This window comes from Helianthus annuus, chromosome 8 (genome assembly GCF_002127325.2).
Source record: "Helianthus annuus cultivar XRQ/B chromosome 8, HanXRQr2.0-SUNRISE, whole genome shotgun sequence".
NCBI lineage: Eukaryota > Viridiplantae > Streptophyta > Magnoliopsida > Asterales > Asteraceae > Helianthus > Helianthus annuus.
The window spans coordinates 165,073,890-165,145,978 of NC_035440.2; the positions used below are offsets into that span (position 1 = coordinate 165,073,890).

Here is a 72,089-nt window from a genome sequence, read left to right on the forward strand (position 1 = left end):
ATGGTCCTTATTAGCTAACATAGTTAAATACTCCAGTTAAGTCCATGTCAAATTACCAAACTACCCCTAGTTATATATTACAAAAAACTAAATTATATATTTAATATTCATGGGTCCCACCCCACTTCTTCAACCTCTGATTCTAAAACTCTAGATGAAGTGACATATTGCTTTTAGGAGATGAAATTGGAATAGATCTGATGAGTATGTCTGAGCTTAACCCAGAAAGAAGGAAGATATCCACAATAAAATAGGCCAAATATTGCACTAGTGAGCTAAGAAAAACGAGGATTTCCCCTTTGTAACAGTAATGCCATAGCAACAACAAAAGCTGCCGACGCTACAGAAACATCTATCTGACCTTTGTATCTGAAACGACATAATATAACAACTTAAGAAGTAAAGTTCACGTGAGCTTTGTGAATCAATCTGTGAGGAATTAGAAAGTATATGCAGATCTTAAAGAGTTAACAACGGCATAAGAGAACAGATAACAGAGCAAGCTCGGGAAACATAACGAGGAGGGGAGTCATTCCGGAAGCAATTCCACGGCTTCTAACCAGTTCACCGACGATCTACCGCGTCTGAAGAGAGACCTGTTGGTGGTTTGGTATCAGTTGTGGAGTTTTCAAGCAAATTTGTTTCACCGGCGCCGAAGTGATTCGGTGGTGGTGGTGCTTTTTTGAGAAGAGAGAGAGAGAGAGAGAGAGAGAGAGGGACTTCTGGTGGTGGTATGTGTTCTGTGGTGGTGATATACACAGAGAGGGAGAGATATAGGGCTGGTTGGGATTGGGGGTGTGACAACCCTCACTAAACCAGGTATCCGTACTATTTAATTAATAATTAATTTCTGCTTAATTACTGTGCTTAACTGAAATTGCTGATGAACTGCTACTTGATTTCTGATACTTGTATATTCCTGCATCATACTTTACATACTGTCACTACATTATTTACATGCTGAACCTTAGTGACAAACATGATGCACAAAAGCACAGTAGCACTTTGAACGGATAACCTATTGAACATGCTGATAAAGCCAGCATCAGGCAGACACTGCCTCTAAGGGCCTGTATGAGCCAGAAATATTTTACTACACCCATAGTGAGTGTAGGGATACAAGGGTTGTAGAACTGCGTCTCTAGGAATAAGATATAATGACTGGATGTGCCTAAAACGTACTCTAAGCACGAAACACAACACTTTTATTAACATACTAGCTTCTGGCTAACTAATAAAGTGCCAAAACATGAGGAAAATATTCCTGACACTTTGTAGAATAAGTTGTGTCACTAAAAATATTATTAACGACACTTAAAAGCTTACTTAAGCTCTTTAACGGATTTTCTATCCAAACGAACAACCGGACTATACCCGGAACATGAAAATATTGACAAAAATATTATTGGTCTTTTTCTGAGCCAGTTAGGGTCCCTGAATACCCTAACACCCGCATTAAAGCACAACATGTGACTAACTAAGTTAACCTCTAAATCTAACTTGGTTTAAAGTAACTAAACTCTAACTATCCACTTGAAATCGAACCAAGACCCCCCCCCCCCATTGAGATCGGCCTAACTAGAGGGGACAACAAGAGTACACCTTTGATTATTTTATTTGTGTGTTGTCTAGTATCTAGATGACATGTAATCCAATGGACGATGATCAAGAGTTTGCCTATAAATACCTTGCTTAAACACAAGAGATCACAACTCACCACACACACACACACTCTTGCCCTCCCTTGGCTCTCGGCCGAACCCACACCCACACATCCAACCATTTTTGGCTCTTGATCATCCCATTCCAAGCACATACAAGCCTTTTGGGTCACGCATTAGGAGTCTTGGAGCAAACGGAAGTGGAAGGACCTCGTTATCTTGCTTTTATCCACCATCTTTTCGCCTAGATTCTTCCCTAGCCCCGAGCTAGAGGTATAACACTTAAAACTCATTCTCGAACATATCTAAGGTGGTTAATAAGATTTGTAACGGTTAAAATGCGGAAACTTATCTTTTGAAGCTTTAAAGTCTACTAAAACATGAATATTGATGGTTAAAAGCTTAATACTTGTGTAAAAGTTGTAGTATTTGAAAGTGGTGATTATTTAGGCCCGATCTACATTGTGGTAGCCCAGATCATCGTTTAACCCGACTTTGTTAAGATCATAGATCTTGACATAAGCTTGTTTCTATCGGTACAAGGGTTAAAAGGTGAAACTCTACCACACGAGAAACATGAACTTGTGTAAAAGTATTTTTACTTGTAAAATAGTGTTTAAAACTAGCGGATCTACGTATGTACAAGTGGTATTTTCGTAGAACCAAGTGTCGAGAAAATCATGTTTTATAAAAGTTGGATGACACACTAACAAATATGATTTTACAAACCACAAGTGTATAAACACTTGTGAAATGAAAAGTTTCGACAAAATAACAATCTTTGAGAAAGATGACGGGAAGTTGTAAAGGATGATTTATTTTAAAAAAACGAGGTTTTTACGGGATTAAACTATTTTATACAAAGATCCACCAAATATAACGGGATCTACACTATAGTTTTCGGAAAAACTACAAGTTCATGTGAACATGCGATTTACATACTTGTCGACTAGTTTGATGTGTCGGAAATTGATTGATTGATTAAAGAAGTGTTGAAATGATTTTGTAAAAGAAAATGATACGCTTGAAAGCGTGGCCACCTCCAGTTACAGGGGAAACTCTGGCGAAATTTTTCTAAAATCTAACACTTAGAATTATTTACAAGTGTTAGAACTATTTTTGATATGATTTCCAAATATATTTCGCCACGACTTTATTTACAAATATTCGGAGGTGGGATTTTCACAAAACTAAACGTGATAAATATATACTTAGTAAATATATTTTTCACCACACTGTTTATGATTATTTTGTGAAAATACATAAATATTATTTTTAGAGTAAAAATAATATTTCGAACGCTAACAGCTCCAAAATAATACAAACGCTTACACGATAAACGTATAAGTTACAACGGTAATTATTATTACCACTTAATCGTTAAAACGTAACTTACGCATTATACGGAAATATTCATGAACGCGTATTTTGTCAACGCATTATTTTGGAAGTATTATGTGAAGTGAAAATATAATATTTTTGAGACAAATATTTATATTTTGGAAGTAGAAGTAAAAATATATTAAGTGGGACTTAATGATATAATACAAATACACATGTATTAAATCCCCCATCCTTGGGAAGGAGATTAATTACCAAAGTACATGCAAAATATAAACACGAAATAGTTATCTGACTATTTCCCAAAAACTTAAACTATAAAGCTAAGGCACGGCCATCCGTCTAATAAAATTAGCACATGTAGGTCGTTGCACACCTGCCTGACATTCGGAGTACTTGGTATAGCGACGCACTGACTGTGAGTTCATGTCCCCCTTTTCTCTTAACTGTTTTTCAGTTTTCTAAACTGCGGGGGTGAAATACATGTTACAATGATTATGAATACTTTATACATGGTATGGTTAGCGTAAGGAGGTTTGTTACTTAGATCATGTGAGTGGGTAGGCGGAAACTTGAGGCCATTAATCCTCATGGTAGGACCGAGGGACAGGAGCGGTAGATCTATCTGGGTGTAGCGAGCCCAGCCCCAGGTCCAGCATAACGGACCTCGGGGTGACTTAGTGCCCGACGCATAAATCCGCTAGGTTTGAGTCTTCCTACTTGCACTTCACACATATCAATGGCCTTGCAAACCATTGGTGATCTCTTTTTCCTTATTTGCTACATACCAGGGTTTTGATAAATACAAAGGTTTACTTACTCACTTACACATGAACTCGCTCAACATTATTGTTGATTTTTCAACTTACATGTATTTCAGGGAATTAAAAGATCTGGCACGGTATGGCATGTTTTCCCGCTGCACTAGTTTCCAAGATCATCCGGGGTTTAGGGAATGTGACTCTTTCCTGGACAAGTCACAGTCCTTAAATTGAGTTTATGTTATGTTTAAGTTGTATTGTTTGATGAACAAGGTTATGGTTGTTAGGGCGTGTTTCCCGTTAAACAATGGTACTGTATTTGGTTTTAAAACTTAATGGATGATTCTTGCATGTTTTTAATTCATATAGCTTTGTTATGATTAAGCTATGGTATTAAGAAGTCACACCAAATTAACCACGCTTCCGCAAAGCCAGGGTGTGACAGGGGGAAGAAGAAGTGGGGGTGGGACCACATAGATATTTGTTTTAGTTAAATTATTTTTTATTTCTTTTAATTGTTCAAGGGTAATATAATCATTTCACACATAGTTAACTAAGAAATTTAACAGAGGTTAGGTCAGGGGACCAACCGAGTTCATTTTTGACAACTTTTGGGACCACGCGTGTAATTAGTAAACCACTAGGACCAAGTATGAAATTTTTGCAAACCACAGGGACCAACCAAGCATTTAACTCTTATACTTATATTAAGTAACGTTGATTGTTTACATCAATACAACAAAATTTACATTCACACTTTTAACTACAAATATGTAAATTACTTCTTCCCGCTAACTACATTAGACCTAGCAAAACGCGTGATAAGTGCACCTAGAGTAAAAACCCTCTAGCTGATAGATAGGAAGAGTTCATGAGTTCAATACCAAGGGGTGTAAGATTTAGTCGTTAGAAAAGTGCATCTACTTCAATTTGCAACTTGGCTTGTTTAGCACATATGTTCCTAACTCTTTTAGTTAGGTCATTCGGTTTGTTATTTATTTGATAGACCGATTGTAAAACCTTCTCTAAAAGTCGAGCTAGCTGTTCCAAGAGGTCCACATTAGTGTTAGAAGTTGACATACTAATACAAAGGAATTAAGACATCATATACGTTATAACATAACCAATTGAAACATAATCATAAGAAGTAATTGAAACTTATTAGAAATTGTTACAAATAGACTCGAGCACATAAAATTTATCGTGATGGTATCATATAGCTGAATATGTGAGAAAGATGGAAGAAATAAAGTACATGGACCAACTCGTCATTTGATGAAAGTTTGAAAGTGAAGAAGAACAAGGACAATGATCTCGATCGTAGGTTACAGGAGTCAGTTCGTAGATTACGAGTCTTTGTGATCATTGTGATTTTTGGACAGAGATTTGAAATCGTAAGATACGGTTTCCTTTCGTAGCTTACGGTATGGTGAGAATCAAGAAATAGAGTTAACAAACCGTAGCCTACGGTTACTTAACGTAACTTACGGTTGGAATTAAAAGGAAGAAAGAAACAAATCACCATGTGGGCTTGGATACGTGACTAAGGAAACAGAAGAGAATCATTATCATCACAAGTGGGCCGAGACTTGGGGATGTATAGTTAAACATCACGCGAAGAAAGCAACAACATCTAGGAGGCATCTTTGGTTTAATTACGTGGACTTCTTGAGACACATATATTGGTAGCCATTATCCATGTGAACAAGGGTCAACATCATCAATATAATCAACAACGTCATCATTATGATGTTGGACGACAACATGGAGGAACAACATTAAATAAACATCACGTTGACACAAGGCACATGCAAAAGACTTTGGAGGAGACTTGTGGACTCTTTGCATTGGGCCGCCACACAAAGGAGGTTGGACTTTTAGTTTTGATGATCCACAACATCGACAGAGTTTTTGGGGGCCGCCATTTAGGTTGGGAGTTTTTGTAAACATCAAATCATCATCTTCGAAGGCAACACAGAAAGTCAACATCAAGTGAAGTTTTGAAGAAATCATCACAACATCATCATCGATTATTCTATTATATTATAATTGAGATGATGATTTTGATTATTATTCAAGCTATTGAAGATCAACAACCCAACATGAGCGGCTAAACTTTTATGGTTTCCTCCGGTTGGAGGGTTTTTGTAAGTTAATGAATATTATGTGTTTGTGACAATCGTTTAACTTGGTGATCTAAGCATTCGATGCTTTTCACCATTGATTTGATTTCTTGATTGTAAACAATTACGTTTATTTAAACCTTAATTTCTAAGCATTCAGTTCCCGAGAGTTCTAGTAATTGGGATATATTTGACATGGGGTTAGGGTTTGTAAATTGTAATTGATAATCATTCGATAACCTCCCGTTATGTATTGACCGGAGTACTTAGTCGTTGGTTATCACAATTAATCAATCAAAATTAACACCTATGTCTATGTAGGTAACGATTAAACACATAGTTGAAGTTAATTGCAAAACCTGAAATCTGGAGGAACCATCTTTTCTCTTATTGATTTAAATTACACTTTTTACTCGTTAATTTAGTTCGTTCACATAATCAAACAAACTGATTTCCCAATTCGATAGTAGTTAATTGAAACTTTTCATTACGACACTTTCCACAATCCTCCCTTGGTTCGATATCCGACTTATCCTATCTACATAGCTTAGTTGGTTTTTGCATGTCCATAACGACAGACATCAAATATCAGAAAGAACAACAATAACCAAAAACAAACCCATACAATCTTCATCAAACGAATTCTCTGAAGAACAAAGATGTTTAGCATCATCGAAAACCCAACCACAACCCACAAAATCAACACATCTTCTATCTAGAAAAGAGTAACGTATATCATCCCAGACAAAGTTAAACAATGATCATCAACCTGATTCTCGGATGAAAACACACGTTCATCATCGTCAAAACAATAACAACAAATAAACTGTAATGAACAACATCCGAAAAGATATCAACAACTTTTATTAACCAAAAATCCTGCAATGAAACAACAATTTATCATCATCGGACATAAACCATAAATACATCAAAATCTAGCGATGAAAATACAAATCGCCCAAAAACAACTATGAACACAGCCTTGAAAGGCTTAACGATAGACATGCGACATGCAACAAGAAATCGAATAGTGGAACGGATCCAGGAGACACAAACATCAAAACAATAGCCCAGTTTTTAAACCAAACAAACCTCCATTACCTTAATGTTAGAAAATGTTCGCAGGAGACAAAGAGACAGGAAGAACGACGTTCACCGGCGATAGTGAACTACGGAGGAGGCGATGTAAGTGGAGAGGCGATGGGTAGGTGTGAACCGAATGACCCTCAATCAGCAAAGAGAAAGGGTTAAATACCCAAAAGGGGAACAAACAATTAACCATAAGATAAAACCAAGTTATCTATAAAACACCCACAATGCAATGGGTACAACTAAATAGAGTAGATACTTGTTGTAAATTAATACTATTATAATATAATATAATATAATTGTGGTTCTAAACACATATTTCAAAAACAGTAATTTGGACATAGTTAATAAAGATGGGAAGATAACATCTTGTATGAAAGTGGAAGATGGTTTTTTGAGAATTTTTGAACATGCCACTAGAATGTATACAATCCCTTGGTGAAGAAAAGTTAGAGGGAAATTTTTCCATTTCCAATTCCTTTGATGACCAATCAAACGTAATTATAGATGAAATGTTTCTGATTTCAGTTTCAATTATAATGAAATTCATAAACCAAACAGATCCTAAATCTGCTAAAAGTGAGGAGAGAGAGAATAAATCAGGTCTATTTAGGTAATAGACATGCATGCATTTAGTTGGTCGATGCCGTCCTTTTGATGGAATTTTGGACTTTTTCTGTTTTTCATTTGAATAATGATGATGAGTCTTACAGCAATCACATCCCATTCTACATATATATTTGTAAGTGGGTCCTACAGATTATAAAAAGTGGTTGTGAGTAGAGAAGAGAAAATGTAGTGTTTTTTAGTGTAATTATAACAATGAATATCGGGGAAGGGATGTGAATACTCTTAGAGGTGCATAAATCGGGTATTTTTAATACTCGTTTCCAGATATGAAACCGATTTTGGATATTGAAGTGATTGAAAATATTGGGTATAAGCAATACCCGTGTCAGGTCATGTTCAGGTTATAGTCCAAAAGAACCCTACCCTGTGTACCCAGTGTCTGGTCATGTATAGAAACGGTTCTTCAAGAACCAAGTATTAGATACCTTATTTTCGAGTATGGAAAACCCTATTTTCGGGTAGAGAACCCATGCCAATACCTGCTTCGAGTGTTTTCTTTAGAGGGTGTTTTTTCTTATAGTAGAAGATATAGGAGAAACTCATTCATTTCATTTCATTCAACACAGATTTACAATACCGAATGAGTATACATCATCTTCTACAAGCGGGTTTAGGTCACAAAGATCTAAACCCTTGCTTTCTCTCTCTATAATTGTTCACTCAGAACTCTCTAGAAAACTTTTTCTCTTAACTCTGCCCATCATTGCATTTACATTACATATATATACAATGACCTATAGCCGAGGGTCTCATTGGAAGCTTTATTCCTTACGGGGTAGAGGTAAGGTTGTCTACATCCCACCTTTCTCAGACCCTACCTTAGCTTTGCTATTGGTGGGATATAGTGAGTATGATGATGATGATGATGATAATGATGATGATGATATATACAATGACCAAAATGCGGAGTATCTCAATTCCGGATTTCACATCTAACAAACTCGGACATATCACCAAGCGTCTATTACAAACTCGGTCTGACCAAGGCTACACACTATGTTCCGAGTTTACTAAACAAACTCAGAACCAATACATATTCAACCCACAAACTCGGAATATTTACAATACTGACTTCCGAGTTTGTCACATAAAGCCGGATATACTAATTCAATACTTAATTCCGAGTTTTACACATAAACTCAGTTTCGAAAGCATCTAAAACTTGTTCCCAACCCGACCCGAATCTAGCTGAAGTGACTTAGAAAATTTTATGTCCTCTTGTATGAATTTGGAGCATCTAAAAACAGTAATTTCAATGGAACAAAATTTGGATCCAGCACTGGTTTAGATACTACCCAAGCACAGATTCTTATTCGGTTTCATATTGCTAAGTAACTCTACCAGATTCCTTAGTCTTGTAATTACTCTTTAACCTAGTTATTGAACCAATTATATGGAGTTAAATGCTTGGTTGGTCCCTGTGGTTTTCAAAAATTGCAGACTTGGTCCTAGTGGTTTACTAATTACATGCGTGGTCCCAAAACTTGTCAAAAATGAACTCGGTTGGTCCCTAGCCTTAACATCAGTTAAATTTATCAGTTAAGTCCATGTTAAATGACCAAAATACCCATCTTCATCACCATCACCATCATCTTCATCACCAATCTCTGCAATTTTTAAAAACCAAAATACCCATCTTCATCACCTTTGCCACTTCTCACCTCCGCCGCCATCTCACCCGCCACCACCATCTCCCCTCCGCCACTTCTCCGGTGACGCAAGGATGAATCGTGAATCGTTGGAGAGTTGAATCGTGAATCGTGAATCGTGAATCGTCGGAGTCGATTTGAATCGTGAATCGTCGGAGTTAAAATCGACCCAAACTGCCGGTGTTGATCACGCGTGCTTCAAAATCGACATTCAATACAGACATTGTGGTCCATCTGTATCTCCATTTTTGTGATAGAACGCTTGTGCGTACAGCTTCTTGGATCGGGAGCCGTTCTAAAATTGGGTCTGTCAGATGCTCTGCCAGGTTACTGATTATGTCCTCATCAGCAGCAGAAGTTACAAACCTCTGATGATTTTCTGTCAATTGGATCGATGACGTCCGGTGACATCATCCGTTTGTGAATTGGGTCGGTGAGTTGAATCGTGAATTGCGGAGGTGAGAAGTGGCGAAGTGGCAGAGGTGAGATGGTGGCGGAGGTGAGATGGTGGTGGTGGGTGAGATGGTGGTGGGGGTGAGAAGTGGCGAAGGTGATGAAGATGGGTATTTTGGTCATTTAACATGGACTTAACTGATAAATTTAACTGATGTTAGGGTTGGGGACGAACCTAGTTCATTTTTGACAAGTTTTGGGACCACGCGTGTAATTAGTAAACCACTAGGACCAAGTCAGCAATTTTTGAAAACCATAGAGACCAACCAAGCATTTAACTCATTATATGTATATAGTTTTCAAGGGAAAAGATCAAATAGGAAGTTAATTTTCGCTAGGAAGGATAGGAAGCCATAGAATTATGACATGTGACAAATTTTAAAATAAAGAGAAAGGGTATTTTAGTCAATCCAACTCCTTCTTCTTCCTTTTTCAAAACCCAGTAAATTCAAAAACCCACCATTTTCAAAACCCACCATCTTCAACTATTTCTTCACTTTCTATCTCAATAATCACTACATTATAGTGCGATTTTCATCACCAATCAATGATTCAGAACCCGATCAACGTGTTCTTCAGCTTTTTTTTTTTTTTTGAAGAAAATCCAGTTTAATTTCATAAAAAAATCTCGTTTTTCCGGTGATTTTGGAGATAATCACTCGATTCGTTCGATTCGAGCGTTGATAAGTGTTTCTATCATTCAAATTTCGTCAATTGATGAAGAAATCGGTTTCGATCCATGTAAGAAATTCTTTAATTTCATTTTCACGATCTGGGTTTTTGATTTAGTCATTGCGTTTTACGATCTTTGCGGGGGTCCGGGGGCGGCAGCCCTTGGGGGGGTCCAAGGGGCAGAGCCCCTGGCTGGTTTTATGTGGTTTCTGGCTATTGCGTTTCGTAGATAATTCAGACAGTTCACAGTGATAGACAGTTTTATGTTTCCATTGCGTTTTAGAAATAAGAGAGTTTATGTGGTTTCTGGCTATTGCGTTTTAGAAAAAAACACATTTTTAAGTGTTTTTAGTCATTGCGTTTTAGATAAAACACATTTTTTAGGTGTTTTCAGTCCATTGCGTTTTAGAATGAGTCATTTTTAAGTGTTTTCTGGCCATTGCGTTTTACATATAAGACATTTCTTTGTGTTTTTGGTGCATTGCGTTTTAGGTAAAACACTTTTTATGTGTTTTCAGTCCATTGCGTTTTAGAAAACAGACATTTTAAGTGTATTCTGGCCATTGCGTTTTACAAATAAGTCATTTCTTTGTGTTTTTGGTGCATTGCGTTTTAGGTAAAACACATTTTTATGTGTTTTCTGGCCATTGCGTTTTACAAATAAGACATTTCTGTGTGTTTTCTGGCTATTGCGTTTTACAAATAAGTCATTTCTTTGTGTTTTTGGTGCATTGCGTTTTAGAAAAATGCCATTTTTTAGGTTTTTTTCATTGCGTTTTACGTAACTGGTGGTTTTTCTATTGCGTTTTACGCAACTGGGTTTTAATTTTTTTTTTAAATATAGCAATAGTATACTCGTTTTAAAGATTAAAAAACGCTCGTTTTTTTGGTGCAATTTTTATAAAAAAACAATGTCGTATGAAAGAGTTATTAACGTTTAAAAAATGGGGGGGAATTGGAGGAGAGAGAAACTATTAGCTTGGATTGACTAGAATGCTCTTGAACAAACTCACGCGCCTCTTTTCTTCTTTTCAAATTCCCTGATTTAATCTTAGCCCTTGATTAACTTAATGGCCGGTCAAGATCACTTCCTATCCTTCCTAGCCAAATAAACTTCCTGTTGTATCTCCACCCTAGTTTTCAATCACATAAAAGCAATCAAGTCATTAGTCATACATTGTGCTTTAAAACCTATAAACCCAGTGGGATCACCTTTTTAATTATTGTTTTCTAATCAACCGATTCAGTTTAAGTTATTTTCATGTCTATTTAAACAATCAATGATCAATTTTAGGTTTCATGTCTATTTAAATTTTAAACAATCAAAATCAGCTGAGGTTTAACACCATCCACTAATTCCTCATGAATTTGAAATCATACTTACCCTAGCTAGTTAGGGTGCTTAGAAATACACATTTGATATCTATTTTTTTTATCGTCCTTGACGTCCATTAAGTTTTACCTTTGATCACTAAGTGTTTTAAAATGCTTAGTTTGGAAACAATTTAATGCAAGTTATTTACATATTGTGCTTAGAAACACATATTTGATATCTGTTTTTTACGACATCGATTAAGTTTTACCTTTGATCACCAAGTGTTTTAAATTAAGTGCTTAGTTTGAAAACACTTTAATGAAAGTCATTTACATATAGTGAACCTGATGTTTTTTTTCATGGTTAGATGGGTCATGGGTGTGCCACCAGTTCCTTTGTCTTTCAAAACTAGTTTATTTTGTATTTTTTTTTTAATTTAGGTGTTTGCTTTAAAGAATTGTGAAGTGTTCTGATTAAGTCTTAAAATTGCTTTTAAAGCTTTTATAAGAAATAGGTAGATATTACAATACTTTAAGTATAGCTTACGTGTGGGCATGTGTAATGTTACATAATCTTAAAGAGATATATGAAATTCTTCCTAAATATAAGAATAAAAAAAAACTCTATACTTTTTAGCATCGTTGTAAAAGTAGGTCTTACGGGCCGAGTACTCATCGAGTCTTCGTTAAAGATATGGTGCCAAGACGATTTTTTTCAACTCGGCCTAATTACTTGGAATCGATCAAAGACGATCAATCTCAGCCAGGATAGGATTTAGTCGGTCAACTTGAAACGAGTTTGACATGTATTTTGTTATAAGTATCTATAAAAGTATGATTTTGTTATAAATATCTATAAAAGTATGATATTTGATAAACTTACTTGAAACTTAATTCTTTTTTTTTAACGGCCAACAGAATCAATCCCGAGTACTCTCGGGGCACCCACTGGACAAATGGAGTAATCCGAGAATAACCCGAGTTCACCACCAATTCCGAAAAAACTTAATTTTTTTTTAATTTAATATATCTAAGTACTCCCTGAGTACTAACAAATACTCCATCGATCGACGTTTGTAAGCGTCTAACGACTTCCATAACCATAGTTTTTTAAAATAAATTGAACTTATATACAAATTACAACCCTAAATAGGAAAGATAAAACTTTAAAGCAAAGATATAATTTAGGAAACTCAAGGCTCAAATCCAAAGGTACCATCAAATGGCCCACCTGCAGGCTTCATCATTCAGTATATGTTTCTTCTTCTTCTTCTTCCTAAATACCCCCACCCGCCAACTCCTCCTCTATCTATTCTCACTCCCAATTACACTTTCTGTTGGACCTCTGAATTCTAAAACACCAAGATCAGGTAAAGCTCAAATCTTTTTATATGTTTTTGTTGAATAAACTTTCAATCTTTGAGTTCCAACGTTAAATTCCTTACTTCTTGTTACAAATTTTAGTTTATATCATATCCACCGCCACCGTCACCGACATAATTTGGTTCATCTTCAAGAACCCTTTAGTGAATTATTCACATGATCACATCAGATCATACCTGTTCGACGAAATGCCTCAGTGAGTAATTTGTTGAGTTCTTGGTAAGTTTTTTTGTCTGTTTTGTTTTGTTCTTCTTTTTTTTTTATTTTTCTGTATGGTGGTTGTTTACCCTTTTAGAGTTTTAGCTATTCTTCAAATTTAGTTCTAAATAACAACTTAAAAAATTCAAAAGGAAACAAAAATCCCAATTCTTTCTATAAGTTTATAAGCATTCAACCTATGAAGTTCTACCCTAAGTGAAGAACTGCCGTTTAGCGCTGTAAACGAGCCAAAACGAGCCAGGGTGGGCTCTGGGTCGGCTCGTCTTTGAACTGAGCCGACTTGTCTGTTTTTTCTTGAGCGAACCGCAAACTTTCTGGACAACTCTGCCTGCTAGCATTAATGATCATTAGTTTGGAAAGAATAACAGGTTTTTTTTTACCATTTATGTATAATTAGTTATCAAAAGGGAAGCAAGTTCTTTCTTGTTTTATAAAGTTAAAGCACAGCTTGAATCTGGTCTATTGTGATTAATCTATCATAGAATAATTAATTACTTTGACAACATGGTAGGCAAAAAAGAAAGTATCTTTTACACTAAACTAAAATAAAAGTAATTAAAATAAAGGATGATAATAATGACACAGTGTGGTTCAAGGCCTTTTCCTCACTCTTTCTGTTTTTAAATGTTTATTCAGTTTTGTTCTTCATCATAAGGGAATCTTTTTTTTATGGGTTGTCTTTATACTTGTATTAAGGATTTGTAAGGCCCACATTGTTCTCATTTTCAGTGTCTTTTTGTCCTTTTTCATGAACAATAGCTTGTCTTTATGCTGCTGGTATGCATATTTGTGATCTTAAACACCCAATGTGCTCAGTTTGGTGAACCTACTATGCTTGTACATTTGTACTTCACTTGTTTGTATCTAAAAACCTAGTAATTCTAGTCAAATTATATTGGGAATCAAAGTTCTATATAATGTGTCTAAATTAGGATCCACATGTGTTATTTGTGTGAGTTTAGAACTTTAGTTTACTTGGTGGATCTTATTTAAAATCTTGTTTGGAGCCAAGGTGATTATACTTTGTAGAAGCATTCGTTCACGGACTTATATCGTTATATGTCACTTATGTTGTTAGTTTGATAACATAATAACTGATGCGGGCCCAAGTGTGGAAGAGCGGGCCATCTTATACTTGGAGGCCCAAAATCGTGTAACAAAAGGGGCTTCATTAAAATGGCTCTAACTTGGGCGACAGGGGTCCGTTTTGGGCGAGTGACCAGGCGAAACAAACGTGAGAACGAGCTCCATCTTGCTGCAAATGCCTACGGCGGTTTGGGTCATCGTCCGGGCCAAAAAACGCTTATTTCTATTAGTTATTTACGTTTTTATTGTTTTTTTGAAGTGTTTTGGGCATTTTGTTTTTGGGCTTGTGTTTGGCCCGTTATCTTTTTGAGGCCCATTTCGAATTTCGGTTTCTATTTATATGTCCCTCTAGTAATATGAAAAAGCAGACTTGAATTTTGACATAACTCATTTTTCACTTCAAATTCCGTGCCTTTTGGGTGGAATCTTGGGGGTTGGGGAAGAACTACACGAGTATTCTTAGAATCAACGTGTTTGATCTTCGTTTCCGTATCACGTGCTACATCAATAACCTTATTATCAATATGTTAATCATCGCAGCTATGAAATGAAAGCAATACACCTCTGTTCTTTTGGCGTGGAAATAAAATTTTGTTGAAAACCGACATCTTTGTTGGTCTGATGTTTAAAAACTACTAGATATGGCATCGTCAGCGTCGGCGTCTTCAAATCACAGACGAAAACATGTTGCAAGCGAATCTATGGAAATGGAGGAAATTGTTAAACACATGTCGAATTTGCCGAGTTATTTAGAGAGAGGAAAGCCGATTCAAGATAGAGCTTTGAACTTTGGTGTTTTGGACTGGGGGCGTTTAGAGCAATGGCAATATCATCATCATCATCATCATCACAAACAGGGTGTTGTCGGAACCAACAAACATTCGGCATCTAGCAGCGTTTTAAGCAGTGGATCATCTCTCCTATCTCATTTGAACATGTCTCATGAGGAGATTTCCACTAAAGATGCTCCGGTTAATCACTCTAGTGAGAAGAAAACTACCAACCAATCAAGAACGAAAACGACCGAATCAAGATCATCAGTCGATATGGGAACTTTTCAAACAGCATCATCATCATCATCATCATCATTGTCGTTTTTTTCAAAGGGGAAGATGAAAATACAAGATGAGTTGGAAAATGAAATTGGGAATCTGCAAGATTCGTCTTACGGACACAACACTGTACTCCTTAACGCTGAAAAATCTGAAGAAATCTATTCAGATTCGAATGAATCAAGTTCTAAAAGAAACGCTAGAAAACACCGGTTTAGAATGATCTTTAAGTCTGAAGCGGCTAAACATCCGATTTCTCAAAATCTAACTGAAGATTCAAAAAATAAAGAAAAAGTGAAGACGGGTCTCGGAAATTGTAAGGAAGTCAGAGTTGATAATTCATGTGGGAATGAAATGAATTTGTCATCATCAAGAAAACAAGCTCTTTTTCAAGTGGCGGTTAAAAATGGCCGTCCTTTATTTACGTTTGCCGTTGATGATACAAACAACGATATAGTTGCAGCAACGGTAAGAAATTTATCCGGGAAAGATGACACAAACAGTTGGATCTATACGTTTTTCACGGTTCATGAAGTTAAGAAAAAGAAAAGTGGTTGGTTATACCATGGTTCTAAAGATAAAGACCATGGTTATCTCCCTAATGTAACAGCCCAAATGAAGGTTTCAAATCCTACTGATTGTACCACTAGGGAGTTTGTTTTATCTTCTGTTGACTCGGGTCAACCCGACCACCAAATCCTGGATGTCCAGCTGGAAAATGAGCTGGCAGCTATAGTTGTAAGGTTTCCAAGAGAGGAGGATGATGAAGAGGATCATGATTGTTTTAGCATGACGGTTATTCTACCTGGCGGTCATCATAGTATACCAAGAAAAGGAGACCCTTCACCGCTAATCCAACGGTGGAGATCTGGTGGCAGATGTGATTGTGACGGTTGGGATGTCGGCTGCAGATTGAGAATACTTACTAACAAGGTCCAATCTCATAGAAGATCAAACCCACCTGAAAGTTTTGACCTTTTCCTTCAGGTTTGTTTAATTTCAACATTTACATTTTATAACATTTAGTTATAAATTCTGATGATTTTCATGTTTTTGTTTTAATCACAGGAAGATGTTACAAACGAGAGACCCTTCTTCAGTCTTTCACCAGTAAAAGAAGGAATATTTTCAGTCGACTATAGTTCATCATTACCACTGCTACACGCGTTCTCGATCTGTATATCAGTCATCGAATGTAGAAAATCGTCTCGTTATACAGAACTCAAAACATATGTTGCCAAACAAGTCGATGATGACGTGGCTCCTATAAGCTATGCTTCACTTCCACTTGTTTCTCCTGTTGGAAGGATCCAGTTAGATATATAAGGCAGTTGCTGCATTACTTGCAGCAATATTATGTAATGAATGTATTTGCATCATTTCATGTAATCAGTTGGTTATATCTCCTCATAAGTATAGTGGTTGTTAATTAATCCAACTTAATTAAGTCTACCCCTTAATTCTTCAATCAAGAGTTTCTTCACTTTCTTCCATCATCATCAGTAAATCTGACCAATAGCAAAGCTAAGGTAGGGTCTGAGAAGGGTAAGATGTAGACAGCCTTACCTCTACCCCGTATGCATAGAGATGCTGTTTCTAGTGAGACCCCGGCTCGATCTTAAAGAAAGTCAATACTTGCGTAACTAAATATAGGATGCAATGAATATGACTTGTGAAATACTTGCCTAGCATTTTGAATAAATATCATCAACATTCGTGTTCGTCAAAACGTATAAATGTAATTATAATGTAATCATGATTATGGATTTATACGAATGTTTGTCATGCATGCGTGTGCGCGCACACACACATATATGTAAACAACGGCAAAAAAAGCGACACCTCATTTTTCTTATAAAACTAATAATTAGACTCGCATGCATTGTAGCACGAGTACATTGCAAACATCGAACAGATTAGTCTAAGCGTTATGTGACGTGTTAACCATATGAAAATGCACGTTTTGACGTATCCGCTTTAACTCAATAGCACTGTGTTTGAACCAAACTGTAATGTAATCGAATTTATACTATGCAATCATAACACATTTATATGTGACCATAATCATACATAGAAAACATACCAAACTTGTAATCGAAAGACAACTTTTACCCCTAGCTTGTTGCAGCGAGGTCGAAACATAGAACTGGAAACGTACATAAAATAAGCACACAATTATATTTGACCTGACTTGCTTCCAAAAAAGTTTACGTCGAAAGTAAACCAACTCGAATATATACCGACACAAAAATAAAAGCATGTCTGTAAAAATAGTTTTTTAGGCAAAGGAACGAAAGGAGTAAACTGGGAACTTTAGAAACTCAAGTGAGTTGACAATTTTCAAAAGTTGAGGGCTTGTATGGTGGGTGTAAAAGCAGGGACCATTTTTGTAAATACAATGGGACTTTTGAGGAGGTTGTAAAATAGAATAACAGTATAGGGTTAAAATTGCATTTTCATAAGTTAAGGGATTATATGGTGGGTGATTCTATTTACATCCAACTTTTTGGTTATTTACATCAAATGATGTAACATTAATAAATTCAAATTTGTGTTTTTCTGTTATAACTTCCGATATAGAGTAAATTACAAGTTTTGTCCTTTATGTTTACATCAAATTGCAGATGTTGTCCTTTGGCCAAAAGTTTACAGGCGGTTTTCTTAACCTTCAGAATCTTGCACGTTTTGTCCTTTAGGCCAAACCTGGTTAGAAATCTTAGTTAATTTTTGTCATGTGCGATGCACACGAGGGTACAATGGTCTTTTTCCCTCTCTTTCTGTTCCCCCATTTACAACCAAAATAAATAAACCTTGATTTAAAACCTAAACCAAAGTCAAATAAAAACCTCAACTGAATTATGTTGAGGTCAGAAGAGGAGAAAGAAAAGGTAGAATGGATGTTGAAGGCATAAGCATATTTAGAGATGTAGATTGAGGAGTGTCAAAGAGATCATCATACGGCTCGTTTCACATCAGCTTCTAACATGTTAACAATTGCAACAAGTATTTAATTGTTACCGTTAGAGTTTGTATTATGAAAGGCTCGATGCCTCCTCTATCTCATTAATCAAATATATAGCCAAAAATACAAAGCCCTAATCTGACTAGATACAATAAATATGGAAACATATATTATACAAAATATATACGGGCTATTACACCCCCGCAGTTGAAACGGGAGGTGACCGGATGTTGAGACTGGATCGAAAATCGTCGAAGAGAACCCTTGGCAAGCCTTTAGTAAATATATCTGCAATCTGGTGACGAGAAGGGACGTGCAAAACTCGCACCTGACCACGTTGGACTTGTTCGCGGACAAAGTGAATGTCAAGCTCAATGTGTTTTGTCCGCTGATGTTGAACCGGGTTACCGGCTAAGTAGATGGTGCTAACATTGTCACAGTATACCAAAGTTGCTTTAGTGAGAGGATGGTGTAGCCAGAGTAGAAGATTCCGCAACCAACAAATTTCGGCGACTACGTTAGCAACTCCACGATATTCAGCTTCGGCACTAGAGCGCGAAATGGTAGGTTGTCGTTTTGACGACCAAGAGATGAGGTTTTCGCCGTAATAGACGCAATAACCACTTGTGGACCGTCGAGTGTCTGGGCAACCGGCCCAATCGGCATTAGTGTAAGCAAGTAAAGATGGATCTTTTGAAGGGCCGAGTGTAAGACCATAAGAAGTCGTCCCTTTTATGTAGCGAATTATACGTTTCAAAGCATTCAATGATCAGTTTTGGGCGCGTGCATGTACATGCAAATTTGTTGTACCGCGTAACTGATGTCAGGCCGGGTGAAAGTGAGGTATTGCAAAGCCCCAGCAAGACTGCGATATAGGGTGGGGTCATGAAAATCATCACCCGAAAGAGCACTCAATTTAGAGTGGGTATCAACCGGAGTGGTAACCAGGTTACACGATTGCATACCGGCGCGCGAAATAATGTCTGTAGCATAAGCTTGTTGAGATAGAAACATAGTGTTGCGTTGCCTACGAACCGTGATGCCAAGGAAGAAGCTTAGAGGGCCAAGATCTTTCATTGCAAACTCTTTTGCTAGACGAGCCATGAGTTGATGACGTAGATCATCGCTAGAGGTGACAAGAAGAATGTCATCCACGTAGAGAAGGAGATACACGGTGTGATGTCCATCGTGCAGGGTAAATAAAGAGGCATCACACTTACTCTGTATAAAACCCAAAGTTAAGACATAATCGGTGAATCGTTGGTACCATGCCCGTGGAGCTTGTTTCAAGCCGTAAAGTGACTTCTTGAGTCGACAGACGTGGTCCGGAAAACCCTTATGACGAGACCCCATCGGTTGATGCATGTAGACGGTCTCATGTAAAGTACCATGTAAGAACGCATTCGTCACATCAAGTTGATGAACAGCCCAAGATTGCGATAACGCAATGGATAATACGGTGCGAATAGTAGCCGGCTTGACAACCGGACTGAATGTCTCGCCACAATCAATACCTACCTGTTGTAAACGGCCATCACAAACCAGTCTTCCTTGTAACGTTCTAATGTACCATCTGATTTGAACTTGTGTTTGAACAACCACATGCTACGAATGATGTTCATATCCAACTGTCGTGGCACAAGATCCCAAGTCTCATTTTTAATAAGAGCATCGAATTCGTTAGTCATGGCGTTATACCATTCCGGTGTGGACAAGGCATCAGTGGGATTTTTGGGTACGTGTTTGATGGTCGGAGTGCTCGAGGAGTGAAGGTTGAGTTGGCGTTTTGGTTTGCGGATGCCGTCCATGGCACGAGTGCGCATGGTGCGACTAGGTTGGGCTGAGGGTGGCGGTTGATGCTGGGGTACGGACTGGTTGATTGGTGATGAGTTAGGTTGGGCCGAGGTAGAGGGTTGTGACTGGTTGGTTTGTGGTGAGCTAGGTTGGGCCGAGGTAGTGGGGTTGGGAGACACTGGGTTTGGGGCAGAGTAGACAAGTGTGAATGCATCGGGCTGGTGTTGTTGGGGTACGGTTACAGGCGTTGGTGGGCCGGTATTTGGTGGAGTTTGGGCTGGTTGGTGGTTTGTAGGTGGGAACATAACCGAAGGCCAATGAGATGGATAGAGGGGTGCTTGGAGGAAATCATAGGTAGGGGGCGGTGAGAGTGTAGAGGCAAAGGGGAAGGTTGTTTCGTCAAAGACGACATGTCGAGAGACGATGATTTGTTTGGTTTGAAGATTGAAGCACTTGTAGCCTCGGTGATTTGGTGGGTACCCGATGAAAACACAAGGATAGGATCGGTTTTCAAGTTTGTGAATGGTAGGCGAGGGGATAAGTGGATAACAAAGACACCCAAAAACACGTAAATGATCATAGGTTGGGATTCGATGGTAAAGTAGTTCGGTGGGCATTTTGTTATGTTGGTTTTTGTGGGGTAGGATGTTGAGCAAGTAGGTTGCGGTCTCAAGTGTGTGATCCCAAAAGTAGTTGGGAAGGGATGCATGGGCTAGGATGGTGCGAATCACATTATTAATGGTGTGTATTTGTCGTTCCGCCTTACCATTTTGTGACGATGTGTGAGGACATGATAGACGAAATTGCATGCCATGTTCATGAAAGAAAGTGTGAAAAGAAGAGTTCACATATTCTTTACCGTTATCACATTGAAAAGTTTTTATATTCTTTTCGAACTGGGTTTTAATGTGTTTGTGTAATTGACTGAAAATGGAGTGCACTTGTGATTTTCTAGCTATGGGGAAGGTCCATAAAAAATTCGCGAAGTCATCTAAAAATAATATATAGTAGCGATGACCTCCCGAGCTAAGGACGAGAGATGTCCACAAGTCACTATGAACGATGTCAAATGGTTGAAAAATATGGGTATAAGAACTAGCAAACGGCAATTTAATACTTTTACCAAAAACACACGATTGACAAATGTCTTTATTCAAATTACTAAAATTAATGGAACAAGAACGTTTTAAAGCTTGTAAAGTAGGTTGTCCCGGGTGTCCGAGACGATGATGCCATAACTTGGATGAGATTGCAGCAAAGGTGGAGGGCTTGGTGGTGCTTCCCGGTCCGAGCAAAAGTGGGTATAGGTCACCGCTGCTGTTGCATCGTAGGATAGGGATCCGGGTCTTGTAGTCCTTCACAAGAAAACCAAAGGGGTCAAATTCGACGGAGACAGAATTATCGGTCGTAAATCGACGAACAGAAATTAGGTTTTTAATGAGTTTAGGGGCATATAAAACGTCTTTAAGAACAAATGGTGGAAAAGGTGGTGGTAGGATTTGTGTGCCATGTCCAACAACCGGAATAGTGGAGCCATTACCAACGACAATATCTTGTGGGATGCTATTATTAAAAAAAGATTTGAAATTACCTTGTGTGTTTGTCATGGTTGCGGTAGCTCCAGTGTCCATGTAAGAAGTGGGGTCTTGTTGTTGAAGGGACATGGTGTACATAGCTTGCTCTATGTCGGTTGGTGTGTAGGCTGCATGATGAGCTTGAGTGGGCCGAGGACCAAGGAGACCGTTGGAAGAGGTACTAGAATTAGGCTGTGGGTTCATTGTTGGGTATGGACATGGGGGTGCGGCCCATGCTTGCTGTTGAGCGGCCCAAGGGGAGGCGGCGACCCACTGTTGATTGGACCAAGGGGTGTAGGGTGAGTTGGGCCATGGAGTCCATGGAGCTGGTTGTTGCCAGGTAGAATTATTAGAACCTCGACCCCTTCCCCATGAGTTTCTGCCGCGACCCCGGCCACGGTAACCGCGACCCCGTCCCCGCCGATCATTCTGAGAATCTAACCGGTACTCGCTGTTAGAACCCGGGTTCGCTGAAGCGCGTGTTGTGTTGGCATTTAACGCTGTACCTGCGGTTTGGGAGGCTTGAAGAGCCTGCTCAGCTTTACGTGTTTCAACCATTATTAATTTTGAACGAGCGTCATAAAAACTTGGCAATGGATCCTGGTTTTGCAGTATGGTGGCTATGCCTTCGTATTGTTCGTTAAGACCACTAATCAATTGTAAAACTAAGCTTTGGTTATCTACCGGTGATCCAACACTAGCCAATTGATCCGCCAATACTTTCAGCTCTTGACAGTAGGCGGATACACTTGAGAAACCACTAAGACCATGTGTAGTGGGGCGTTTTTTTTTTAAAAAAATTTCAAAAATAACGCCCGAAAACGCCCACCCCTCCATTACATGGGGCGTTATAATAAAAAAAAATTCAAAAATGGACCCTTGGCGTTATAATGAAAACGCCGGATACTTCCAATGGTGGCAGGGAACAAGTTTGACTAGCCAATAGAATTAAGGTTGCTTTTTCTTTTTTTTTTTTTTTAATAATTGGAAGGGGCATTATTTGGGCATTATCCCCACTACACCACTTTATGCTATAACGCCCCATGCTGACTGGGTTGCCACATGGCGCAAAACGCCCCATGGTGGGGGCATTATAGTGTATCACCACTACACATGGTCTAAGACGGGTATTAGAAAATTTTTGACGCAGGTGAATAGAACGAGCACTTTTGTTGTCCTGAAAAATATTTTCCAAGGCCACCCATGCCTCATAGGCTGTTGAATTTGGTTCGAGTATAGTGTGCAATAGGTCACTAGAGATTGTACCGTAAATCCATTGTAATACAATGGCGTCCAGGTAGTCCCATGAGTCATCAACTGTCTTTGGCGCTGTGTCTTTGTCTTTGTCTTTGTCCGTAGTCTTTGAAGAAGAGGACTCGGCTGGTGGTTTTGGAGACAGATGGTCTAGTACACGGTTGGCACGACAGGCGATACGGAAAAGCTCGCTTCAAGAGTTGTAGAGGTCGGTGTCCATCTCAAGAGTAACCGGGATTTGACTCTTGATGTTGTTCACAGTGGCGGCTGGATGAAGTTTCTGATCCATAGTTAACGGCAGCAATAATATAGATAGAGATAGAGGAGATTGATTATCGTATAGAAGATTGGAAGCAGTGTAGCAGGGAATCGGAAGCAGTAGGGTAGGGAAGAAGAAGGTGAGATCGGCGCTAGGGATAGGTCTGGTCTCGTGATACCATGTTAGAGTTTGTATTATGAAAGGCTCGATGCCTCCTCTATCTCATTAATCAAATATATAGCCAAGAATACAAAGCCCTAATCTGACTTGATACAATAAATATGGAAGCATATATTATACAAAATATATACGGGCTATTAGTTACTTTCTATTCAAGAAAATAATATTAAATAGTACTACAGTTAAAATACTTTATTATTTGTTCTACTTGTTATTTATTTTCAGTCAGGGTACACGTACAAAGATCGGAACAACAGTCGCTATTGGGTGATCTTCCATAAGTCATAAGACCATTACTCATACTCACCTTGGATATAATGGGCCCCTTCAGTTAGCCCACTTACCCAACTTAATCGGCCCACCAATCAGCCCACTATGGCATTCCAAATTTAGCCTACATTATTCATTCCAAATTCAGTACACCATAAAGTGTTTACTTCAGCCCACATTATTCTATTAAATTTGTGGTTATCAATATTGAAGATTATTCGTTCGAGACCCATGGTCCCATACGATACTTAGCTGCTTATTATGACCTAAGTTATGTAACTAATTTTAAAGTAATATAGAAACTGTGATAATCAATATAATAAGCATTATATAATCGAAAGAGAAAAATGGAATACAGTTAAAATATGGTTTTGTTTATTTATATGAAACACCCTCTTATTATACATTAGTATTATCTGATAGCTATGTTTACAAGTTGTCAAATAAATACTAACAAAGTTGGTCATATATTTTATATTAATAAAGAAAAATTATGACTAAACTTAGGGTAGTTATATGATATTAATAAAGAAAAATTATGACTAAACTTAGGGAACACGTTGTACTCATTGTCGTATCAAAACAAGACTTTTTCTCCACAAAAGGATGGGACACCCAACGGCGCCAAAGCAAGACCCATGTGATGTTACATCATTGTTGCTATTTAATATCGAGTTTACTATACAATTTATATGTTGTATTTAGGTTTATAGAGTTGTGTGTTACACAAATAGATAAGGTTATATAATAAAGGGTAATTACATTTTTCGTCCTTTATGTTTGTATCGTATTGCAATGGGTGTCTTTAACTTCAATAATTACAGTCATAACCTTTTATTTTGAATACATGTTACATCTTTCGTCCTTTAATACTAACTAGGTTAATTTTTTAAGTTAAGTCTATTCCTGTGAGGGTAGTATTGTAATTTTACCTATTTACTTAAAAATATATATTTGTAAAAAGGAAAAAACAATATCTATCTCTTATACTAAAGCAAAATAATGTTGACTTTTTAACTTTGATGTGGCAATGCTCTTTGGCCAGAGAATTGATATTTGAGCGCCAATTTCCTTCTTCCTATCTACGCTCTTCTTCAATTTGGTAACCTAATCAATTCTCTCAATCAATTGAAGGCAAATTGATTTCTCTTTAATCTTAAAACCTAATCAAATTGATTTCTCCAGGCTATCATCTTTCACCCACATTCAATTTTACAAACCCTAAATCTCATCTACGGCTTTATCTGTAGCGATTGTACCTGGCCACCCACTTCAGAAATCCCTAAAACTCAATCATTCGAACTCTCATCTAGGTATGTTTTCTTTGATTTTTATGATGTAATCCGATTAGAGCATCGGCCGATTCTCATTTTCATTCGAAATCTTCAATTGCATATTTTCTTATTACTTCAGTTCAGATGGCATCTTTGTCCGATTCTGTCACAACCTCCGGTCCCTAGTTCCCGGGAACGGGCGGTTGCGAGCCAGTTTCGGTGGTATCACGTTTATTTATTCAATTTGGCAGCGGAAATTTTCATCAGGACCGTAGTTAGGAAATATTTAATCAGAGTAAACCACCTCGTTTAATAATATTAAACATATGGGTAAAACCCAAGTTTTCAATACACACATTTCATAGGAATAAATCCCATTTATTTAATAAAATATCCATTTTATTCTTAGGTAACTTTATTGCCACTTTTCCAAGCCTTTAGTGCTGTCCAGCTGGCTTCTACTTAGCTTTCACATTTTGTTACCTGAAACGCGTTTTAAAAAGGTTTTGTCAGTGGGAAATACTGGTGAGTGAATCCCAGTTTAATCAAGTTTAAATACAAAGTCACAGTGAACAGTATTGAGGGCGCATCCGCAATTACATTTGTTTCCAAGTTATATCAATTACCACCACACGGTAATGTCGTTCCGACTTATGGTCATGTTACTCCTTTACCAGGTGGTAACAAATTTTGTATACAAAACCCCAAATTTACCGACTGTAATTGTATTCTTACAAATACTCAATAACTGTCATTCGCATGGAAAGATATTTAAGGTTTTGTAAAAACAGTAACAAAAAGATTTACAAAAAGTGGATCAACTCACATTGCTGTCTTAGGTTATTCTTTAGGGTTTCCTGGTGAATATCTAAAATTTACACAAATGCACGTGTGTTAGTATAATAACCCATTTTAACATTAGTAATACCCTCCCCGAGACGGCATTCCAACGACTACGTCGGGCAGAACCACGACAGCCGTTACGGAACCCTAGATCAATCGGGCAGCGTATCTGATACGTCTCCAGGGGTTATAATACTTACATCGTAGCAGAACCTCGCTATTTTAGGGGGTATAACGCCCACGTATAATAAAGCCACTACAGAAATTAAGTTTAAGAAGTGAATTGTGAACGAAACGGACTGAAGACCCGATGCGTGCTATTTATAGGGCTGAAATCGGACTTCCTCGCGGCCCGCGTTAAATAAGGCCAGGCTTTACGCGGCCCGCGTCAACATGCGGTCAATGCGTAGCTTGGCTGGGTCACCCTCTAGACTTGACACGGTGATGACACGTGTCATCACCGGGCTGCGCCACATTCTAGATCGCTCGCGGCCCGAATTAACTTAAACGAACTTGTACGCGGCCCGCATCAACTAATGATTTCAGCGGAGTCCGGTTTCATCTTTATGCGGCCCGTGTTAAGTTTAGGTGAGGTCCTATGCGGCCCGCCTCAACTTATTATTTATTGTTTTTAATTTATTTTATATATTATATTCTAATTTGGGCTCGGTTTTCACATACGGGGTGCATATAAGGACATATTAATACATTTAAAGATATATTAGGGTATCAGAATTATTATGAGAGTGTCGGTTTTACCGAGGGTTGTTATATCCTCCCCACCTTGTTTAAGAGCTCGTCCTCGAGATCTACTGAAACAAGTGTGGATATTTCTTTTGCATTTCTGATTCAAGCTCCCATGTGTACTCAGGTCCTCTTTTGGAGTCCCACTTCACTTTGACCAGAACTAATCTCTTATGTTTGAGATTCTTAATTTTCCTATCTTCAATCTGTAGAGGCCTCTCTACAAACTTGAGTTGTTCATTTACCTCTATATCCTTGAGAGGTACTACGAGTGATTCATCAGCTAGGCACTTTTTGAGATTAGATACATGAAATATATCATGTATTCCTGCCATTTCCTCTGGCAGTTGTAGCTGATAGGCTACAGGTCCTACTCTTTTAAGAATCTTGAAGGGTCCAATATACCTGGGACTTAGCTTTCCTCTTTTGATGAATCTTACCACTCCTTTCCAAGGAGAGACTTTTAATAATACTTTATCTCCTACCTGAAATTCTAATGGTTTGCGTCTGTTGTCACCGTAGCTCTTTTGTCGATCACGTGCTACTTTTAGTCGTTCCTTGACTTGAATGATTTTGTCAGTTGTTTCTTGTACTATTTCAGGTCCAGATAGTTGCTTTTCCCCAATTTCTGCCCAACAGACTGGGGTTCTACACTTTCGCCCATAAAGTGCTTCGAATGGTGCAGCATTGAGACTTGTGTGATAACTGTTATTATAAGAAAATTCTATCAAAGGTAAGTGATCATCCCAATTACCTCCAAAATCAATTACACAAGCTCTAAGCATGTCTTCCATCGTCTGGATTGTCCTTTCGCTTTGCCCGTCTGTTTGAGGATGATAAGCTGTGCTTAAATTTAGCTTGGTTCCCATTGCTTTTTGGAAACTTGACCAAAAACGAGAGGTAAAGCGGCTATCCCTATCAGAAACAATTGATAAAGGTATTCCATGTAATGAAACGATTTCATTTACATGCAATTTAGCTAATTGTTCCATACTAAAGGTTTCCTTCATTGGTAGGAAATGAGCTGACTTGGTTAGCCTATCTACAATCACCCAGATTGTATCATTTCCTTTCCTTGTTTTGGGTAATTTGGTAACAAAATCCATTGTTATCAATTCCCATTTCCAAACTGGCATTTCTAATTGTTGTAACAAACCTGAGGGTTTCTGATGTTCAGCTTTTACTTGTGAACAAGTTAAACATTTCGAAACATAAGCTGCTATATCCTTTTTCATTCCTATCCACCAGAAATTTTTCCTTAAATCCTGGTACATTTTATCACTTCCTGGATGCATCGTATATTTAGATTTATGAGCTTCTTCTAATACACGGTGACGTAAATTTCCTAATTTAGGTATCCACATTCTCTTTTTATGGAATCTCCAAATTCCATCAGTTCCTTTTTCTAATTCTTTAATCATTCCTTTTAATTTTTCAGTATCTTCCTTGATTACTGATTCTTGTGCTTTTCTAATCTGATCATTTAAATCTACTTGTAGATTTAATTTAAGAGAACGTACCCTTTTTGGCTTTTCATGATACTTTCGACTTAAAGCATCTGCCACTACATTTGCTTTTCCTGCATGATACTGGATATCACAATCGTAATCGTTAATCAATTCCATCCAGCGTCTTTGTCTCATATTCAACTCTTTTTGCCCGAACACATATCTTAAACTTTTATGATCTGTGAATATGGTAAACTTACTACCATAAAGATAATGTCTCCAAATTTTAAGGGCAAAAATTATAGCTCCTAATTCCAAATCATGGGTTGAAAAATTTTCTTCATGACTCTTAAGCTGTCTAGATGCATAAGCTATAACTTTTTGACGTTGCATCAACACACATCCATAACCTAACTTTGAAGCGTCACAAAAGACTACAAAGTCTTTAGTTCCTCTGGCAACGCTAGTATGGGTGTATGGGTGTATGGGTTAATCTTTGCTTAAGGATTCTAAAGGCTTCTTCTTGTTTTGGTCCCCATTCAAACTTAACAAATTTACAGATTAACTTAGTTAAAGGGATGGCTATTCTAGAAAAATCTCGGATAAATCTTCTATAATAACCGGCCAATCCTAAGAAACTTCTAACCTCAGTTGGTGACTCAGGGGTTTTCCATTTGGTAATTGCCTCGATATTTGTTGGATCTACATGAATTCCTTCATGGTTCACTAGATGTCCGAGGAATTGTACCTGTTCTAACCAAAACTCGCACTTTGAAAACTTAGCATAAAGTTTCTCTTTTCTCAATAAACTTAGAAGCAATTGCAAGTGCTTTGCATGCTCCTCTTTACTCTTAGAGTAAATTAGAATATCATCTATGAAGACAATTATGAATTTATCCAAATATGGCTTACATATTCGGTTCATCATGTCCATAAATGCGGCTGGGGCATTGGTTAAACCAAATGGCATGACAGTAAATTCATAATGACCATACCTTGTTCTGAATGCGGTTTTAGGAATGTCCTCTTCCTGTACCTTTAATTGATGATATCCTGATCTTAAATCGATTTTAGAGAAAAATCGAGCTCCTTGAAGTTGATCAAACAAATCATCGATCCTCGGTAATGGATACCGATTCTTAATCGTGACTTTGTTCAATTCACGGTAGTCAATGCACATACGCATTGCTCCGTCCTTCTTTTTAACGAATAAAATGGGCGCTCCCCATGGCGATGAGCTTGGCTGTATGAATCCTTTCTTCAACAATTCATCTAGTTGTTTCTTCAGTTCTTGCATTTCTGCGGGTGCCAAACGGTAAGGTGCTTTAGCAATCGGTGCTGTCCCTGGTAACAGGTGAATTCTGAATTCAACTTCTCTGTCTGGTGGTAGTCCTGGCAATTCTTCTGGAAAGACATCTGAAAATTGGGACACTACTGGAATGTCTTTTAATTCTTTTCCTTTAGTGTTAGTGATTATAGAAATCAAATACACTATTGATCCTTTCCTTATATAACTTGCAGTTTTCATCACAGAGATGAATTTAGTGGATCTAGATGGCTTATCTCTTTTAATTGTGATCTTTTCACCTCTTGGTGTTTTTACCTGAATTGACTTTTGATCACATAAGATATTAGCTCTATTGGCTATTAACCAATCCATTCCTAATACAGCATCAAATCCAGCCAGATTTATTGGGTAAAGGTTTGCGATAAATTTTTGATTAAAAATTTCTATTCTTGCTCCTTGCAAGATTTCAGAAATCTTAACGGTTTCTCCATTTGCTGTCTCTACTAGACATTCTTGTGGTAGTTTAGTTAATGATTGATTTAGGAGTTTGCAAAATGAAGTATTAATAAAACTTTGGTTTGCACCAGAGTCAAATAATACTTTAGCAAAAATATCATTAACTAAAAACGTACCAGCAATGACGTCTGGAATCATCCTGGCTTCATCTGCAGTTAGAACAAATGCTCTAGCATTTTTAGTATTCTTGTTGTTTGCAGCTGGAGCCAATTTTGGGCAGTTTGTCTTAATATGACCTTTTTCTCCACAGTGGTAGCACATTCCATTTCTGGCTTTTCTCCTGCAATTTTCTTCCTTGTGTCCTGGCGCCTTACAGTAATTGCAGTAAGTGGAGCATTTTCCAGAATGCTTCTTCTTGCAGATCCTGCAGTAGGGTGCATAGGTAGAACCTATATTCCTACGGTCAGAATTCCCAGAACGGAATTCTTGAGTAAGCCTTTGGGTTAAGTTTCTCCTCTGGTCTTCTTCTCTAGTTCTCATGTCACACCCCAATTTTCCACGTATCACCGGTGGGCCCGGTGGGGAGTATCGTGACGTAGTTGATATCATCATAGTCAAACAACACAATTTAAAATGCACAGCGGAAGCAAAAGATGAATATATTACAATCTGATATAAAGCAATATCAATGTATTACAAACGGAAAGTAAAGGATCCACAGGCGGATCAAAGATAAATTAAACGTTGTTCAACAGACTTCAGGCATCTAAGCTTGCGAGACTTCTATATGATGCTAGGAGAAACCAACCTATTCCGTTTAGCACCTGCACTTAGCCTTTTTGGAAAATACGTCAGTTTTCACTAGTAAATACAATTTAATTGACTCATTTTGAAAACGTTTAGAAAATTGATTTGAATGCACAAGGCACAAAATATTTTTATAACTTGGGAATAATTAATCGAAGTTAAACTTGTAAAAGAATTACTTGTTCGTTATGCGTTCAGTCGCCCGGGTCGTGCCGGGTTTAAGGTTAATTGACACACCACTCAGTATAAGTCCGCGGCGGGAAGCCAACGTTTATACCTTAATAAATATGGACACATTACCGGGTGTACGCCTACACCCGGGTGTCAAGTTCGTGGCCATTTCTTAAAATGATGCCAAGGATATCCGGGACATGGTCATTAAGCTCCCAAAGGCGTAAAACAAACAAAACCAGTTTTCAAACGGGTCACATTGATAATACCCAACTACTAATGAGTTAGGGTCAATTGCCCGACCAAGCGGTATTTTATATACCGTACCCCCAAGCCCATATAAGGGAAAATAAGTTAAAAGTATTTACCTGAGCTAAATATAAATTTAATCCCAGCCGTATACCACCAAGCAAGTACAGATAGCTTTTACTGGGCTCCTAAATCTGGAACGAAGGTTTTTAATAACCTATTAGATTTCTAACGGGTCTTTGATTAAGCCTAAGCTCAGACCGGTTAGTTTTAACAGAAGAATACGGTTCAAACGCACGACAAAGCGAAGACCGATTTAGAATGTGATTTTGACCCGACAAGCTTGCATGCTTGTTTAATATGGGTAACTTAAACACATTCCGGTTTTTGAGATAAAAATGATAAGGTTTGTCCCGTTTCGGCTAATTTATGTAAACTAGTTACATAAGCCGATCCGAACGCAAAAAGTGCGTAACGGTTAACCATAAGAATCATGAACAGGTTTCCTAAGTTAATATGCCTTAAATATGTTGTGATATCAATAGGATACCTTCCGTTATGCCCAAAACGAGTTTAAGACCAATTTATGCCCCGAAGGGGTATTTCAGTCATTTTAAAGGTTATAAAAGAGGTTTAATATAAATCTGAGTTACAGGTCTGATTTAATCAGTAAATATACTTAATTTAATAAGTTATAACAGTAGGGTATTATATATATGTGAAATTTATTAATTGTAACCATACTATGCACCGTAGGAACATTTTGGTAATTTCACATAGGCTTAAAAGGTTAAGACTGAAAACCTGAGTTTAAAACTTTTCCTTACTGTTAAATTATAAAAATTTACTGAATATATCAGTAGGCATCAACCCTTATATGTTTAAAATAGTTTTGATACATACTATGCGTTAAAACGCTTAAAAAGGCGATTTGGAGCCATTTCCGGGTTTTCAAAGGAAAGCTGATATTTTTATTATTCCAGAAGGCTCAAAATAATTTATTTATCATATTATATCAGTAGAAAAAGGTTTGATATCAAAAAGGTTTGATATCAAAAAGGTTTGTAAAACTCATTTTATGGCCCAAAAGGGCAAAACCGACAATTACCGAATCAAGCTTAGAACCCTATGTTATGCTCAACCTAAAAATAAATAAAAATCTCCAAAAATCCCAAAATATTATTTTATATCAGTAGGTATAAAGTTTGGTATCAAAAGTTTGGTTTAGATAGGCTATATGCTAATTACGCCGTTTAATTCATAAAAGCTTTTCATTTACGCTAATGAGCATAACTTCTAATCTAGACCTCCAACTGATTTCAAATTTTAAGGACAGGTTTATAAATCAGTAGTAAAGATTATTGTCCTCTCACATTTTCAAATTTCTCGTTTTAGGGTCAAAAGGCATAACGGTCAACATTTAGGCATTTAATGGAAATATGCATGAACTAGGATTTCTATGGAACCAAGTTGTATAACCTTGGAGGGTTATACTAACTTATAATATGGTCCTAATGGAATCCTAAGGCATAACTAAACTAAGCTAAATCGGGTCAGAACTGAAAGTCAAAGCAAAAGTCAACTTTTGCGACTTTCGGTTCCGGACCGAGCCTATACTTAGAATTGTCGGGTTGAATCATGCTTAGGCATGTTCAACTAATATTTACCAAGTTATTGAAGTGACAAAACTGATTTTATAGCTTCTATATTATTAGCTATGAATTTTATTTAAACTACCCGATTGACCTTTATTTGACCCGACAATTAAACTAAGTAAACGTGGTAATTAGGAGGTGCCCTTTTTAAGGGTTTAACACCTACCTAATTACGGTCACGTAGCCACATTCGATACGAACCATGGCTCAACCGTTTAAAAGTCAAAGCGTTTATCGAAAACGCTTGACTTTCGGTTATAACCGCTAAAAAAATAAACTAAGCATGAAAGGGGACACTTACAAAGGGTCCAAGCAAGGAGGGTTGATCCTAAATTCTCAGGTATGAAGAGCAAAGTCTCCAACTTAGAGAATTCAAGATCAAGGTGTGAGTTTGGGGGAAGTTGAGGTGGGTATTTATAGGTTTTTCAGAACCGTTAAGATCGTTCATCGATAAACGAGCTTTGATCTGGATCGTACACTTCTTACCCACTGATTTACAATACCATGGGAGCCCATAGATTGCTTAGAAAACCATTTGCACACTCACAAACAGCTGGAACAGCTGGAAACAGCTTTCTGCTGATCTGGAGGGGCTTTACGGACCGTAAGGTCCATAGCATACGGTCCGTAAGGACTAGGTCTGCACATGGCCACTTTCATTAGTTGACAGTTTTGGCCCTTGCACCTCCAAATGCCATTTTCGACACATCCAAGACCCGTTAACCATTTTTAAGGCTCTACAATGATGCCTAAGCATAGGGTACATGAAACATGCTCAAAAATATGCCGGATGTCGGTTTGTTTGGTCGTACGGTCCCGTTGTTCGGCTAATTACGACGAAACACGGACGGACGCTAAAAACAAACCAAATTATGCGACGAATGGAATTTTATCAAGCCACACACTAAAATAAAATATTTTAGTGCTTACATAAAATTTTGGATGTCCGGGGATATTCAGAATGTGAGATATGCGCGAAAATGCAAACTTGTGCACTTTTTGACACTTTTAGTCCCTGCATGACATAAAAGTTTATTTTTGCGCACCGAACACCTCTAAGCCCATATCTAAGCTATATAAAGGATAAATGGGGTATGTTTAACTCATGGTCATATTCCAGAAGGTCCGATACAATACGAATCGATAGACTTTTGCAGTTTGACGCAAATAGCCCCTTTTATGCGCGAACTTGCGTATAACATCGTTTAATAGTATCGAAGCCTTATACAACCCACATTAAACATTCTTAGGAGCATTATGAAATATTACAATGCTTTGGGTTCCCTAAAAGGTCATTCAGAGGTATAATTAAACATATTGACACTTTTAGTCCCTTATACTTACAAAGTTGCGCGTAACGTCACTTAAAGGCACAAAAGCCTTGGACGGCCAACGATTGGCATTCTCGAGAGCATAATCAAATATCATGAAGCTCTCGGTTTGTTAAAAGGTCACTCAGAGGTAAGAATTAACATGTTGACGCTTTTAACCCTTTATTGCGCAAACTTTCAATTAAATACACAAACGGCTACACTTGATCAACAAGTGGCTTATTTGTGAATATAAAACCATAAAAGGTTATTTAAAACTTATTTAAGTTTTGCTAATACTTCTAGTTTGTTTATAATTAAAGTTTTTCGATTTTTCGAAAAATTAGTCCCTAAATTTCACTGTTCGACTTTATTAGGGTTTATTACACGTGTCAATACATCATTGGACGTGATTTTTCGAGGTGTTACATCTCACTAGTTCATCAGTCAAGGTATTGGCTAGTTCTACAACTTCTTCTATAGTTTAAGGTCTAGCTGCCTTGACTACATGTCTAATCTCTCCAATTAATCCCCAGATGTAATGGGAGATTAACACTGGCTCAGGTGATGCAAGGGTAGGTACTATCCTAGCATATTCAAAGAATGTGGTAGTGTAACCCTTACTGTCTACCCCGACCATTATAAGATTCAGAAACTTATTTGCTATCTGTTCCTTTTCATTGGGAGGGCAGAATTTCCTTTCTACCATATTTTTAAATTCCTCCCATTCCAGGTTATAAGTTCTATCACTTCCTCTTGATTGGAGGATAGTGTTCCACCATTCTAAGGCTGTGTTTTTAAACAGATTTGAAGCAAACATTATCTTATCTTCTTCAGCACACTTGCTTATTTTCAGAACAACTTCAGTTTTCTCTATCCAACGTAAGGCTGCAATGGGTCCTTCATTGCCCGAGAATTCTATTGGTTTACAGGACCAGAATTCTTTGTAAGAACAACCATATGGCATGGTTCTTCTTCTTTTGGGAATGGGCGCTTGAAGTACGAGTCCATTGTTCATGTTGTGTTCTGGTTCACTTGGTCGTTTACTGCTATGCTTACTTTTATTATTCGCTTCTTGAACTGTTTGAATAATAAATGGCATTGCATCTATAATTCCTTGTGCCACTATGTGTTGAACAACACTATTATCCATTTGGTTTCCATTGTTATTGTTGTTCGAATTCTCATTAACCACGTTATTGTTACTCTGGTTATCGTTATTCAGATTATCTTGATTTCCCTCGTCAGCCATGTGAATTTTAAACATTTACCAAATATTAATATCACAAATAATATTTGAATATAACCAATCACATGACAAGCACTTTTTGGTCAAAAGCGTCGAACATTGCGACTTTTACTCTATTTATATAGTATGCATCATTACACACCAGTACTGAAATTAAAATTACAATACCGACTGGAATGTAAAGTTACAATACTAATAGTAGGCATCCGTAGTTTTTTTTTAACACATACACACATATATTATTATATTATATTATTATTATTATTATTATTATTATTACTACTACCGTTCCTGCCATCACATTCACTGATATGGATTCATCCAAAAATCCATATTACGCTCGTCGTATTTCCATACGAGGCGTTCTCCCACCTGTCGCATTCTTTCACTGCTTTCTAAAATTTCCTCACCGAAAGTCCTAAGTTCTTGGACATTTTCTGCACTCATTGGGGGTGCAGGTTCTAGGACTGGGTTTGGAATCTGAGGTGCGGGTTCCTGGTACGGAGGGATAGGGGCCTGGTACGGGTAGGGATTCTCTAAGATTTCCCTAATGTATGCACCGTTCATGTAATAGAGATCTTGAGGATCTAACCCTGGATAAGCACCTAAATTGGGCATTGGCACATTTTCCTGTATTGAGTTTTGTTGCACGTAGTCCCTAACATCGTCCTACCAGGGGTCGTAGTTGTTTGGGTCTAGGGGATCTGGTGCAGGTACCCTAGGTATCTCCTTCGGGTTGTAATCAGGCATTTCTATCTGGTTTTCTACTTCCATGGGTTGGTCAGGATTTTGTGGTTGGGGTGCTAGCATTTGTTCCAGGTTTGGGTCAGCAGCAGTGGTTGCTAAAATATGGATATTAGCGATACCCCTATTGAGCATATCCTGATTATAAGCATCAGTCTCTCTTTTTGCTGCGGCTAACACTCGCTGTTCCTGCAACTTTTTCATTTTTTTCCTACGCTCGTGCGCTCCCCTACTGAACCATCCCCTCTTTTTCTGAGGAAATGGCTCTTCAGACTGAGCCTTAAACACAAAGATTCCTTCTTCCGTATCAGCAGAGTACCCTGAGAGGGCAGGCTGAGAAGAGGAGGTACCTTCGCTCCTAGGCGAACCAGACAATTGACGATACGCGTCAGAGGGTCCTTGGTCGCTCATACTGTAAACTAATAAATAGTCAGATAACACATAGCAAGAAAAAAAATACAATTATGCACGTATTTTCATAATTTATTTCCTAACACTTTGAATTTTGATGTCAGCGGAACACTTCTGTGGCTGAATCAGTGGCATAGCTCTGATACCACCTTCTGTCACAACCCCCGGTCCCTAGTTCCCGAGAACGGGCGGTTGCGAGCCAGTTTCGGTGGTATCACGTTTATTTATTCAATTTGGCAGCGGAAATTTTCATCAGGACCGTAGTTAGGAAATATTTAATCAGAGTAAACCACCTCGTTTAATAATATTAAAAATATGGGTAAAACCCAAGTTTTCAATACACACATTTCATAGAAATAAATCCCATTTATTTAATAAAATATCCATTTTATTCTTAGGTAACTTTATTGCCACTTTTCCAAGCCTTCAGTGCTGTCCAGCTGGCTTCTACTTGGCTTTCACATTTTGTTACCTGAAACGCGTTCTAAAAAAGTTTTGTCAGTGGGAAATACTGGTGAGTGAATCCCAGTTTAATCAAGTTTAAATACAAAGTCACAGTGAACAGTATTGAGGGCGCATCCGCAATTACATTTGTTTCCAAGTTATATCAATTACCACCACACGGTAATGTCGTTCCGACTTATGGTCATGTTACTCCTTTACCAGGTGGTAACAAATTTTGTATACAAAACCCCAAATTTACCGACTGTAATTGTATTCTTACAAATACTCAATAACTGTCATTCGCATGGAAAGATATTTAAGGTTTTGTAAAAACAGTAACAAAAAGATTTACAAAAAGTGGATCAACTCACATTGCTGTCTTAGGTTATTCTTTAGGGTTTCCTGGTGAATATCTAAAATTTACACAAATGCACGTGTGTTAGTATAATAACCCATTTTAACATTAGTAATACCCTCCCCGATACGGCATTCCAACGACTACGTCGGGCAGAACCACGACAGCCGTTACGGAACCCTAGATCAAGCGGGCAACGTATCTAATACGTCTCCAGGGGTTATAATACTTACATCGTAGCAGAACCTCGCTATTTTAGGGGGTATAACGCCCACGTATAATAAAGCCACTACATAAATTAAGTTTAAGAAGTGAATTGTGAACGAAACGGACTGAAGACCCGATGCGTGCTATTTATAGAGCTGAAATCGGACTTCCTCGCGGCCCGCGTTAAATAAGGCCAGGCTTTACGCGGCCCGCGTCAACATGCTGTCAATGCGTAGCTTGGCTGGGTCACCCTCTAGACCTGACACGGTGATGACACGTGTCATCACCGGGCTGCGCCACATTCTAGATCGCTCGCGGCCCGCATTAACTTAAACGAACTTGTACGCGGCCCGCATCAACTAATGATTTCAGCGGAGTCCGGTTTCATCCTAATGCGGCCCGCGCTAAGTTGAGGTGAGGTTCTATGCGGCCCGCCTCAACTTATTATTTATTGTTTTTAATTTATTTTATATATTATATTCTAATTTGGGCTCGGTTTTCACATACGGGGTGCATATAAGGACATATTAATACATTTAAAGATATATTAGGGTATCAGAATTATTATGAGAGTGTCGGTTTTACCGAGGGTTGTTATAGATTCTCATCCAGGCAATTCTCAGAAACCCTAATTCAAAACCAGTCGAATCTGCTCCATGTATGTTTACTCTTAAAATTCTTTGATTCTACAATATTTTTCTGTTCGTTTTTTCATTTTGTCCATGTATGTATGTATGTATGTATGTATAGATATGTGGAACTAATCATTGATATGCATATAGATTTGTGGGAGTTGTGAAATTAATTGTGAGTGTAGGCATTTAACGATTTTAATCGTTTCAGGAGACCTGTTTCTTCTCACAAGGTGAATGAATCTTCAATTCATTTTTGAATTTTCATCCAGGTTTGATTTCGTGTTGAATTGACGTTTTTTTTTTCTGAAAAATTGTTGATGTTTATCGATATTTGTTTTTTGATTTATTTTTGGGTTATTGAACTTCTTTTATTTTGTTTGGAGTTTACGTTTTGTTGTTTTGGGTTTTCTGAACTTTGAAGCCCCAATTAGATTCTTAAACTTTAAGTTTGTTGATTACTGCTATTTACGAGATGTAATTGATGGGTATGTTGCTCCTGTGGTTAACTAATAAAATTTGTAGATCAATTTGTTGTGAAGTGATAATTGTAAGATGAGAAATTGGGATTGGATAGCCATCTGGCTTTGAATTATTATGATTTTGTGTTTGTTGGTAATTGTTTAGAGATTATAAGAAATTATAAAATTGAAATGACCTGAATACACAATTTTAATTCTAAAGGTTGCTGGTGGAGATACTGCTGCTGAGGGATTCAAAGGTGCATAATGAATGGTGGGCTGAGAGCCTTAGGACAGAATCTTGATCTTTTACTCATGAGTTGTGATGTAGATGTTGTAGCTGCAGGTTTGTTTTAATCTACTTATGTTGACCTATAATTGACCTGTTACATGTCATTGTTTGACTTTTTATGCCAAATTTTCTTCATGGGCATTTACTAAAAATGTGGTTTATCACGTTTAGGTAAGAGACCAAACATTGAGTATTTTGTGGCCGACGGGAGGCGGTGTTTAGGTCGTGACGGCGGCTAAGTAGTTGTGGTGGCGGTTGCCGTTTAGTTACGCTTATACAGATTGTGACGGTGGGGTTGTGGTGGGTGGTTGTACAGAGGGAGGGATGATTTTTGTGGTGGTGCTGGGGTTGTCCAAACTTAAAACAACAGCTTTACAACAAAAGGACAAAAGCATTTAATAAATTCTTTCTGCTTGATATTTTTTTTTAAATGATACAAAACTAGAAGCTAATGTTATTAGCCTTTTCCTTTTCAAAGGCAAACGAGTAGTGTTACTTCAATCAAAACGCTTGTTTGCATATATAACTTTTTGTATTATGCAAAGTTAATGAACAATAATTTAGTTATTTTATATCATATATCAGTTGATTCACTGAGAAGTTGGAAAGGATGACTATCCCTTCAAACCGCAGTGAAATTTGGTAGAGTCGTATACCACTACAACTGCACCCCAACTAATCCAGGTTTGGTTTAGTGACTATTTTCTATAGGTATTGTTACATATTTCTATTTTGTTCTAATTTTTATGTTCCTAACATTTCTCATAGAAGGATTTGTCAAGCACATGCAGGTTCGATTGTCTTAATGTTTTGAATCTTTTAAATCATTTGAGATTAATTATTTATTTCTATTGAACATGAAACAAATTTCTTGGTGAGGTGTTTAACTTCACATCAAAGAAAAGGCTTCTATCGAGTGCGGATCATATTTTAGGGATGGGTAAGGTTTGTTCTTCTTCTTTAACCAATGCTATATATGAACTTTTGGAAAGAAACGTAGATTCTTTTAAGGAACCCGTGCTCGGTTGTTGATAAATTCATAGACATCGAGTTATTTTCATTTTTATGGATGCAGATTGCAGGATATGTGTTTGGAACTCTGTTGATGGTAGCTTAGTTCATTCTTTAACCAGTCACAGTGGATCCGTAAGTGATTTTATTTTTCTCTTCACAATAAAGTAAACAGTTTGCGCATATAACATAGTTTCTAATCATTACACTTTCATCCGAAGACTTATTTGTTAGATGTTCATCCTTTCAATTCAAGAATAGCTATGAGTGCTGGATACGATGGCAAAACAATAGTGTGGGATGTAAGTACTTGTCTTTGTATTGCATATTGTTACATTTTATTAAATAATTTTGATTTTATTTGATCATTTATAGATATGGGAAGGATTACCTATTCGTGTATTTGAAATTGGGCGCTTTAAGATAGTTGATGGAAAGTTTTCTCGGTAAGTTGAGACCTCTTATTGATTTACTTTGTTATAACTACAGGTGTGGGCATAGTATGATGTTTTCTTTCTGTGACAAGCTAAAAGATTACAAACATTCAAAATGATGTATATCAATCATTTATATAATATCTTCTCCATAATCTCTTATTTTACCAGTGATGGGACATCATTATACTTTCTGATGAGGTTGATCAATTACATATACTGAGTACCGGACAAGGAGAGGCGCAAAATGATGCTAAGTATGATCAGGTATAAACTAAATACAAAAGTATGAAATACTTTTTTTTAATAAAACATCACCGTGAATGACACTATATAAGCTTGCCAACAGTTTTATCTTGGAGACTACAGGCCCCTTATTCAAGACGGTCATGGAAATGCTCTAGATCAGGTCAGTTTTTTCAATTACTTTTTTTTAGAAATACTTTTTTCCTTAATAAACCATAGTTTTATTCAAAATTTCAAGAAACCACATGAGTAGACCTGTAACCGAACCGAACACGAACATATAATCGAACACATTTTTATTCATGTTCGTTCATTAAGAAAATGAGCATGTTCGTGTTTGCTTATGCTCATTCGTTTAACACTTAAATTAACAATTCACGAACATACACAAACAAACTTATACGGACATAACATAGTAAACATAACAAACACAAATGAACATAATTGACCAAACATAAACGAACATTAAGTGGTTTTTTATTGAGAGTAGTGATTAATTAATTATGATAAGTTCAGTTCGAAAGCCCTTTTTGTTACTAGAAAGCCCAATTACTAATTAGTTATCTTTCTATAAATAGTTAGAAACCATGTTTAATGTTTATATTTATATAAAGAGAGAATATGGAAAGAAAAAAAAACTTATTTTAATTACCATACTGAACTATTGAATGTTATCTTTTTTTGCCATTTGTTGTTAATGTTTTGAGATTTCCAAATACATGAATGGTTGTCCATCACTTCCTCAAGGAATGCAAAATGGTGGTACTCTGCATATTTTACTGGTTACCGCCATGGCATAAACAAGTTAATTATTTAATTATTTTCGATTGCAGTTGGCCTTTTTCGGATCTATTATTATGTTGGATATTCTCTCATCTTGGAAAAGTGCCTTTGCTTACTCAAGATATCGAACTGATAAATCAAGATCTACCCGTACATGGAAATGTGAGAACTATTGGTTTGATCTTTTCTATATGTGGATGTTACTACACATTTATCATGTTAATGAATGTTTTTTTTCCTTTTTACATAGATTAAGCATTTCAATAATGAACTATGCTACTTTCGATGATCTTATTAGGCATAATGGCGGTGGTTCGTTGATTCATTCAGCTTCAAATCTGCGTAACACTGTCGATTTCATGTTGGCAAACTATTCATATTAGGGCTTCGGTGGTGGCGATTAGTTATGAGACATGACGCACCATGATGAGGTATTAATTAAGTTTTTTATGTTTTCATAGCATTCTATATTTCTATCTTCTAATGTATGTCATATTATTGCAGTCTTCACTGAATATGCAGTTATACGAAAAAGGTTTAGATTTGTTCGATGACAACCCAACAACCTCAGTAATCTACTAATATTAAAACTTTAACTCTATAAATGACGTTTGTCTTGGAGAGAACTTTAGGTCTATAAATGACGTAATTTATACGCATATATGGTTGGGCCTGAGTATGGTATTCTTCGGTGGAGTAAAGCAGGCAGCGAGTTTAATTTATTCCAGCTACAAAGTTAATATATTGAATAATTTTCGTCTAATTTTTTTTTTCAAAAAATAAATGTTGAAGGCACAACTACTAGAATAACGTTTCTCCAACCTGCTTGATCCGCCTTGCTTCCACTTCTTGCTACCACAGGACCCATTTCACTCAGGTATATTATCTCTGTATCTATCATGGGTAAAGGCGAAGTAAGGGACGGGTCGAGTTGCGAGCAGGTTGGGTAACGAGTCACAATGGAATGGTACTAAGAGATAAAAAACTTAGTATAAGTGAAGCCTAGCTGGGCCGACTCAAAACAATTTTATCCATCTTTAATCATTTTCTATAATAATTAGTTCGTTAGGTATAAATAAAAAAGCTACATTAATAATAACTTGAAATTTTTTGGAGATTGTATGCATTAATATAACACTTTGGGCATGTTTAGACATGTTTGGATATGGGTGTTTCTGTTGGCAGGGGTTTGGAGATGTAGACGTGTGTTGATGTTTAATAACAGTGATTCATTATAGTGGTTTTTTTTGCTTGATTGATGTTTGTTCCACTTTTGTTGAATTTGTCTTTCTCGATCGTCTCTTGTGAATCAATCCGGTTTTAATTGTCCAGCTACTTTTCTGTCAGTAACTAAATTCTGACATAAGGGATGGCATGTATGATAAGGCAATTTCCTCTTTAAGGGTGTATGTAATTGAATTTGCTTGCTTTAATCTTAGTCGTTCTATGATTTAAGATTGAAACCGTTTTGAGCTTAAGAATTCAAGTCCGTAATCTTTCTTTTCAGTCATGTTTTTTCATCAAGCATCTTTGTTTAAAGGTTTAGGGCTTGGAAGGTGATTTTGAAGATACAACAGTGGTTAGTCATTTTATCTATGTTTGACCTGGGTCATGTTCGGGTTTGAACATCTGTGTCGTGTTCGGGTTCATATGTTTGACCTGGTTTTCGGGTTCTGGTCGGGTTCGTGTAAAATTTTCGGGTTTAGGTTGGGTTGGACACACCAACTTGCGAACCCATCCCGTTTAGCACCCCTACTATTAGTTCATCCTTGTGGTTTGATACTTGGTATGCATGTTATTGATTTTTCAGTTTTTTAATGTGTTCATTTGTGATGAGTTTCTTGGTAATTTTGAGGTTTAGATTTGTATCTTAGTGGTGTATTTTGACCCATAATTGTTCCTCACAATAGTTATTTGATAATAATGATTTACACTACTTTTCTTGTGTTACTAGATATGTGTGTATATATATTGTATGTATGCTGTATTTTTGTATTAATGACGAATCAATTGCTTTATTCAGGTGGGTCTTTTTAGAAGATCGCTTTCATTCAAGGTAAATTAGACAATACAAACTCCTAAGACAAGGTATGAGATCTTAAATTTCTTTTATTACCTTTATGTTCCGATAGTAGATTGTTGGTGGTACATGAGCTAGACAAAGTGGAAGATATTTCATTCAATGACGATTGTTTTTTTCAATTGGTCTTTCAGGTGGGTCTTTTTAGAAGATCGCTTTCATTCAAGGTAAATTAGACAATACAAACTCCTAAGACAAGGTATGAGATCTTAAATTTCTTTTATTACCTTTATGTTCCGATAGTAGATTGTTGGTGGTACATGAGCTAGACAAAGTGGAAGATATTTCATTCAATGACGATTGTTTTTTTCAATTGGTCTACAAGGAATGCGGTTACGAAGCTCCAAAAAGCAGAATTATTCCAGTAACACGCACAATCGCTGACTGGGATAACACGTGTCACACAATGCCCATGGATGGGAGCATTATTCATGTGTACCACTACGCATGATGTAAGGCTTGGTTATTTCAAACCAATTTTACACTTATTATGTGTATTCAAATTCTTTCTCAATTTCATGGTGATAGTCTACACTTTGTTCTTGCCCAAATCGTAAAAATATACCCACTTTCATTTTTTTTATAACTGAAAACTTTTTATAAGTGAAAACTATGTAAAGTATTCTTTTATTTTGTTGCAGGTGTTTGTTTAATGAACAACCGGAGGTGGTGGAGGGAGGATGGGATGAAGGAGACAGAGAAGTTGGCAAGAGACTAGAATAACAAAATTGGTCAAAGGGTTGTGTATCAACTAAAATCAGACCTGAAACCGTAAAACAATGGTATAGTTGTTTACATGTGTGATTTGGTGTATATGTGTTTGTTTGTAGTAATTCTATTCAGTTTTGACATGAAATTATGTCGTGTTTGATAAAGCTGATTCTATCAATATAACTCCATTTACTCGAGTCATGAACCGGTCGTGCTCATGCGGTTAGTATTAGATAATTAGTTGAATGCGCTAAGTCCTTTTAAAGTAAATAATGATCACTTTGTTTTAATGAGTTTGAATTTGTATATTAAAGTAGTTATTTTTCTTATTAGCCACCCATGTATCACACGAGAACTTAGACTTGTATATATATATATATATGTGTGTGTGTGTGTGGGATGGTTCAAATGAAAACCACTTTTATTGTGAAAACTCGAAAACTAATTAAAAAAAAGCCTAAAAACACACAATTTTTTTCAATTTTTTTTATAAAAATCGCTGGTTTTTATATATATATATATAAAAAAAATTTCAAAAAAAAAAAAAAATTGTGTAGTGCACATGTGTAATAATACACATGTGTAGTACACATACACATGTGTAGTACACATACACATGTGTAGTATTACACATGTGCACTACACAATTTTTTTTTTTCAAAATTATTTTTTTCAAAATTTTTTTATATAAAAAACCTGCGAAATTTGGTTTGCAAAAAAAAAAATTTGTATGTTTTTTTGGCTTTTTTTAATTAGTTTTCGAGTTTTCACAATAACTAGTGGTTTTCATTTGAACCTTAACCTATATATATATATATATATATAATGTAAGTATCTATAGAAAACCCACTTTAATTTAGAAAACCCGGGAAACTCAAAGCTCCCGATGTTTTTTTTTCTTGAAAAATTTACACATGTTATATACATGTTTTTAAGGGTTTTGGGCAAAAAAATCAAAAAAGCGCCGATTAGATATTTTTTAAAAAAAATAAACAAGATTTGGTGTAACACATGTTACAAATATGTCAGATGAATGTAACATGTGTTACACCAAAACTTGTTTATTTTTTTTAAAATATCTACTCGGCGCTTTTTTGATTTTTTTGCCCAAAACCCTTAAAAACATGTATATAACATGTGTAAATTTTTTCAAGAAAAAAAACATCGGGAGCTTTGAGTTCCCGGGTTTTCTAAATTAAAGTGGGTTTTCTATACATCCTTCCCATATATATATATATATATATATATATATATATAGGGTAGAGTTCATTGGGGAACACTAAAAAAGTGGGGAACTAGGGAACATGGGCAATTTTGTCAAATTACATAAACAAACACGTGAGACTGAGAAAAGCTAGGGTTTCGTTGGAGAAGGCTGAGACACGGCGGAGATACGAGGGAGATCAAATCAGGTTCTCCGATTGCATTAAACAACTAAAATCAGTCGCTCTTCAAGCGGAAACACAACGGAGATACGATGTAGCTGCAATCAGGTTTTTCGATTGTGTTAAACAGCTTAATCAAGTCGCTCTTCATTCAAAAATCTTAGTTTCCTCTTTCAAAAGTAAAATTCGTTGATGAATCATCAAAAACATTGCAGGTAAAACGAAAAATTATAAAATTTCAACAAACATTCATCGATTTCTAGGGTTTTTATGTTTTATATATTACTGTTTCAAGTTTTTATGAATTTAAAATATATTTCTAATACTAGATATTGATTTCAAACAGTTATTTTTTGTACGTTTACGAATATTATATTACATTGAAATTATTTAACATGTTAAATTCCATAATTTATCTGTTTATATCAGAGATATCATATAGATTATGGTTTTAGTCACTGAATGTTAGAATTGTAGCTAGGTATTGTTGTTTAACTTTAGATTAGTGAAATTATATGATTAATGTGTTCATCTATCATTGCCTATATGGAAAACATATTGTATGAATATAAATTCGTTGTTGTTCAAAAAATTATCTTACTTGCTACCTAGACTAATTTTTCATGTGATAGTTGTTTGTAGTTAAAACACATATGTCAAAACTCATGCCTTAACCATTTGTTGTATTTTTAGGGTGGCATTGATGTCTGCTACTATTGATATTACAAGATACAAGGAGTATTTAAGAGATCTTGGAATCAAATTATGTATTTTTTTATCATGAAAATGTCAATTTAACATGTTAATAATTTTTTTTTAAATTCCGAATATTTTGCATATAAAGATATGTAGAAGCTATTCTAATTACTTAACATGTTAAATACATGGTTCCCCGGTTCCTCACTTTAATTTAAACAAAAAAACTGATGGCTATCCGCTCAGATTTTTAAATGATGCATTTTAAATTATCACTTAATATATTTTTTTGTTTTGGTGAAGCGTTATAACAGAACAATTGTTGAAAACCTCACTGAGGGAAGTGTTAGGGACTGGGAGTCTGGGACCATGTGATGGAGCTGTTTTGTAGCCTTTTGGTTTACTTTTTAATTAAATCATGACTGGTAAAGAAATGCTTCAATTGCATAATAGTCTTGGTTAAGGATTATATTTTTTCATGATTTGGTAATTGGATTCAAACAGTTGAAAGTTCACCCAACAACTCTCTAGGCAGAGACAGCGCAAACGCTTGTTTCGACTGTGGTATGCATGGATTTAATTTACTTCACTCATATATTTTTTATATAAAATTTCCCTTTTCACTTTTGTGTATAGAACTTTATTGATTTTGCTGGAAGTGAGAGCGCATCCCAGTCACTAACAACGGGTACAAGGTTAAAAGAGAGATGTCACACATACACCATAGCCTACTAACACAGGGAAGTGTAATTCGAAAGCTATGGTTAGTCAAGTTTTCTTCCCTTTTTATCTATAATAGAGGTTGCAAAATGGGCGGGTTGGATTGGGTTGGGTGATAGGTTATGATGGGTTTGGGCCAGAATGGGTTTGGGTCAGGATGGGCCAATTAAAAAAAGGTTAGGATGGGTTTGGGTTACGATGGGTTTGGTCAAGATGAGCTAAAAAAATAACTGCTATGTTGGGCCTAAATCCATTTAAAGTTAACAGCTTTCATCCAGTTGGATAACCTAAATTTTACTCTACAAAATTAGGCCTGGTAAACGGGTCGTTCCGGTTCAGGCAGGTTTAGGTTGCGGGTCAGAACGGCTTTGATCAAAACACTTTGATTCAATAAAGGGTTATTTTAGTTAGGGTCGACATGGGTTCGGGTCAAAACGGGTTACAGGTCAGAATGGGTTCGTTTAGAAAATGGTTAACCAACCGCTCGACGCGTAACCAGTGTCGGTTATGCGCGTTCAAGCGTCAATTACGTGTGCAGCCTCTGTTACGCGTACCAGAGCTGGGAAACGTGAGTTCAACGCCATGTAACATGCGTAAACCGGCTCCGATAAGCGATTAACGCAACGCTTGATGTGAAATTGGCTTTGCACGAGTAATCGGCGACAGTTACGCGCATTCAATCAATTGTTACATGTGTTTAATGCCAATTACGCGCGCTCTGGTGTCGTTATGCTCGTTTAGGCGTCACTTATGTAGGCAGCGCTTATGCGCGTAACGTTGGTTATGCGTGTTTAAATGCAGGTCATGCAGACCGGTGCGGAACACACTTGTCATGCGTCGCGTAATGTGCGTAACCCAACTTTGATACGCACTTAATCCAGTGCTCGACGCTTAACCAGTGCGGGTTACGCGCATTGAAGCGTCAGTTTTTCATACTTAATGCAGGTTACGCACATTTCGGTGCCGATTACGCATCGGGTTGCGATATCGGATTTGTTAGAAGTTCTTTATCTTCTATCTCAACTTATTCACTAATGTGCGCAACAAGGAGTACACCATTTGCACCTGTTTGAAACATAACACCAACCCATGTTGACCCGCCAACCCATTCTGGCCTGTTTCATTAGAATGGGTTATTTCAATCAACCCAGACTCGCCCATTCAATGAGAAACAGCCACCCATATCAACCCAAATGTTTTTTAAAAACGACCCATATCAACCCAATTTTGGGATGGCAGGTTAAATGCCAGGTGTGTCTATATACAATGACTTTTTATCATTATATAATCATTGAATGTAAGGCAATCAAAATAACATTTTTTCTGTGATTGGATACAGCAAGGGAAGAAGTGGGGCAGTGGGCACATACCATTCAGAGATTCAAAGCTAACACGCATACTGCACACAATCACTATTGACATCATTATTACCTAGCATCATTAGACAATATTCAACTAATGAAAAGGATCTGCATGGACACATGGGGACTGAAAAGGTATATTGTATTGTTTTAAGACTATGGGGTATGGGGCGTGGGTTGGGTACAAACGCTCAAGTCACCACCCCGGGTGGGCTTGGGTTTCGGCGTGGCCCCTTGGGCGGGGGTTTCAGCCTGGGCGTTGGGCGGGCCTAGCGGTCTTCCGTGGCCGGCTCTCATTGGCTGGGTTGGTTAGGCTATAGGTGGCTAGGATTTAAATTTAAAAAACAACCGTTTGGCCAAGCCAAACCCATACCGACCCACGCGGGCTAGCCACGCCGCCATACCGACCAAACATGCAACTCACCAGCGGTGCCCCTCGAAGTCCACGTGTCAACCCATGCCCCAAATCCCCGCCCCACCATACCCCACGGTCTAACCTTACCCAAAACAAAGGGAACTGTTTACTTAAAAGTTAATGAAGCATGAGGATTCCATGGAAGCATGCATGTGGATTGAAGTGGTAGTTGGTCTTCTTAATTTCTTATCATTCTGATGGTGTGAGCAAGGAAAGTGAACAACCAAACCCTGCATGGAGTTAAAATTAACCAATGTATAAATACAATATGTAACACCCCCAAAATTCCACCTGCGGAAACCCCGCGAGGCGTGTTACGCATCAGAGTTCGAGCCACCAATCACATTGAACCAATAATAAATATTTAAATAAGTCATGACATTAACTACTAAAATACGATGTCAACATGTTATCAATTCTCAAAAGTTGTGTAGCGGAAGCATGTAATCGTTTCATAATAATAACCAAAATCAATGCATTGTTTATAAGTGAACCCATGAGTCTCGATCCATGACCACTCCAGCACTCCCAGATAGCAAGTCCATGTTCCAAACGTTAACGACCTACAAGCATGCAAACAAGTGTGTCAGACTACGCTGGTGAGTTCAAAGTGTTGCTTACGTGTTGAGTTACCAGACGTATGTTAATGCGATTCAATGTTGCGTTACAATGTTGCTCATGTTAGATACCCTAGGGAATGTGCCCATGTGTATCCGGGGAGTGGGTACCCCTTAACGACCGATTGCTATGTTGCCTTCGTTAGATACCCTAGGGAGTGTGCCCATATGCATCCGAGGAGTGTGCCTCTAACAACCATAGCCATACCCAGATAATTAGTTCACGCCCGTCCTTACGGCCCGGTGTGAGGTTTCCCACCTAATAGCGCTATCAACTAATCACCCCCATTGCCCTCCAGGCAATAACCAAAACCGATTAAGTTATTTACCCAATGTTTCCCGTCCAATGTTTACCAGTTGTCCCAAATCACCGGGACGCATGCTTGAGAAAATGCAATGAACTCACCTTGGTTTGCTCGGTATGATAAAGAAATACACGCTCACAAATAATCAGTCACGACCTATAGTACGCACGTATATACAATCAGTTTCGTTTACACAGAATTCCCCTATTCATTATATACATTCCACAAGTGATAAGCAAGTATGGCACATTTTATCACGCAAGTTGTAACGAGTATTCGGGTTATATGTATTTCACATTCAAACGCATATATCACAATGGCACACATGAACAGGTCACTCTTCATTCACATGAATGAGTATGTATAACAATAACTCATGCCCTAATTATTTCCTTTAACTATCAATTACCCTTTTTATCATAATCACTCCACTATAGAAGCATGAGCCTATTAATACAATTTCTACACAAGACCATTATTCAGATGTTCTCGTCTCCCACAGCCGCGAATAATCAATTCATACATATTGTAATATTATGCAAAGGTTATCAATACATAATAGGCATATAAACAGTATCATGATTGGTATAAATTTAGCATATTGATAGTATAAATGTTCACTTAACATTTAATATTCCAACTTATTATATGCATAGCACTTATATGGCATTTTAACTTATTAGTGGTCAAGAATAGTGGAAGAATATCATTCATCGTTTACAAGCAATAGTTATTAAAAGAAACATGCACTATATCAACAAACAGTTACCATTCTTTCAATTAAATTAAAGCAGTTTACAACAATTTTTGAACCCTATATTAATCTAAACCCATAACAGTTAACAGTTTTTGCATATCAAAGATCCTCAAACCAAATTATCAACTCTTCAACTTAAAGTATGAAATAATGCACAAGATGAAGCAACACATATTTTACAGCATACTAAACAAACTAACCATTTTCACTTCAGAATTTACAAAGCAAAACAGCGAATTCGGAACAATTAGACAGCCAAAAGCCATCGATTTTCACTTCACAGTTTAACAAATATAGACATAGGGTGTTTATACATACTTGACCGAGGGTTTCTTTAGTACGTTTGCTGCCACCAGCCACGAACCAGAATCACCACCCCCAGCTTCGATCACCGCCCTTGACTGAACAAGATCACCACCATCTCAGCAGTCATCCACCGTCACAATTTCATCCACGGACGCCCCTACCCACCGCTGCCATCTACTGCCTTCTCCGACCGCCGTCGGCCGTCACCATCAACGCCGTCGTTCCACTGGTCATCATCGTCAACATCAGCGGCAGTCACCGTAAAACCGATGATGCCGTCACCGCCGTAGGCGATACAACTCTGCCGCTCTCCCTTCTCTACGGACTCTTTCACTGATTTGAACTTGTCGACATCAATCGCTAGCTCTACCGTCGGGGGAACAGTCTACTGGTTGGATTATACAACAAAGAATGGGGAAGAGGTGGGTGTAGTGAAGGGGGGGTCTCTTGCTGCCGACGCACCCAATGATCCCAAAGGGAATTAGGGTTTTTTTTTTTTTTTTTTGTTTCTTCATGCAAACAAACTTACGTATATATACTTGGAACAAGGGGTGTTGGGCTACTTGAGCTAATGGGCCTTAGGGAGAAGGGGTACGGGTGGGGTTGGGTTTTACTTGTCTGGGCCGAGCATGATTCAACAAGGAGGAAGGATCTTGACCATTTGCAAAAGAGGTGTGCGGCCCGGTTCGCTTCTAGTGCGACTAACTTTTATATTATAACACATACATAGAACATTCACGTAACGCATTACCAAGTTAACACAACTATTCTAATCAAACATCATATTCGTTTCACATAGCGTACACGTAGTTACAAAGCAAAAGAGAAGCGTAATAGGGTTTTGTACGAGTTGTCACATCATCCCCAACTTGAAAGAAATTTCGTCCCGAAATTTGACAAGTAAGAACTAAGGAGTGAAGTGGGGAAATTAGGATTATTGCGGATTTTGCTCGGGTGTCACATCCTCCCCATGTTACAGAAATTTCGTCCTCGAAATTTAGGCTATATTATACTCTAGGCTCCAATTATGAGTTTGTCGATAATTCACTAAACACGTAGTTAAATACGGTTTCACGAAAGTTCACCAAATAATATATAAGTCATATAGCATATAAAGTCAGATAACATATAAATTCACATAAGTTATATTTCTTTATTTGTTCAGAAATAGTGTTTTAATTGTTTATCAACGTTCGAGTACAACCAATGTGTAATTCCGTAATTCCCCGAATTACCGTTATGTGAGTGTTATGCATGAATGAGTGTTTGAGGTAATAGAGTTTGTGTCAATTGTGTTAAACTAAAATGTCTTGCTCTTAAGTAGAAACACAAGTTGGGTTAATAGGAGCTTGATAATGAAGAATGTTGTGACAAGTTATGCTAAGCTCAAGAGATGCTCACAAAAGTTGAAATACGAGTGTGTCATACATCTGTATGGCATTGCCTGATGCATTTAACATGTGCGACCGGGGGGGGGGGTTGTTGCACTAAATATAACTTGGGTGAGCTATACGCCTTCGAATTTGGGGACTTGCAAAAAGGCAGTGTTTAGTTATCATGGATGTTGTATATTAAGTTGCCAACACTTCTCGAAGCAAGTGTATCTAATGTATATCTAGAGCTTACCAGAATTGAGGCGAATGTCGTACATCATAAACGAAGGGTCGACGAAATAAACCGAACTGGAAATGTGTTAAGGTAGTTTGTTACAGGCTAAAATGCTCAACCCTAAAATCACGTGTGTTGGGTGCACCACCCAGATTTACTCGAAGCAAAATATGTGAATGTGATAAAGTGAGTGTAAGAGATATGTGTTTATATATGGTATCGCTACCGGCGATCAGAACTGGTGCAGTCACCCCTATCGATGATCAAAGATGATGCTGTCGTATGTAAGAATTCGAGAAAGAAAATATAATTTCTTGGAACAGGTGATTCAAGCAATTCAATCAATCGATTGAATGAAAACTCAAGTTAGGCATTAATCCCTATTTCAGACTGGTATCATCTTGACTCGTTCGTTCAGAGGGAAAAGAGATTTTCAGTTGATATTGATCGTGATATTTTGGTCGCAGTTGGTTGTAGTAGATGACCAGCCTTCGGTCAAAGGGAGATAAGCATGGAACAAAGAGGTCGATGAAGCTATACATGAGTATGGTGCTTTCACACAAGAGGGAATTTTGACCTTGGCATACCTTACGTAAGTAAAAATTTTATTTTTATGTTATTGCACATTGATGATCTTAAGTACGACTCATTCCTCGAGTGACGTTCGTAGAGAGTGATTTAGCCAAGCTAGGATTAGCGTATAACAGGGCTATGCAAGAACTATGGTATTCATTTTAGCACAACAAGATAAGACGCGAAGAATATACCAAAACGCGGTTATCATCAATTTGTCCCATCTAATTGTTTTAGAAGCATGAGTAAAGTAGCAAACCCGATGATGATGGTGTAGTTGGTTGCACACACAAGCGGTATAAGTAGAAATAAGGTGACACTACCGGTCATTGGAAGCGTTACATTGAGGGTGTTGACACAATAAGAATTATGTTGAAGAGTAACGGTTGGTCGAATTCATAGTGATCCGGTTTATTCGGAGCGTTTTCCACAGTCATCAAGCCTGCCGTATGCGAATAAGAATGGTCTACTAAAATCTATGTACGAAATTGAGTGTGTAATTAGTCGAACATGTATGAAGCCAACTTTGAAGGGTTGAACTAAGGCGTGGGTATTAGGAACATCAAGTACGTCACCAAAAGGTTTCATTACAAGGACACGAAAATATTTTCGAAATGATATGGTCATAAAATAATACACAACCATCCTCAGAGTACAAGAAGTGATCACTACGTATCAAAAGAAGAGTTTATCAGGTTATTTTTAAACTAGAGCACAATGTTATAGGAGTTTATGCGTAGACAATCGAAAATGTAGTGTGACCATGATAATGGAATGATAGGTTTATCTATATCAAGAACAGTAACTAACTGTCACCTTAAACGGTAAGCGTCGGCCAAGGCAAGGGCTAGGGGATAGACTAGTTTAGAGAGGAAAACTGTTATGTAATAGCAATTCTAGCAATACAAGGAGTAAGATTATTGTTTATGTCATCATGTTTATCCGGGAGTTGATTAACTTATACCTCCGTCCTCCGTTGTCCCTCATGGTTCTATATAAGAGAAGGGAACAATCTTAAGGGTCGAAATGAGGTAAAAGTCGAGTATCACATTGAAATCTACAAACTACCAAGTTTACACACAATAGGGCAGAACCCTTCTCACGCTCATTAAGCCTCACTGGGATTTGCATGCACCTCGCGTCATTATTATGTGTGCACCCATAGTAATAAGGCGATTTGCATGCTTATCTCAATGCCTCTTAGCTTGCGCTCGAAGTTTCCCCCGTTCAAACAACACAACAGATGATATCACAGTTCTATGGTTTACATGAGTCGAAGAGTAGTGTCACACTATCAAGTCACTATGGTGTTAAACGTTTCAGTTCATGTATGCTGTGAGTGTGTGACTACTAAGCAAGTAATGCATAAAGTGAGAGAGAGACGAACCTTGCAATCTGGAGCTGAGTGTCATGATCGATTTTCGAAGTTGTTCGGTTATAGTCTGGTTTTACAAAACGTTTTAAAACCTAGTTCACTATAACCAGTGGCTCTGATACCAACTGTAACACCCCCAAAATTCCACCTGCGGAAACCCCGCGAGGCGTGTTACGCATCAGAGTTCGAGCCACCAATCACATTGAACCAATAATAAATATTTAAATAAGTCATGACATTAACTACTAAAATACGATGTCAACATGTTATCAATTCTCAAAAGTTGTGTAGCGGAAGCATGTAATCGTTTCATAATAATAACCAAAATCAATGCATTGTTTATAAGTGAACCCATGAGTCTCGATCCATGACCACTCCAGCACTCCCAGATAGCAAGTCCATGTTCCAAACGTTAACGACCTACAAGCATGCAAACAAGTGTGTCAGACTACGCTGGTGAGTTCAAAGTGTTGCTTACGTGTTGAGTTACCAGACGTATGTTAATGCGATTCAATGTTGCGTTACAATGTTGCTCATGTTAGATACCCTAGGGAATGTGCCCATGTGTATCCGGGGAGTGGGTACCCCTTAACGACCGATTGCTATGTTGCCTTCGTTAGATACCCTAGGGAGTGTGCCCATATGCATCCGAGGAGTGTGCCTCTAACAACCATAGCCATACCCAGATAATTAGTTCACGCCCGTCCTTACGGCCCGGTGTGAGGTTTCCCACCTAATAGCGCTATCAACTAATCACCCCCATTGCCCTCCAGGCAATAACCAAAACCGATTAAGTTATTTACCCAATGTTTCCCGTCCAATGTTTACCAGTTGTCCCAAATCACCGGGACGCATGCTTGAGAAAATGCAATGAACTCACCTTGGTTTGCTCGGTATGATAAAGAAATACACGCTCACAAATAATCAGTCACGACCTATAGTACGCACGTATATACAATCAGTTTCGTTTACACAGAATTCCCCTATTCATTATATACATTCCACAAGTGATAAGCAAGTATGGCACATTTTATCACGCAAGTTGTAACGAGTATTCGGGTTATATGTATTTCACATTCAAACGCATATATCACAATGGCACACATGAACAGGTCACTCTTCATTCACATGAATGAGTATGTATAACAATAACTCATGCCCTAATTATTTCCTTTAACTATCAATTACCCTTTTTATCATAATCACTCCACTATAGAAGCATGAGCCTATTAATACAATTTCTACACAAGACCATTATTCAGATGTTCTCGTCTCCCACAGCCGCGAATAATCAATTCATACATATTGTAATATTATGCAAAGGTTATCAATACATAATAGGCATATAAACAGTATCATGATTGGTATAAATTTAGCATATTGATAGTATAAATGTTCACTTAACATTTAATATTCCAACTTATTATATGCATAGCACTTATATGGCATTTTAACTTATTAGTGGTCAAGAATAGTGGAAGAATATCATTCATCGTTTACAAGCAATAGTTATTAAAAGAAACATGCACTATATCAACAAACAGTTATCATTCTTTCAATTAAATTAAAGCAGTTTACAACAATTTTTGAACCCTATATTAATCTAAACCCACAACAGTTAACAGTTTTTGCATATCAAAGATCCTCAAACCAAATTATCAACTCTTCAACTTAAAGTATGAAATAATGCACAAGATGAAGCAACACATATTTTACAGCATACTAAACAAACTAACCATTTTCACTTCAGAATTTACAAAGCAAAACAGCGAATTCGGAACAATTAGACAGCCAAAAGCCATCGATTTTCACTTCACAGTTTAACAAATATAGACATAGGGTGTTTATACATACTTGACCGAGGGTTTCTTTAGTACGTTTGCTGCCACCAGCCACGAACCAGAATCACCACCCCCAGCTTCGATCACCGCCCTTGACTGAACAAGATCACCACCATCTCAGCAGTCATCCACCGTCACGATTTCATCCACGGACGCCCCTACCCACCGCTGCCATCTACTGCCTTCTCCGACCGCCGTCGGCCGTCACCATCAACGCCGTCGTTCCACTGGTCATCATCGTCAACATCAGCGGCAGTCACCGTAAAACCGATGATGCCGTCACCGCCGTAGGCGATACAACTCTGCCGCTCTCCCTTCTCTACGGACTCTTTCACTGATTTGAACTTGTCGACATCAATCGCTAGCTCTACCGTCGGGGGAACAGTCTACTGGTTGGATTATACAACAAAGAATGGGGAAGAGGTGGGTGTAGTGAAGGGGGGGTCTCTTGCTGCCGACGCACCCAATGATCCCAAAGGGAATTAGGGTTTTTTTTTTTTTTTGTTTCTTCATGCAAACAAACTTACGTATATATACTTGGAACAAGGGGTGTTGGGCTACTTGAGCTAATGGGCCTTAGGGAGAAGGGGTACGGGTGGGGTTGGGTTTTACTTGTCTGGGCCGAGCATGATTCAACAAGGAGGAAGGATCTTGACCATTTGCAAAAGAGGTGTGCGGCCCGGTTCGCTTCTAGTGCGACTAACTTTTATATTATAACACATACATAGAACATTCACGTAACGCATTACCAAGTTAACACAACTATTCTAATCAAACATCATATTCGTTTCACATAGCGTACACGTAGTTACAAAGCAAAAGAGAAGCGTAATAGGGTTTTGTACGAGTTGTCACATCATCCCCAACTTGAAAGAAATTTCGTCCCGAAATTTGACAAGTAAGAACTAAGGAGTGAAGTGGGGAAATTAGGATTATTGCGGATTTTGCTCGGGTGTCACATCCTCCCCATGTTACAGAAATTTCGTCCTCGAAATTTAGGCTATATTATACTCTAGGCTCCAATTATGAGTTTGTCGATAATTCACTAAACACGTAGTTAAATACGGTTTCACGAAAGTTCACCAAATAATATATAAGTCATATAGCATATAAAGTCAGATAACATATAAATTCACATAAGTTATATTTCTTTATTTGTTCAGAAATAGTGTTTTAATTGTTCATCAACGTTCGAGTACAACCAATGTGTAATTCCGTAATTCCCCGAATTACCGTTATGTGAGTGTTATGCATGAATGAGTGTTTGAGGTAATAGAGTTTGTGTCAATTGTGTTAAACTAAAATGTCTTGCTCTTAAGTAGAAACACAAGTTGGGTTAATAGGAGCTTGATAATGAAGAATGTTGTGACAAGTTATGCTAAGCTCAAGAGATGCTCACAAAAGTTGAAATACGAGTGTGTCATACATCTGTATGGCATTGCCTGATGCATTTAACATGTGCGACCGGGGGGGGGGTTGTTGCACTAAATATAACTTGGGTGAGCTATACGCCTTCGAATTTGGGGACTTGCAAAAAGGCAGTGTTTAGTTATCATGGATGTTGTATATTAAGTTGCCAACACTTCTCGAAGCAAGTGTATCTAATGTATATCTAGAGCTTACCAGAATTGAGGCGAATGTCGTACATCATAAACGAAGGGTCGACGAAATAAACCGAACTGGAAATGTGTTAAGGTAGTTTGTTACAGGCTAAAATGCTCAACCCTAAAATCACGTGTGTTGGGTGCACCACCCAGATTTACTCGAAGCAAAATATGTGAATGTGATAAAGTGAGTGTAAGAGATATGTGTTTATATATGGTATCGCTACCGGCGATCAGAACTGGTGCAGTCACCCCTATCGATGATCAAAGATGATGCTGTCGTATGTAAGAATTCGAGAAAGAAAATATAATTTCTTGGAACAGGTGATTCAAGCAATTCAATCAATCGATTGAATGAAAACTCAAGTTAGGCATTAATCCCTATTTCAGACTGGTATCATCTTGACTCGTTCGTTCAGAGGGAAAAGAGATTTTCAGTTGATATTGATCGTGATATTTTGGTCGCAGTTGGTTGTAGTAGATGACCAGCCTTCGGTCAAAGGGAGATAAGCATGGAACAAAGAGGTCGATGAAGCTATACATGAGTATGGTGCTTTCACACAAGAGGGAATTTTGACCTTGGCATACCTTACGTAAGTAAAAATTTTATTTTTATGTTATTGCACATTGATGATCTTAAGTACGACTCATTCCTCGAGTGACGTTCGTAGAGAGTGATTTAGCCAAGCTAGGATTAGCGTATAACAGGGCTATGCAAGAACTATGGTATTCATTTTAGCACAACAAGATAAGACGCGAAGAATATACCAAAACGCGGTTATCATCAATCTGTCCCATCTAATTGTTTTAGAAGCATGAGTAAAGTAGCAAACCCGATGATGATGGTGTAGTTGGTTGCACACACAAGCGGTATAAGTAGAAATAAGGTGACACTACCGGTCATTGGAAGCGTTACATTGAGGGTCTTGACACAATAAGAATTATGTTGAAGAGTAACGGTTGGTCGAATTCATAGTGATCCGGTTTATTCGGAGCGTTTTCCACAGTCATCAAGCCTGCCGTATGCGAATAAGAATGGTCTACTAAAATCTATGTACGAAATTGAGTGTGTAATTAGTCGAACATGTATGAAGCCAACTTTGAAGGGTTGAACTAAGGCGTGGGTATTTGGAACATCAAGTACGTCACCAAAAGGTTTCATTACAAGGACACGAAAATATTTTCGAAATGATATGGTCATAAAATAATACACAACCATCCTCAGAGTACAAGAAGTGATCACTACGTATCAAAAGAAGAGTTTATCAGGTTATTTTTAAACTAGAGCACAATGTTATAGGAGTTTATGCGTAGACAATCGAAAATGTAGTGTGACCATGATAATGGAATGATAGGTTTATCTATATCAAGAACAGTAACTAACTGTCACCTTAAACGGTAAGCGTCGGCCAAGGCAAGGGCTAGGGGATAGACTAGTTTAGAGAGGAAAACTGTTATGTAATAGCAATTCTAGCAATACAAGGAGTAAGATTATTGTTTATGTCATCATGTTTATCCGGGAGTTGATTAACTTATACCTCCGTCCTCCGTTGTCCCTCATGGTTCTATATAAGAGAAGGGAACAATCTTAAGGGTCGAAATGAGGTAAAAGTCGAGTATCACATTGAAATCTACAAACTACCAAGTTTACACACAATAGGGCAGAACCCTTCTCACGCTCATTAAGCCTCACTGGGATTTGCATGCACCTCGCGTCATTATTATGTGTGCACCCATAGTAATAAGGCGATTTGCATGCTTATCTCAATGCCTCTTAGCTTGCGCTCGAAGTTTCCCCCGTTCAAACAACACAACAGATGATATCACAGTTCTATGGTTTACATGAGTCGAAGAGTAGTGTCACACTATCAAGTCACTATGGTGTTAAACGTTTCAGTTCATGTATGCTGTGAGTGTGTGACTACTAAGCAAGTAATGCATAAAGTGAGAGAGAGACGAACCTTGCAATCTGGAGCTGAGTGTCATGATCGATTTTCGAAGTTGTTCGGTTATAGTCTGGTTTTACAAAACGTTTTAAAACCTAGTTCACTATAACCAGTGGCTCTGATACCAACTGTAACACCCCCAAAATTCCACCTGCGGAAACCCCGCGAGGCGTGTTACGCATCAGAGTTCGAGCCACCAATCACATTGAACCAATAATAAATATTTAAATAAGTCATGACATTAACTACTAAAATACGATGTCAACATGTTATCAATTCTCAAAAGTTGTGTAGCGGAAGCATGTAATCGTTTCATAATAATAACCAAAATCAATGCATTGTTTATAAGTGAACCCATGAGTCTCGATCCATGACCACTCCAGCACTCCCAGATAGCAAGTCCATGTTCCAAACGTTAACGACCTACAAGCATGCAAACAAGTGTGTCAGACTACGCTGGTGAGTTCAAAGTGTTGCTTACGTGTTGAGTTACCAGACGTATGTTAATGCGATTCAATGTTGCGTTACAATGTTGCTCATGTTAGATACCCTAGGGAATGTGCCCATGTGTATCCGGGGAGTGGGTACCCCTTAACGACCGATTGCTATGTTGCCTTCGTTAGATACCCTAGGGAGTGTGCCCATATGCATCCGAGGAGTGTGCCTCTAACAACCATAGCCATACCCAGATAATTAGTTCACGCCCGTCCTTACGGCCCGGTGTGAGGTTTCCCACCTAATAGCGCTATCAACTAATCACCCCCATTGCCCTCCAGGCAATAACCAAAACCGATTAAGTTATTTACCCAATGTTTCCCGTCCAATGTTTACCAGTTGTCCCAAATCACCGGGACGCATGCTTGAGAAAATGCAATGAACTCACCTTGGTTTGCTCGGTATGATAAAGAAATACACGCTCACAAATAATCAGTCACGACCTATAGTACGCACGTATATACAATCAGTTTCGTTTACACAGAATTCCCCTATTCATTATATACATTCCACAAGTGATAAGCAAGTATGGCACATTTTATCACGCAAGTTGTAACGAGTATTCGGGTTATATGTATTTCACATTCAAACGCATATATCACAATGGCACACATGAACAGGTCACTCTTCATTCACATGAATGAGTATGTATAACAATAACTCATGCCCTAATTATTTCCTTTAACTATCAATTACCCTTTTTATCATAATCACTCCACTATAGAAGCATGAGCCTATTAATACAATTTCTACACAAGACCATTATTCAGATGTTCTCGTCTCCCACAGCCGCGAATAATCAATTCATACATATTGTAATATTATGCAAAGGTTATCAATACATAATAGGCATATAAACAGTATCATGATTGGTATAAATTTAGCATATTGATAGTATAAATGTTCACTTAACATTTAATATTCCAACTTATTATATGCATAGCACTTATATGGCATTTTAACTTATTAGTGGTCAAGAATAGTGGAAGAATATCATTCATCGTTTACAAGCAATAGTTATTAAAAGAAACATGCACTATATCAACAAACAGTTATCATTCTTTCAATTAAATTAAAGCAGTTTACAACAATTTTTGAACCCTATATTAATCTAAACCCACAACAGTTAACAGTTTTTGCATATCAAAGATCCTCAAACCAAATTATCAACTCTTCAACTTAAAGTATGAAATAATGCACAAGATGAAGCAACACATATTTTACAGCATACTAAACAAACTAACCATTTTCACTTCAGAATTTACAAAGCAAAACAGCGAATTCGGAACAATTAGACAGCCAAAAGCCATCGATTTTCACTTCACAGTTTAACAAATATAGACATAGGGTGTTTATACATACTTGACCGAGGGTTTCTTTAGTACGTTTGCTGCCACCAGCCACGAACCAGAATCACCACCCCCAGCTTCGATCACCGCCCTTGACTGAACAAGATCACCACCATCTCAGCAGTCATCCACCGTCACGATTTCATCCACGGACGCCCCTACCCACCGCTGCCATCTACTGCCTTCTCCGACCGCCGTCGGCCGTCACCATCAACGCCGTCGTTCCACTGGTCATCATCGTCAACATCAGCGGCAGTCACCGTAAAACCGATGATGCCGTCACCGCCGTAGGCGATACAACTCTGCCGCTCTCCCTTCTCTACGGACTCTTTCACTGATTTGAACTTGTCGACATCAATCGCTAGCTCTACCGTCGGGGGAACAGTCTACTGGTTGGATTATACAACAAAGAATGGGGAAGAGGTGGGTGTAGTGAAGGGGGGGTCTCTTGCTGCCGACGCACCCAATGATCCCAAAGGGAATTAGGGTTTTTTTTTTTTTTTTGTTTCTTCATGCAAACAAACTTACGTATATATACTTGGAACAAGGGGTGTTGGGCTACTTGAGCTAATGGGCCTTAGGGAGAAGGGGTACGGGTGGGGTTGGGTTTTACTTGTCTGGGCCGAGCATGATTCAACAAGGAGGAAGGATCTTGACCATTTGCAAAAGAGGTGTGCGGCCCGGTTCGCTTCTAGTGCGACTAACTTTTATATTATAACACATACATAGAACATTCACGTAACGCATTACCAAGTTAACACAACTATTCTAATCAAACATCATATTCGTTTCACATAGCGTACACGTAGTTACAAAGCAAAAGAGAAGCGTAATAGGGTTTTGTACGAGTTGTCACACAATACACTGTCATACTATTTATAATTCATTTCATATTTACTTATATTAGTATCATCTGACAATGTAAGTATTTAGCTTAATACTAGTTAAAATATTACTTTGATTAAAGTTTATTTCTTGTATTCGTTTTTAAACATGGTATTACAATAGTTTAATTGGATTTAAGCAGTATAAAGTATTAAACAAAAATTTTCAAAGAAAATAGGAAAAAAAGTACGAGTCTAATTTTTTTAAATTAATTAATTTAAATTAAATATACCCGAAAACAAAATTGGTATTGTAAGGCTATATGGTGTAGAATAAAACTCTCATGCTAGTTAAATGAATTTACGTCTTAGCGTGTATTGTGATAATTTAAAATGTATTTTACATGTTAAATATATCAAAAAATCAATTTAACATGTTAAAAATTAACTTTTTTTTTTAAAAAAAATGAAGCTTTTGCATATAAATATATGAAGTCATTTTCATATAATATAACATTTGTAAAGTTTATTTATCTTTTATTTAACCGTGTTTTAAGCTTTTTTTATTTATTTTTATTAAAAAAGCCCTTACATGTATATATATGTAAAATTTTTGAAAAAGTTAATTTTTAACGTGTTAATTTAATTTTTATAATATATTTAACATGTTAAATATATGGTTCCTCAATTCCTCACATTAAATATCATTATAACATATGCTTTATCAGAAGATGGTGATAACAGATCGAACACAAACGATTTTACATAAGTGGGCTTTCTTACATGTTGGATATGTGTAACTAAAGTTTGGTTGGTCATAGGTAAGTATGAGATTTATAAATTATGTCATAAAAGAACACTTTTTTGCGTGTTTTGTGATAATTTATAAGATTAAGTTTTTAGTGTTTTTCAATGAACCCTCCCCGTATATTATAAGATTACTTGTTTGCAGTTAGTAAAAACAATAATTTAACATGTTAAGAAAATATAACATCAAAACTCATGTTTTTATTTAACATGTTAAGTTTAATTTTTAAGAGTGTTCGTCGGTTTCCCACTTTTTTAGTGTTTCCTAATGAACCCTTGCAGTTAGTAAAACAATAATCTAACATGTTAAGAAAATATAACATCAAAACTCATTTTTTTAACATGTTAAATTTAATTTTTAAGAGTGTTCCTCGGTTCTTCACTTTTTTAGTATTTCCCAATAAACCCTCCTCGTATATTATAAGATTACTTGTTTGTAGTTAGTAAAAACAATAATTTAACATGTTAAGAAAATATAACATCAAAACTCATGTTTTTTTAACATGTTAACTTTAATTTGTAAGAGTGTTTCTCGATTCCCCATTTTTTTAGTGTTTCCCAATGAACCCTCTATGTATATTATAAGATCACTTGTTTGCAATTAGTAAAAACAATAATTTAATATGATAAGAAAATATAACATCAAAACTCATGTTTTTTTAACATGTTAAGTTTAATTTTTTAAGAGTGTTCCTCGGTTCCCCATTTTTTTAGTGTTTCCCAATGAACCCTCCCTGTATATTATAAGACTACTTGTTTGCAGTTAGTAAAAACAATAATTTAACATCTTAAGAAAATATAACATCAAAACTCATGTTTTTTTTAACATGTTAAATTTAATTTTTAAGTGTGTTCCTCGGTTCCCCACTTTTTAAGTGTTTCCCAATGAACCCTCCCAGTATATTATAAGATTACTTGTTTGCAATTAGTAAAAACAATAATTTAACATGTTAAGAAAATATAACATCAAAACTCATGTTTTTTTAACATGTTAAGTTTAATTTTTAAGAGTGTTCCTCGGTTTCCCACTTTTTTAGTGTTTCCAATGAACCCTTGCAGTTAGTAAAACAATAATTTAACATGTTAAGTAAATATAACATCAAAACTCATGTTTTTTTTTAACATGTTAAATTTAATTTTTAAGAGTGTTCCTCGGTTCTTCACTTTTTTAGTGTTTCTCAATGAACCCTCCCCGTATATTATAAGATTACTTGTTTGTAGTTAGTAAAAACATTAATTTAACATGTTAAGAAAATATAATATCAAAACTCATGTTTTTTTAACATGCTAAGTTTAATTTTTAAGAGTGTTCCTCGGTTCCCCACTTTTTTAGTGTTTCCTAATGAACCCTCCCTGTATATTACAAGACTACTTGTTTGCAGTTAGTAAAAACTATAAATTAACATCTTAAGAAAATATAACATCAAAACTCATGTTTTTTTTAACCTGTTAAGTTTAATTTTTAAGAGTGTTCCTCGGTTCCCCACTTTTTTAGTGTTTCCCAATGAACCCTCCCTGTATATTACAAGACTACTTGTTTGCAGTTAGTAAAAACTATAAATTAACATCTTAAGAAAAAATAACATCAAAACTCATGTTTTTTTAACCTGATAAGTTTAATTTTTAAGAGTGTTCCTCGGTTCCCCACTTTTTTAGTGTTTCCCAATGAACCCTCCCAGTATATTATAAGATTACTTGTTTGCAATTAGTAAAAACAGTAATTTAACATGTTAAGAAAATATAACATCAAAACTCATGTTTTTTTAACATGTTAAGTTTAATTTTTAAGAGTGTTCCTCGGTTTCCCACTTTTTTAGTGTTTCCAATGAACCCTTGCAGTTAGTAAAACAATAATCTAACATGTTAAGAAAATATAACATCAAAACTCATGTTTTTTTAACATGTTAAGTTTAATTTTTAAGAGTGTTCCTCGGTTTCCCACTTTTTTAGTGTTTCCAATGAACCCTTGCAGTTAGTAAAACAATAATCTAACATGTTAAGAAAATATAACATCAAAACTCATGTTTTTTTTAACATGTTAAATTTAATTTTTACGAGTGTTCCTCGGTTCTTCACTTTTTTAGTGTTTCTCAATGAACTCTCCCTGTATATTATAAGATTACTTGTTTGCAGTTAGTAAAAACAACAATTTAATATGTTAAGAAAATATAACATCAAAACTCATGTTTTTTTTAACATGTTAAGTTTAATTTTTAAGAATGTTCCTCGGTTCCCCACTAATGAATGTTAGTGGTTTTAGATAGCAACCTGAAGGTGATTCTACGGCAGCAAGGACTTTTGTGTTTCACTTTTACCATTTTGTAAGTTGTTCTTTTGTATGTTGATTGTTTATTGCTTAAATTTGATCAATACCTAGTTGATCAATGCAAACTCTCATTGAACATGCTAAAGTTTATCATACGAAACTTATTTTTACATGTTTGGTAAAATAAAGTCGAAACGAGTTTACTTGATAAATGCAACATTTATTTAACATGTTAAATTAATTTTTTTAAACATTTTGAGCCCGCATAGACTTCAAGCAAAACTTTAATTAAATATTTTGAACTCTAATCCGAAATTCAATATATAATTTGGTCAAATAAAGTTCACTTGAACATAGTTGATCAATGCAAACTCTCATTTAACATGTTAAAATTTATTATATAAAATTTATTTTTACATGTTTGGTCAAATAAAGTCGAATCGTGCTTAATTGATCAATGCAAACCATTATTTAACATGTTAAAGTTATTTATTTTAGCATTTTGAGCCCGTATAGATTACAAACAAAACTTTAATTTAATATTTCAAACTCTAATATGAAATACAATGTATAATTTGGTCAAATAAAGTTGAATCGCATCTAGTTGAATAATGCAAACTCTCTTTAAACATGTTAAAGTTTATCATACAAAACTTGTCTTAACATGTTTGGAAAAATAAAGTCGAATCTAGTTTACTTGATAAATGCAACATTCATTTAACATGTTAAATTTATTTTTTTAAACATTTTGAGCCCGCATAGTCTTCAAGCAAAACTTTAATTAAATATCTCGAACTCTAATCCGAAATTCAATATATAATTTGATCAAATAAAGTTGACTTCAACCTAGTTGATCAATGCAAACTCTTATTTAACATATTAAAATTTATTATACAAAATTTATTTTTACATGTTTGGTCAAATAAAGTCGAATCGTGCTTAATTGATCAGTACAAACAATTATTTAACATGTTAAATTTATTATTTTAACATTTTGAGCCCGTATAGATTACAAACAAAACTTTAATTTAATATTTCAAACCCTAATATGAAATTCAATGTATAACTTCGTCAAATAAACTTTAATTTAATTCGATTTGGGGGCGGAAATTGGAAAAATGAAGAACCACTGTCCATCCATCATCGGCTCCGTTGAACTTGTAGGTTGTTGCAGATCTAGAAGCATGGAAGTATGTAGATCGGAGTACCTCATAGTTTAATCTGTGTATTATCGTCGGATGGGAAGAAGTGGCACCGGGGTTCCTTGGGTGTCGTTGGAGATAAACACTGATGCAATGTTTTGCATCATTCTTTTGAACATTCATGAGGCTCAGAGGTAGGGTAGCAAATCGAACAAAATGGATGCACTGCCATGGCTGCAGACTTACTAGATGTAACGCAAAACCGTGACATAGAGATCTTTGTTTCACATAACCATCCAATTTACCCTGCCAAGATGCAGATAATCTCAAAATTGTTCAAATCACGAGAGAAATCACTAAAACTTCATAGCCTTTTAAATCACGAAAACTCTTGTTTCTTATTTACATCATGACGACTGGGTTATATAGGCCTTATGATAGTCCAGAACGTTTATATTGGTAATCGGATTATGATGTTCACCATAATATAAAGTGATGGTTGATTGTAGAGGTGCACAAACCGGATTTTGAGCGAAACCGGCTCGGTTTCGGCCAACGTACGTAAAAACCAATTGGCAATCTTACTGATATTTTGGGTTCAGTACTAGCATCATTGAAAGTACCAAAACCAAAAACATGACCAACGTATACCAGTACCTATGCAGTTAATGCGGTAAAATATTGGATATACATATCGGTAATTTTAATATCATGCAAAATTTCTATATATAGCAATTTAATAATAACAATTCAGTGATATATCTATATCGGTGATACATCGGTCAATATCGCCGATAATATTGGTACTGATATTTGACACCGATATTTTACATGAGAGCCAATAACCAATATATCACCAATATTAACTGCATAGACCGGTACTGTTACCGATGTGATAAAACGATTATGAGGCTCAAATTTGTAAACAAACGATAATGCCAAAGAAACAACATCTCTGTATGTACAAATCAGCCATGGAGATTTGCTTTCAAGGATGTAATTAGATGACTCTTGAAGGCGGAATAGGGTAAATTGATTGGCCTACTCGCTAAAGATGCCATTGTTACATAATTTTACATGTAAAAACTTATATTAACTTGTAAAAAAGCTTATTGTTACATGTAGAAAAACTTATTTTCATGCACACATCTTCTTTATTGAGTAAAAACAAAACTAAGCAACAAAAATAATTGAGAAATGCACTACTTAAAGCAAAAGAACACATGAAATTGCATCCATCTTTGATGTCAATGATTCAGATCTGAATACAATTTATACACAATTAAAAACTCTTCAATTTTCAGAATCTCAATCGTCCTGAATTCAAATCAAAACCAAAGAAAAATCCTAAACCATCACCGATCTTCATACAATGTGAAAACGAGTGTGAGATGAAAATGAGTGCATAAATCATGAACCTACATAGCAAAATAAACTAAATAGAAACCGAATTTAAGTTCCAGAAATCAACCGATCACAATCGATGCCGAAACTACAATTTATTTTCAGATTTGAAGTTAACGATTACAAATTTGAACCATCCAGTCAGACGTATTACCATTACGATGTGTATTCGTATTAAAAAACTACCAGAACAAATGCAAATGTCTGAGAAACCCTAGAAACAACACATATCACGATATCAGATCAATGTAATAAGAACAAGTAGGTTTTGTGGTGAAACTGAGATCGAAAAGAGTGAAATGAACCTCTCAATTGATTTCTCTGCCACCTCTCAATGATTTCTCCGACGATATTGATTTCTCCGGCGACAGACTTGGGCGGAGATCTGTCGTCCTGGTGGAATAAAAATGATATCGGAAGAATTGGTTTCACTTCATAACCTAGTTTTTCAAATATTCCAAATATACCCTTCCGTGTTTTCTCTTTTCTATTTAGTCTTAAACGTCAAATCTAATCTCAGCCGCTTAATTTTTAGATCTAATGGTTTAGAAGGGGGTTCCCCGGTTCCCCACTTTTTTAGTGTTCCCCAATGAACCCCACACTACATATATATATATATATATATATATATATATATATATATATATATATATATATATATATATATATATATATATATATATATATATAAACCAAACACTCACATACACACACTCTCTCAAAACTCTCTCTAAAAACTCCTTTAACATAATCTCCTCACCACCACTCCTGTTGCCTACCACCACCACTCCAGCCGCCGACCACCACCTAATCTCCTCACCATCACCACTTCAGCCGCCAACCACGACTTCCAATCTCCATTCTCTGTCCATCACCACCCCAAACAACCAAAACACAGCCACCATCACCATCGCCTAACCAAAACACCACCACCACAGTGGTGTTAGGACGGCGACAAGGAGAAGCACTTTAATCAACGAACACTTGATTAAAGTCGGGCATTTCATCGAACAGCTGAAGTTGAGATATGTAATTATTGATAATAATTTAAATGGGGTACATGGCAACATTGTGAAGGAGAATATGTTTTGTTATGGTGATAAAGAGAGGGTTTAACACGATACTTAAGAAGTATGAAGGGACTTACAATTTTCATAATTTTACAACTAGAATGCAGGCGACTGACCCGACAGTTAATCGTAATATTATCTTGTTAATGCTGGCACGGTTGTTGCGGCTAATGGAATAGAGTTTGTGAAATGTGAAGTTGTTGGGCAGAGCTTTATGCTTCACCAGATAAGGAAAGATGATTGGTGTTATGGTTGTTGTTACGAGGAACTGTGCTCCGGAATCGTTGATTAAAACTGCTCTACAACCGTTAGTTCTTTCATTCGTAACTTTTATATACGTTACTCTCTTTTTGTTGGGAAGCGTTCATTTTATGAGAGCATAGGAAACCATCAGGGTGGTGTTAGCCAAGATGATGGTGTTTTTAAGGTTAGACTGAGTTGTGTTCTGATGGTGGTTATTGTTTCAAAAGGGTGTTTAGTGATGTTCAAAGGTTAAACAAGATGGTGGTATTGTTAAGTTGGGGAAGATGAAGTGATTGGGTCCAACTTGGGTTCATTTGTATAAATAAATTAGTAAAAGAGTAAATTACAGAAGTCGTACTTTATGTTAACACTATATTACAAAATGTGTCATTTGTCTTTAAAAAGTACAAAAAACGTACTGAATGTTTGCAAACTCTTGCAAATTATGTCCTTTAGCCCTAACTTAGTTAGTTTTTATGGTTAAATCTGAACAAGTGGACCCATACGAGGGTATTTTGATCATTTTACCCTAAAGACTAAAATAAATAATAAAAAATAATAAATAAACCAATTTAGAAAAACATGAATATAAATCCCCTCTCTTCTCCATTCTACCCAACCTCCCATTCTTTCTCTCTAACACCACCTAACCTCCACCTACACCTTAACTCCATCACCATCAATCACCACCACCACCCCACCTCCACTTCCACCACCACCATCGCCGCCACCACAACTCCACCTCCATCACTGCTGCCTCCACCTCAACTCCACCTCCACCACCACCGCCGCAACCTCAACTCCACCACCACCATCAACAGCCACCACCCACCTCCGAGTTACCATTTTTAATCGATGCAACAAAACACAGCAAGCCACACAATAAACTTTAGAATAAGCAGATTTTTAATTGTTTTTATATATTGTTTCAGTAAACCCCCAAATCCCAAATCAAGAACCATCGAAACCCTAACACATCACTTTTCTCTTGTTATTTCATCCTTTCAACATCAATATTTCTTTATAGTTTACACTTTACAATTTTTTGCTTTTATGATGATATGTAATTTTCAGTGTGAGATTTGATTCAGTCAAAACTGATTGTATAATAAACCTATCTCAACACATGCACACACAGATGTGACTCAAGATGAAAGAAAGACAGGCACAATAAAAGTGCTTCTTTGTGTGGTTTGAGTTATCAATGATGTGCAGAACTTGTCCAGATTGTATAGAGAGAAAGAGAGAGTTTGTAAAGGGAGAAAGAGAGTTGACGGAGCTATGACGGTGGTGAACGGAGCTATGGTGGCAGTGAACAGATCTGCTTCGACAAGGGCTGAGCTATGGCGGTGGTGAATGGATTTGTTTCGACAAGGGAGAAGTTATGGCAGTGGTGAACGAAGTTATAGCGGTGGTGTCGGCGACGGATTTGTGGACGGCAATAGATCTGTTACATGAGAGAGATAGAAAGAGTGTTAGTAAAGAGAGAGAGAGAGAGAGAGACTTAAGGGAAAGGCATGGGTTTTTTATTATTTATTTTAGTGTTTTGGGTAAAATGACTAAAATATTCTCGTATGTGCCATTTGGTCAGATTTAACCATGAAAACTAATTGAGTTAGGGCTAAAGGACATAAAGTGTAAATGTTTGCAAACATTGAGTACGTTTTTGTACTTTTTGAAGATAAAGGATACATTTTGCAATCTAGTGTCAACGTAAAGGGCGATTTTTATAATTTACTCTTAATAATGTTTTTAAAAAATAAATAAAGAAATATGGCAGCCCCAAATCAGCGAAATTCAGCACCATATGGTTGGGTTTTGTGGGCTTGTTTCAAGGTTTAACCCCTTCTAAACACTTCCAAATCCCAACCCATTGAAACCCTAATCCCTTCCCTATATAATAAGCACTTCCCCACACTTATTCCATTTTTTCAAGCCTCCAAACACTTCAAAAACCCTCCCAAACTCAGCTGAGTTTCAGCCACGTTTTTTAAAGTTCCAGCCACAAAAAGTGAGTTTTAACTCACTTCCACTTCAATTTTCTTATTGTTTCTTCTTCTACAACACTTGGATGACCTCTAGGAAGGTTCTCACAAGTTTTCTTGGGCAAACTAAAGTGAAACCTTACCATTTTTGAGGTCCAAAGTGCACCTAAATTCTGCTCATTTTTATCTTCATGTTTTGGAAGAAAAACTCATGTTTTCTTCATACATTCCTATGTCCTTATGCCACTAATCAAGACTATGATTATGTGTGCTTAAAAACAAGGTTGTAACATGTAAATCCAAAGGTTTAATCCTCAAAAATTTTCTGTTTTAATAAGGTTTTAACCTACAAGTGATGAACAAGTCCTACGCTTGAGATTGTGTGATTATAAGGTTAGCTTGGGCTATCCTACTTGCAAATCCACACATCACTTGATGTTTTCTTAGATTAGTTGTAGTTATTTCATTCTTTATTGTATATTCTTGACCCTACTTGTTGTCTATGACAACATGTGTAGTGGTGAATACCAAAGAGGTACCTAAATGGAATATTCATCTTCCTACCTCATGCATGACTTATATGATGTTCTTGTCTTATATGATTGGAATTAGGATATATATATATATATACACTATATAACCTATATAATATCTAAGTAACCAAACCCTTGATGATAGCCTAGTGGTTATTTATCAAGTGTTAAGTTACATCATCTGAGACCATGATACTTGTTACGATTTTAATGGGCATTTTGACCCATGAAAACGTTCAAACTCTTTTGAGTTTCATAGTGTCAAGAACAAGTATTATGTGTGCTAGGTTATTACTTTTCTTATATGTCTATTTTCATACACTTTAACCTCCGAATCTTTAAACCCGAATATAAATTTTCCTTTAAACTCCAAACCAAACACATTCATCCTTCTAGTCTCGACAACTTCGTCACATTGGATAATCGGAAAG

At 36.9% G+C, this 72,089-nt stretch overlaps 1 protein-coding gene across 10 annotated transcripts; it reads left to right on the forward strand.

Moving 5' to 3' along the window:
• The first annotated feature begins 12,933 nt into the window (after positions 1 to 12,933).
• Positions 12,934 to 44,232, forward strand: LOC110873901. Of its 10 annotated transcripts, XR_002555563.2 has the most exons (18): positions 12,934 to 13,063; positions 13,158 to 13,295; positions 38,698 to 38,820; positions 39,352 to 39,450; positions 39,535 to 39,711; positions 39,842 to 39,912; positions 39,999 to 40,079; positions 40,153 to 40,223; positions 40,383 to 40,478; positions 40,561 to 40,620; positions 41,291 to 41,402; positions 41,539 to 41,671; positions 41,745 to 41,810; positions 42,033 to 42,117; positions 43,264 to 43,328; positions 43,455 to 43,519; positions 43,646 to 43,772; positions 43,962 to 44,232. XR_002555563.2 is itself a non-coding variant. In XM_022122927.2 (4 exons), the coding sequence occupies exons 3-4, from the start codon at positions 15,023 to 15,025 to the stop codon at positions 16,757 to 16,759; spliced, it is 1,656 nt and encodes a 551-aa protein (XP_021978619.1). In that variant the 5' UTR covers positions 12,934 to 13,063; positions 13,158 to 13,295; positions 14,922 to 15,022; the 3' UTR covers positions 16,760 to 16,905. The 10 variants fall into 10 exon arrangements, 3 of the variants coding, with proteins under 3 accessions (XP_021978619.1, XP_021978621.1, XP_021978620.1); XR_002555562.2 differs by having other exon boundaries at positions 39,352 to 39,711; XR_004864414.1 differs by having other exon boundaries at positions 39,352 to 39,711; positions 41,745 to 41,775.
• Positions 44,233 to 72,089: the final 27,857 nt, after the last annotated feature.

Coding starts and splice junctions, on each gene's coding strand:
- LOC110873901 (XM_022122927.2), top strand. CDS start 15,023: ATGGCATCGTCAGCGTCGGCGTCTTCAAATCACAGACGAAAACATGTT. Junction 16,421..16,501: donor GTTTTGACCTTTTCCTTCAG/GTTTGTTTAATT, acceptor TTTTAATCACAG/GAAGATGTTACAAACGAGAG.